The 72089-nt window shown below is 35.7% G+C and overlaps 4 protein-coding genes and 1 pseudogene across 12 annotated transcripts; 2 read left to right on the plus strand and 3 right to left on the minus strand.

The window, feature by feature from the left end:
• Positions 1 to 13242: 13242 nt before the first annotated feature.
• LOC110822204 (UPSTREAM OF FLC protein (DUF966)) lies at positions 13243 to 18335 on the plus strand. Of its 9 annotated transcripts, XR_015816957.1 has the most exons (9): positions 13243 to 13470; positions 13695 to 14044; positions 14138 to 14207; positions 14388 to 14503; positions 14584 to 15469; positions 17186 to 17480; positions 17596 to 17706; positions 17814 to 17937; positions 18015 to 18335. XR_015816957.1 is itself a non-coding variant. In XM_088213274.1 (8 exons), the coding sequence occupies exons 2-7, from the start codon at positions 13849 to 13851 to the stop codon at positions 17665 to 17667; spliced, it is 1635 nt and encodes a 544-aa protein (XP_088069400.1). In that variant the 5' UTR covers positions 13243 to 13470; positions 13695 to 13848; the 3' UTR covers positions 17668 to 17706; positions 17814 to 18335. The 9 variants fall into 9 exon arrangements, 6 of the variants coding, with proteins under 6 accessions (XP_088069400.1, XP_088069401.1, XP_088069398.1 ...); XR_015816956.1 differs by having other exon boundaries at positions 17596 to 17937; XM_088213274.1 differs by having other exon boundaries at positions 17814 to 18335.
• A 1748-nt stretch (positions 18336 to 20083) lies between these two features.
• Positions 20084 to 24598, minus strand: LOC110822245 (CHY-type/CTCHY-type/RING-type Zinc finger protein). The gene is made up of 12 exons (XM_022052308.2): positions 24447 to 24598; positions 24232 to 24319; positions 23429 to 23488; positions 21921 to 21953; positions 21735 to 21812; positions 21607 to 21650; positions 21232 to 21272; positions 21053 to 21135; positions 20875 to 20966; positions 20655 to 20724; positions 20515 to 20556; positions 20084 to 20428 (listed from the first exon to the last, which is right to left on the minus strand). Exons 1-12 carry the CDS (start codon positions 24470 to 24472, stop codon positions 20270 to 20272), a joined length of 816 nt encoding a protein of 271 aa, XP_021908000.1. The 5' UTR covers positions 24473 to 24598; the 3' UTR covers positions 20084 to 20269.
• A 1155-nt stretch (positions 24599 to 25753) lies between these two features.
• Positions 25754 to 28703, minus strand: LOC110822238 (cation/H(+) antiporter 4-like). The gene is made up of 3 exons (XM_088213278.1): positions 28336 to 28703; positions 27202 to 28215; positions 25754 to 27109 (listed from the first exon to the last, which is right to left on the minus strand). Exons 1-3 carry the CDS (start codon positions 28561 to 28563, stop codon positions 25985 to 25987), a joined length of 2367 nt encoding a protein of 788 aa, XP_088069404.1. The 5' UTR covers positions 28564 to 28703; the 3' UTR covers positions 25754 to 25984.
• Positions 28704 to 50721: 22018 nt separating this feature from the next.
• LOC110824596 (cation/H(+) antiporter 4 pseudogene) lies at positions 50722 to 53288 on the plus strand (annotated as a pseudogene).
• Positions 53289 to 68502: 15214 nt separating this feature from the next.
• Positions 68503 to 71606, minus strand: LOC110824584 (cation/H(+) antiporter 4-like). Its single transcript, XM_022055136.2, has 3 exons — positions 71018 to 71606; positions 69954 to 70937; positions 68503 to 69838 (listed from the first exon to the last, which is right to left on the minus strand). The coding sequence occupies exons 1-3, from the start codon at positions 71228 to 71230 to the stop codon at positions 68729 to 68731; spliced, it is 2307 nt and encodes a 768-aa protein (XP_021910828.1). The 5' UTR covers positions 71231 to 71606; the 3' UTR covers positions 68503 to 68728.
• Positions 71607 to 72089: the final 483 nt, after the last annotated feature.

The following is a 72089-nucleotide window of genomic DNA, read 5'->3' on the forward strand; positions in this document are numbered from 1 at the left end:
ACATGTGCGACTTCAAGATCTGAAGAGAGTTACATGCTTGGCCCACGTAACTGTTCAACTTGAGTTGATCCAGAGAATAACAGCCCTCAAGAAAGAAGCATAACATGGAGTAAATTCAGAATTTTGAGTCTCTGCCGATGGGTTGCTTAGATTTCAGGACAGGGTGTGTGTTCCAAGTGACAGTGAGTTGAAAAGAGATATCATGACAGAGGCTCACAGCTCAAAGTTTGTCATGCATATCGGAAGCACTAAGATTATCAAAATATCCGACTCCAATTTTGGTAGAACATGATGGAAAGAGATGTGGCCGACTTTATCTTCAAATGTTTGGTATGTCAGCAGGTCAAGACAGAACATCAACACCTAGGTGGGCTACTTCAGCCATTACTAATTTCAGAGTGGAAGCGGGAACATATCACAAAAGATTTCATGACAGAATTGTTTAGGACACGCTCAGGACATGATGTCATTTGGGTAATTATTGGCCGGCTTACCAAGCCATCCCATTTCTTGGCCATCAAGATGACTGACCCTTTGGACAAGTTAGCAATAATGTATATCCAAGAGATAGTCAGATTATATGAAGTGCAAGTGACAGTAGTGTCCGACAAGGACCCTAGATTCACTTATCGATTTTGGTCTAATTTTCAGCAAACCATAGGAACGAAACTATCCATTAGTATTGCATTCTACCCTAAGACCGATGGACAATAAGAAAATACGATCCGCGCACTGGAGGATATGCTTTAACCTTGTGTTCTTGACTTCGGGGGCCATTGAGATGATCATTTACCCCTAAAAAAGTTTGCCTACAATAATAACTACCAAGAAAGTATTGGCATTGCTCTGTAGGAGGCGTTGTATGGTCATCCATGCAGATCACCGATCTGTTGGGAAAAAATGGACGATAGAAAATTGTTCAGTTCAGATCTTGTAGAGGAGACTATAGCCAAAATAGTTAAGATCAAGAAAAACTTTCAGACTGCTCAGAGCAGGCAAAAGAGTTATGTGGATACCCGGAGGAGGGATTTGAAATTTAATAAAGGTGATTGGGTAATCCTTAAGGTCACTCATTTCAAGAAAATTTGTAGGTTTGACAAGATGGAGAAACTAAATCCCCTATTTATTGTGCTATTTGAAATCTTAGACAGAATTGATACCGCCGCCTACAAACTGGCACTGCTTCCAGAACTATCTAAGGTCCATAATGTGTTTCATGTGTCCATGCTACGCAAGTACAATCTATAACCCTCTCACGTCTTGGCCTGCGAGCCTATTTCACTCTAAGTGGATCTGTCCTATGAGGAGATACCGGTGGGTATTGTGGACCGAAAGAGCAAAGTACTCCGCAACTGAAAAATTTCATTTATTAAGATCCTATGGCAAAATCACACACATGGAGAGGCCACATAGGAGTTAGAAATAGATTTCAGAGCCTAATATCTCCAACTGTTTGATGTGTGAGAGAGAAACAAATTTGAGAGACCAAATTTTAAGGGGGAGAAGAATTGTAATACCCGGAATCAATTTTAAATATTTAAAATTAATGTATAAAATATAATTTTTTAATTTATGAATTTTTATTTAATGTAAAAATTAGGAAAAAATAGGTAGAGGATGAAATTGATAATAATTTTAAAAACAAAGGGTGAAAATTTGAGTTCTAGGGTATTTTTGAAAGAAAAATAAAAAACTGGGGATCAAAACATAAGACCACTCAGTCAGCAGCCCCGATGAACCGGAACGTGCTGCGTGGCAAGGCATGTTGACGCAGTGCCACGTAGGAAGCCATGCTGGCAATACGTGTGCCCGAAATTGGACAATCCAAAATTGTTCTCGTGCGCGTGGACAGTCCGAATCTGTTCCCTTCTCAAGCGCGATCGGACGGTCATGATCAAACGCGTTGAATGGTCCAGATTTATTTTTTTTTAAACGCGATCGTACGGTCAGATTCATTTTCTCATTAAACGTGATCGAACGATTAAGATCAAACGTGATGGACGACCTAGATTAAAGGAAAATGGATATAAAAACCTCAATTCACAACAAACCCTAATCCTAGCCGCCAGTTGCCGAGAAGGGAGCCGATCGTCGGCTACCACCGCGCAAGAACCACCTCCGACCGCCAAAAAATGTAAAAATTTCTCCTAGTCGCTCAAAATTTAATTTTGAATACCCTTATGGCCAAATAGGAGCCATAGGACTGGTGGATGGGTTGTAAACTAGGGGTAAAGCTCGGTGGCGCCGCCGCATTAAAAAAAAAGCCTCCGATGAGCCCCTTTCCGATTCTCATTTCGTGCAATTTTTCCACCATTATATTCATCGTTCTGTTTTCTACTGGTTGACTGAAGAAAAATAACCAACTGCGAAGGTGAGCCAGTGGAGCCGCCGCACCGGAAAATCCCGCCGCTAGTGAGTTTTTATTGTTCAATTTTTTTTGCCAACTAAGGCCCCTTAACGTGTTTTCTCGCAGGGATGAGTATAAAACCGGTCAAAATTGGCCAAAACATGACAAAAATGGCCAGCCCGAGAGAAACCTTCGCCATGGGTGATGGTACCGTGCCGAAATTCTAAAATTGGCTGAAAAGGGTTCCTAACAGCGATTTTAGCTTTTTTAGGATATTTCTATGTATTTGAAGCATGTTTTAATCTCCGAAGAAAAATTCAGGGAACCTGGGGATCGCTAGTAGGAATCCCTCACCTTATTTTGGACACCGATTTAAGTAAGAATCCATCACCTTATTTTCTGTTATGAAATTAAAGTTTAATTATAAATAATACGATATTTTATGTAATTTAAAAAATATTCATAATTAATTACAGGTTGCTAATGGAGCCATAATTGGTTATTTATTACTATTTATCATGTTTTAACTGATTAATTGATTTTACAGTTTCGAATGCATGATAATACACTAGAATTGGTATGAAGATTCGATTGTATTTTCTTGATACATGTATTACTTATTTTGCGTGATTTACAATTAAATTAGGGAATTGAAAAATTAAATGTAAATGGGAAATAGCTTGATTAACTGAATGAATGAATGATAGCCTTACTAGAAGTCTTGGGAGATGATGGACGGACTGAGTACATAGGGAACCCTACCGTGAACGTTGTCTCATACTGGACGGGGTATGGGGACGACCCGTTTCACCCTCATATCGGATAGGGTATTGAGGATTAGTATTTGTGGCGCTTATACTGGACGGGGTATGGGACGACCTGTTTCACCCTCATACCGAACAAGGTATTGAGGGTTAGTACTTTGGGCGCTCATATCGGACGGGATATGGGGATGGACGGGTAGTTGACAATGTTGAATAATGGTTCATTCGTAGTAGACACATCTCTATGAACCCCATAGATACTAGTAGACAAATAAAAAAGAAATTTGTTATTTTGGCAAATTGAATATGAGATTATGATATTGGTTATGTTATTGCCTTTATGGGTCAGTTTTGAAAATCTCGTTATGGTAAGTATGCAATAAATGATTTTAGTTATGATAAATGAATTTATTTAAATTAAGAGCTCTATTAGTTGTTTTTATGATTTCTACTAAGCTTAATTTCTGTATTGATGAGTAGTATGACATTCTTACTGGATTAGTGTAACTCACTCTTTCATTAACCATTTCAGATAAAGAGGATCGAGATCCAGATCTCGATCCACAAGAGAGTTGCAAATAGGATATCCAATTGTTTACTTTTCATTTATTTCTTTGATTTTTTGTTTGTTCTTTTAAATGGGTCATTCCCGTAGTCCTATTGGGTAATTTAAATTATTGTATAAGGAAAGTAAACTCTAACTTATTATTTCGCTTTCAGATTCAATTTATAATTTATTTCCTTTTAAGTTCTGGATTGTTACAGTTGGTATCAAAGTTGCATTTCTCAAAACTATTCCTTACACAAAAACATTATGAAACACCAGAAATAATAGATTATCACTCAACCATTCCTTGTAAAATGCAGGTACAGATAGATGAGAAGAGTAAGACCCCCACTAAACTGAGCAGACCGGGAGGGTTCACTTCGAGAGGCTGTGGACCGACTATTTAAAATATTGGAGAGACTCATCACTGTCCAACAGGCCCGGGAGGAAAGGAGGGAACTACCTGACCCTCCCTCGCTGCCATAAGTTGAGCCACCCCTACAACGGGAGGATCCTGAGCCACCTCGGTACGACCCTTCTCCTTCACAGTACCATCCGGCACCACCACAGTATGGCCTGGTGCCCCAACCACATCACCTGACACCACCACAATATAATCTGGTGCCTCCATCGTATAATCCAGTACCACTAAAGGGCCATCCAGTCAATCCTTAGCATAATTCAGTCCCTCTTCCATAGGACACAGTTTCTCCCATTATGGACCCAGATTACATTGAGAGGTATAAAAGACTAAACCTATATACTTTTATAAGGGAATCCTCCTTTGAAGAGGTCGAGTATTGGTTGGCTGAGACATAAAAAGCATTCACAACTCTTTGGGTCATTTCCGAACAAAGAGTCATACTTGTCACCTACATACTAGTGGGAGAGGCATGCCACTGGTGACAACTCAAGTAGGCCACCCTGCCCATTCCAGTCACTTGGGAACAATTCTTAAAGTCCTTGAATGTAGAGTACCTCTCAGAACATCTCCGATATCTGAAGAAAATAGAGTTTACACACTTGGTCCAGGGTGATATGATTATATCAGAATATACCTGAAAGTTCCTAGAATTGGGTCGGTATTCCTCTGAGAGCATGATGGATGAAGACAGAAAGGCAAGAAAGTTTGAGTGGGGCCTCCATCTTGAGATTAGGCAGCAGATGTATGTATTTGAGCTTAGTACTTACTCGATCGTTCTGGCCAAGGCACAGCTGGTGGAGAGGAACCTTCATATTTTTCCTCCAATAGTGGGGAACCTCAGGCCCTCAGTATCATACCACAGACCAGCACTTACTACATATGTTCAACAGAATAAGAGAGTTAGGCCGATGACTCAAGCTCCTCCTTAGATTCCAACAATTAGGACTTGTCAGCACTGTGGCAAGGATCATGGGGACCGATCCTGCTATCGCCTCAATAATACTTGCTGCTTACGTGAGAGTGCCCAACATTATGTGAGCGAGTGCTCGATGAACCAGAACCAGGCCAGACCTCCTATTCAGGGCAGAGTTTACAACCTTACTCAGTAAGATGCAGAAGTCAACCCAAACGTGATACAGAGTACGTACACTATCTGTAATCATCTTGCATATGTTTTAATTGATACTGGTGTCTCACATTTATTTATTTCACATGTTTTTATACCAAACTTGAACGTATTACCTGAAAGGCTTGATTCTGTATTATTTGTATCTATTCCTGGGAGTAGGACACTACTGAGGGAGGTTATATAAAGAGTTTGTATCATAGATATAACAGATAGAAAATTGAGTGTGGACCTAATAGTGATTGACATGAGGGATTTTGATGTAATTTTAGGAATGAACTAGCTAGCAGCGTATCACGCCACCGTAGATTGTTTCTATAAGAAACTTGTACTCAACCCTCCTAATGAAGAGTCATTTATAAATTAATAAATTTTTTTAAACATTATTTCCTCATGATAATTTTCATATTATTAAGTGCTTTAACTCGGTTGTTTTTTCTAACTAGGCAAACCTAAGAAAGAAATTTGTATTCGAGAGATTCTGATAGTCCGAGACTTTTCGGATGTATTCCCAGATAAACTACCTGGATTTCTAGTAGATAGAGAAGTTGAATTCACCATAGATCTTCAGCCAAACACCCAATCTATTTCGGTTGCCATTTACTGCATGAGTCGTATTGAGATAGAGTAGTTGAGAAAGCATATCAATGAATTACAAGATAGTAGATTCATCCAACATTGTGTGTCCTCTTGGGGTGCTGGAGTCATATTTGCAAGGAAGGAAGATGAGACGTTGAGGTTATGTATTGACTATAGAGGTTTGAATAGGGTCACGATCAAGAACAAATACCCATTCTTTAGGATCGATGACCTTTTTGATCAGTTGTAGTGTACCTAGATCTTCTCCAAAATAGACCTGCGTTTAGGTTACTATCAGTAAAGATCAAGGCAGAAGACATTCCCAAAACAATTTTTTGAACCACGTATGGACACTAAGAATTTCTGGTCATACCATTTGGACTAACCAACGCACCAGCCATCTTCATGAGTTTGATGACAAGGTTTTCAGACAATTCTTGGATTAGTTCATCATTGTATTCATCGATGATATCCTGGTCTATTCAAAAAGCAGAGAGGAACACGGTCACCATCTGACTCAGGTTTTGCAGGTTCTCAGAGAAAATAAGTTGTATGCAAAGTTGAGTAAATGTGGATTATGACTCGAGCAAATTACCTTCCTAGGGCACATCATATCAAAGAATGGAGCGTTAATGAACTTCAAAAAAGTTGAGGCAGTGCTCAGCTAAGAAAAATTGACATTGGTCAAAGAGATTCGTAGCTTTCTGTAGATGGCAGGTTATTACCACAAGTTTGTGGAAGGATTTTCTAGCTTAGCCGCTCCTTTGACTCGGCACACAAAGAAGAATGTCAAGTTTGAATGGAACGAGAACTGTGAAGGGAGTTTTTCAGAACTAAGAAATAGTCGAGTATTGGACCTATGTTGGTCTTGTCGAGTGGAACAAATGGATACACAGCTTATAGTGATGTCCCTACCTAGAGTTGAGTTGTGTTATGATGTTGTATGGGATGGTCATAGCCTGTGGGTCAAAGTAATTGAAGAGTAATGAGAAAAACTACCCCACCCACAACTAAAAATTTACCGTAATTATCCACGCTTTGAAGACTTGACTCCATTACTTGTATGGGGAGATTTTTCAAATCTATGCCGACCATAAGAGATTGAAATACATACTCACTCAAAAGGATTAAAACATGCGTCATAGATGATAGATAGAACTCCTTAAGGACTATGATTGCAATATTTTATATAATCTGGATAAGGACAATATGGTAGCTGACGCACTCAACAGAAAAAATGCAAGTATGTTAGTTCACCTAATAGTTTCAAAATGTAGGGTAATAGGGGCAGCACAACAGATAAGACTTCAGGACCTAAAGAGAGTTACACGTTTGGCCCACTTGACTATTCAACCTAAATTGATACAAAGAATAAAGAAAGCCTAATCCACCGATTCCACCTTAGCAGTCCTCAAGAAAGACGCAAAATATGGAGTAAATTTAAAATTTCGAGTCTCTACCGATGGGTTGCTTAGATTTCAAGACATGGTGTGTGTTTTAAGTGACAGTGAGCTGAAAAAAGACATCATAACAGAGACTCATAACTCAAAGTTTATCATGCATCCCGGAAGCACTAAGATGTATCAAAGTATGCGACCCCGATTTTGGTAGAAAGGGATGAAAAGAGATATGGCTGACTTTGTTTTCAAGTATTTGGTATGTCAACAGGTTAAGGCAGAACATCAACATCTAGGTAGGCTACTTCAGCTATTACAAATTTCAAAGTGAAAGTAAGAACATATCACAATGGATTTCGTGACAGGATTGCTCAGGACACGCTCATGAAATGATGTCATTTGGGTAGTTATTCACTGGCTCACCAAGTCTTCCCACTTCTTGGGCATCAAGATGACCGACTCCTTAAACAAGTTAATAAGAATGTATATCGGGGAGATAGTTAGATTACATGGAGTGCCAGTAACAGTAGTGTCCGACAGGGACCCCAGGTTCACTTCTTGATTCTAGTCTAGTTTTCAGCAAGACATGGGAATGAAACTGTCCCTTAGTACTGCATTCCACCCTCAAACTAATAAACAATCAAAAAGGATGATCCGCACACTGGAGGATATGCTACGAGCTTGTGTTCTTGATTTCGGGGGCCATTGGGATGATCATTTACCCCTAATAGAGCTCGCCTACAATAACAACTACCAAACAAGTATTGATATGGCTCCCTACGAGGCGTGGTATGGTCGTCCATGTAGATCAGCGATCTGTTAGGAAGAAGTGGGTGATAAAAAATTGTTTGATCCAGATCTTATAGATGAGACTATAGCCAAAATAGCTAAGATAAGGAAGAATATTCAGACTGCTTAAAACAAACAGAAGAATTATGCGGATACCCGGAGGAGGGATTTGGAATTTGAGAAAGGTGATCGTGTGTTCCTTAAGGTCACTCATTTCAAGAGGATTAGTAGGTTTGTCAAGAGAGAAAAACTAAATTCCTAATTTATTAGGCCATTTGAAATCTTAGACAGAATTGGCATCGTCGCCTACAGATTGACACTATCTCCAGAACTATTTAAGGTCTATAATATGTTCCATGTGTCCATGCTACGCAAGTACTACCCGGACACCTCTCATGTCTTGGCTTGCAAGCCCATTTCACTCCAGGAGGATCTGTCATACGAGGAGATAACAGTGGATATTATGAACCGAAAGAGCAAAGCAAAGTACTTCGCAACCAAAAAATTCCATTTGTTAAGGTCCTATGGCAGAATCACATACAGGAATAGGCCACATAGAAGCTAGAAGCAGACTCCAGGGCTCAATATCCCCAACTGTTTGATTGAGTGAGAGAAATGCAAATTTGAGGAAAAAATTTCTTTTAAGTGGGGAGAGTTGTAATACAGGGAATTAATTTGAAATATTTAAAATTAATGTATAAAATATAATTTTTTAATTTATGAATTTTTACTTAATGTAAAAATTTAGAAAAAATAGGTGGAGGATGAAATTAAAAATAATTTTAGAAAAAATGGGTGAAAATTTGGGTTCTGGGGGTGTTTTTAAAAGAAAAATCAGAAACTAGGGATCAAAACATAATTTAAAAAAATATACCACGTAGGACTGCTCAATCAATAGTCCCGAAAAATTGGAGCGCATTGCGTGGCAAAGAATGCTGATGCAGTGCCACACAGGAGGCCACATTGGTAATCTGCGTGCCCGCGATCGGACAGTCCGAATTTGTTCCCGCATGCGTGGATCGTTCAGATCTGTTCCCTCATCAGGCACAATCGGACGGTCCTGATCGAACCCAATGAACGGTCCAAATTCGTTTCTTCTTTAAACATGATCGTACGGTGTAGATCAAATCGCGATGAACGGTTCAGATTCATTTTCTAATTAAACACGATCGAACAGTTGAGATCAAATGTGATGGATGACCCAAATTCAATGGAGGCGGATATAAATACCTCACTCACACCAAACCCTAACCTTAGCCGTCAGTCTCTCCCGCTGGAGAAGAAAAATCAGTCGCCGAGAAGGGAGCCGACCGTCGCTCGCCACCGCGCTAAAGCCACCTCCGACTGCTAAAAAATTTAAAAAATCCTTCCAGGCGCTCGAAATTTTATTTTGAATACCCCCATGGTCAAATTGGAGTCAAATGACTAGTGGATGAGCCAAAAACTACGAGTAAAACTCGACAGTGCCACCACGGAAAAAACTAAAAATTGCCTCCGATGAGCCCCTTTCCGATTCCCATTTCATGCAATTTTTTCACTATTTTATTCACCGTTCTATTTTCTACAGGTTGACTGAAGAAAAATACCTAATTGTAAAGCTGAGCCGGTGGAACTGCTGGATCGGAAAATTCTGCCACATGTGAGTTTTTGTTTTTAGACTTTTTCAGTCAGTCGAGGTCCCTTAATGTGTTTTTTTACAAGGATGAGTATAAAATCGGTCAAAATTAGCTAAAACTGGCTGAAAACGGCCAGTTCGAGGCAAACTGCCACCACGGGCGACGGTGCCGTCGCCGAAGCACGGTGGCGGTGCCATGTTGGAATTCTGAAATTGGCCGAAAAGGGTTCCTAACACTGATTTTGGATTTTTTTGTGGTATTTGTAGGTAGTTGAAGCGTGTTTTCATCTCCAAAAAAAAATTCAGGGAACCGGGGGACCGCCAGTAAGCGTAGTTGAAAGTTTAGCATTTTAGACACCGATTCAAGTAAGACTCCCTCACCTTATTCCCTGTTATGGAATTGAAGTTTAATTATAAATAATACGATATTTTGCGTAATTTAAAAAATATCCATAATTAATTACAAGTTACTAATGGAGGCATAACTAGTTATTTATTAATGTTTGTCCTATTTTAACTGATTGATTGATTTTACAGTTTCGAATGCATGATAATACACTGGAATTAGTATGATGATTCAATTGTATTTTCTTGATGCATGTATTGCTTGTTTTGCGTGATTTACAGTTAAATTGGGGAACTGAAAAATTAAATGTAAACGAAAAATTGCTTAATTAACTGAATGGATAAATGGTAGCCTTACTAGATATCCTGAAAGATGGTGGATAGACTGGGTACATAGGGAACCCTACCGTGAACGTTGCCTCATACTGGATAGGGTATCGAGGATTGATATTTTTGATGCTCATACCGGACAGGTTATGAGATGACCCGTTTCACCCTCATATCGGACGGGGTATCGATGATTAATATTTTTGACGCTCATACCGGATGGGATATGGGGTTGACCTGTTTCACCCTCATACCGGACGAGACATTATATTTTTTACGCTCATACTGGATGGGGTATGGGGTCGACCTGTTTTACCCTCATACCGGACGGGGCATTGAGGGATGATATTTTTGGTGCTCATATCAGACGGGGTATTGGGATGACCGAATAGTTGACAATGTTGAATAATGATTCACGCGTAGTAGGAACATTCCTATGGACCCCAATAGATACTAGTAAGCAGATAAAAAAGAAAGTTGTTATTTTGGCAAATTTAAATATGAGATTATGATATTGGTTATGTTATTACCTTTATGAGTCAGTTTTGAAAATCTCGTTACGGTAAGTATGCGGTAAATAATTTTAGTTATGATAAATGAATTTACTTAAATTAAGAGTTTTATTAGTTATTTGTTATAATTTCTAGCAACCTTTATTTTTGTATTGGTGAGTAATGTGACATTCTTATTGAGTTAGTGTAGCTCACTCTTTCATTAACCATTTCAAATCAAGAGAACCAAGATTCAGATCCCAATCTACAAGAGGGTTGCGAATATGATGTCCAGTTATTTACTTTCTATTTATTTCCTTAATTTTTCGTTTGTTCTTTTGAAATGGTCATTCTCGTAGTCATATTACGTACTTTAAATTATTGTGTAAGGAAAATAAACCATAACTTATTATTTCACTTCCACATTCAATTTATAATTTATTTTTTTTAAGTTCCGGATTGTTACAATTTGAACCGTGTTGCCAAAAATACAAAAAGAGAGCCTTTTTCATTGAACAATAAAACCTAAATATATAATAGCTGAACTTGCAGCTTTTTATACATCCACATATTTATAATTAAGTCAGTAAACACAATTACTAACTAATTAACTAAGCTGAAGTTTTGTCTAATAATCTATAAAATGCGTCTATACTTATTATCACTACAAGACAATGTATTGAAGCGTAGCACTCAATCTTTTGTTTGTAAAATTTAGTTAGTTTACTAAATTTTCATTCTCCATATCACTCTTTCAAAATGAAAGTGAAGTTTGAGATTAAAAAAATAAATAAATTCTAGAATTTTTGAGAAGATGGAGAGAGCCTGTGTACAAAAAGGCCCACTACACGGCAATCCGGTATTTGCACTTTCAAGACAAAGTGGCTCGTGTCTTTGCCATATGGCGAAGAAACAAGAAGCATATTCATTGTGGGCTTATATCTATGTCATTGACATTAACTTTATGATATGAACATAATATAATTCATCCATATATTATTTATCTTTTAAATTTTAAATTCATAAATAGAATAATTTTAATTCTAAATTAATCATAGATTACACAATTACAAATTATTTACTCATCTTCTGCCGACCCTCTTTATTTTTAAACTCAAAATTTGACTATTGGAGGATAAAATCCTAATGGTATGAAAAAACAGAAATAATTTTTGGAATAAAACTTCATAATATAACTAAATAAATAGAATCACTAGATTCAAAAATAAATTAATTTTATTTATTAAATTTTTTCTTATTAATTACTTAACATATAGAAGGTAATCATAATTTATATATGTAAAAAACAATTAATTTTTTGTTATTTTATGTTCCATAATTTTCTATTGAAAGGTGTTAATAAATAAACGAGTTACTATTAAATATAAAAGTAATTTAGAATTAATTATTTTTATTATACTTTTTATTTTTGTTTCCTATAATTAAAAATGAAATTCAACTCAAAATTTAAAAAAAGAAAATACCAAACAAATGATTAATTATACAACTAACGTAAGGAATTGGGGTGAGAGACATGACATGGCCTCTTTAAAATTCCCTTGCATGTGGGCAATTGGTGCAGAATTAAATGAATGAAGAATGGTCACCCAACGCTATTTAAGTCTGAGACAAAACATCTCATGCCTTTCCCTCTTTTATATGTCACCTCAAATATACTCTCTCTCTCTTTTTTTTGGGTGAGACCAAAATTCAAATAATTTTGCAAGTCTTGGTAAAATAGTTTTTTACATTTCTTTTTAAAAAAATTAGGATTCAACCCCGGGCTTGGGAAGAGGAAGAAACCAAAAAGACAAAGAACATGATTGAAGAATCATGTTTTCATCATTCACATGACAGCATATTTTCAAATATACATGTGAAAACTCTGATCTACGCAATTCCATCTCACCACCTTTCTATACATAAAATATGTAATCATCATATTACGTGTACATAAAATATATACGTACATTTATACTTTCTTCGTATTTACTCAACTTCTAAATCTAAAGTAATGATTCATCTTCTCGCAGCCTTTAGCTCATCATATCCGATACATGTACATCTCATCCCCCCAGAAGCTATTCAAACCCTTCAAAATAATTAAATCAATCCTACTCTCTCTTTTAGGGGAAAAAAAATCATAATTATTTTTTGTATAAATCATACTTTCTCTTTTATAAGACTGAAATTTCTGATAAAAAAAATAAATAATTTTTAATTTTGTTAAAATTTTACTTTTTATACAGTATTAAAGCTACAACAACCGGCAATTACCCTTAAAAGAATAATTAATTTATTTTATTTTAATAATACGTTGTGATAATAATAAAAATTAAGAAAAAAATATACATAAATAATTATTATTATTTTTTAGTTATTTTAAATTTAAGTCAAATAAAAATATTATATTTTAAAACTTTAGCTGTAAGAATCAAGTACTAAATAAAGAATAATTTTGTAAATCCTCTCAACTCAAATCAACTAAAAGCCAAGTCTCCAGTTTTAGTTCCCATCGAATCAGCCAAAAGAAGAAACATAAAATAAAAGGATACCTCAGAAAATAAACAAAGAAGGCGAACTTCCCCTTCTTCCTCCTCTTCCCTTTTTTCTCCAGTCACCATCACTCTCACTCATGACCACCGTCTCTCTACGCTAAAATCATTAAATCTGGACAATTCTCCTCCTACTTCTAAAGCATTTCAACTCCCTCACAAAGGTAACTCTGTTTTTTTTCTCTCTCTCCAACCCTACTTCTTCTCTATCTCTCATTGTCTTCTTCTTCATACTTGCTGGTAATTGGTAAATGTAATTCAATTCCTTACAAGAACTCTCGCCAGTTCGTTTACGCTTTTGCTTTTAATTAATTTGATCTCGTACTGCTTATTTTTACTTTAGCATTTCATTTCTTCGATATCTTCAGCTCTTTTAACTTGTCACTAGATCTGATTTGGGCCACTAAGCACGCATAGGTCCAAGAAGGGAATGAATTTTGATACACTCGTCTCTATTCTTTTCGAAATTGTAAGTTGTGGCTTGAGCCGACGAAAGGTACTGAGGAGCAGAGTTAAGGTTGTGTTTTGAACGTGTGGCCTAAATGGAGGCTAGAATGAAGAAGTACAGACAAGTCAGTCCTGAAAGAGCTAAAGTGTGGACGGAGAAATCCCCTAAATATCAACAACAGCAGATTAAGAAAGTCCCTGTTGTTTATTATCTCTGTAGGAACCGCCAGCTCGAGCATCCTCATTTCATCGAGGTGCCTCTTTCTTCACCAGATGGTTTGTTCTTGAGAGGTAAATTGGCGTTTTTGTATCTATGGAGTTCTTTTTGGAATTTCTCTTTGCAGTTTCCTTGAGGAGTCTTTTTTTTTTTTTTTTTAAATATAGATGTAATTGAGAGGCTTAATGTTCTTAGAGGCAGAGGAATGGCTGCCATGTATTCATGGTCCTGCAAGAGGTGAATTTTGCTTCTCTCGCTCATATCTTTCTCCCCTTAATATTGCTAGACATTTATTTTTATTTTTGCAGGTTATTTTATTACAGGCTAATGAAAATAGGTTCATCATGTTATTACCAGGCATACTTGCATTTCGTTTTCCTTCCATTTTTTCATAATTTTATTCAATAATGAATGCAGAAGTTACAAGAATGGATTTGTTTGGCACGATCTTTGTGAAGATGACTTGATTCTACCTGCTCATGGAAATGAATATGTTCTTAAAGGTTCTGAGCTATTTGAAGAGTCCAATTCGGGTAATCTTCTACATCCACAATCACTTGAAGAAGCTTTTATAACATCATCGAAGACCTAAATCCAAAAATCTTCTGTGCAGATCGTTTTAGCCCTGTTGTAAATATAAAAATGCAAAATCTTAAGTCATTACCAGAACCACCATCTTCTAGGTGCCAGGACGATAGTTCATCATCTTCTAGCATGAACGGAAAGGGAACTAAACATTCTCAGGAAGATGAGCTTTCTCCTTCAGTTCAGCAGCCTGGTTCCTCTGCTGTCTCACCTGAGTCTGGATACGAAAGGAATTCTTCTTGGGGTGGGTCTCTCTGTTTGACGGAGTACAAGGTCTATAAGAGTGAAGGACTTGCTGATGCTTCTACGCAGACTGAAGAAAATGGCAGCAGGCCTAAAACTCGTGAAACCTGTACTAGGGGTGTTTCTACTGATGATGGCTCGCTAGAACCTCTATGTAACCAGAATTATCAAAACCAGACTCCATGTGCAAAAGAGAATTCTGAGGCACACACAGAATCTGTTTCTCCTCCACCATCTTCCTGCAGTGCCTCTTATTCGGGTGGAAAAACTGAGACACTGGAGTCCCTGATTAGAGCTGATGCTAGTAAGATCAATAGTTTCAGAATTCTTGAAGAGGAGGGACTGAGAATGCCAACCAATGCAAGAGTCAAAGCTACAAATATGTTGATGCAATTGATATCTTGTGGGTCAATATCAGTGAAAGATCATAGTTTTGGCCTTGTTCCGACCTATAAGCCAAGGTTTACTCATTCAAAGTTTACTTCGCCATTTTTCTCTACTTCAATTATGTTGGGAGAGCTTGATTGCTTGTCAGAGAACCCAAGACTGATGGCTCTAAGATTGGAAGACAAAGAATATTTCAGTGGTAGCTTGATTGAGACAAAGTTGCTCAAGGAAGAAGGAGATGGAAATACCTCTCTGAAACGTTCTTCTTCCTATAATGCTGACAGGTTAGTCTGGTTAGAGTTCTTATCTTGCAGCAAATGGTTATCTTATTAACAATTCTTACTTTCTGTCTTTGGTGGTATCTCTAGGTAAAGAAAACCAATGTGACATTTTAAGTTGGTGGCAATATTGGCAGATTAGATATAAGCATTATAATAGCCCAGGTTTGAAGACTATTCTCTAGGAAAATGGATTTGGTTTCGTTTCTCATGGAGTGTGTTGAGGCTTATTGACCAACAGATAAGCTGAGTGCATTTTTATTTGTAAAGAACTTTTAGCGAACAATTAAAAATTGAAATAACAAGAGGCAGGTAGGTGTTTTGACTTCATTGAATAATAAGAGGGGTTATCTAAATTTCCCTATGAGAAGCAAGCTTCAAAACCTAACTTATCTTGAAGAAGGTGAACTTTTCCCATCCATTGCAGTACTTTCCTGGATCTAGATATGTCTTGTATATGGTTGTGATTTGTTTATGGAATATTTTTCTTTTGGTTAATATTTCTGGAAAGAAACTGAAATATAGGACTATAGGATGAGAAAATTCTTGATCTACCACCAATGGAATGGATTAAAATAGTCTGGAAATGGATTTCCAAGAAAAGCTTATCCTTTATGTCCTGTAGTAAAGTTCCCATGCATTTTTATCCCTAGCCTTTACCTTCACGGCTTTCAGACTTTCACTCTTTACCTTTAGCATACAATATGGAAATCAGGTGCACAGGTGGCCTGGAATATGCCTTGTGGGATTGAACTGTTGCTTTCAGAAGCACAAAGCTTTTTCTAGATGGGGTTCATTAGCCACATCGATCTAAATCATTTATAAAGGAAAGGAAATTATACTGTCAGCACTAGTTAAATATTGAGGTGAAGTTGGATTATGAAATCTTATGTATGTTTCTATCAACCATGATATTTAGCTATCTTTTAGATGCACTGAAAATTGCATTAACTATGCTATGAAAACCACTGGTCAGCTAGCTATGGCTTATGGTGTTTCTATTATTTGACTGGGGGAATATGAAATTCATGAGGATAGTTGTCTGTCTGATCAATTTCTTCCCGTTGAATTTTCTATCTTTCTTGTGTTTTTTTTCCTAATTTTTTAGCTTTTAGTTGGATAACCAAAAAAAAAAAAACTCTTTTACTCTTAGAATCTGTTGGCCTAAATAATCTAGGTAACCGAAGAGGAAAATGAATTGGATTTCGTTAAATTTTCAACTTATTTAGTTTATAAGCCAAAAACTAATAAATAACCTAATATAATCAATGCGACAAAGTAAGAAGTAAATGTTGGATGGAATCAATGAAGATATATCTTAATCTTTTTGAAATAATTGCTTCTTCAATGAGTGAAAGATATTCTATTTGAAAATTATAATTCTCATCGTAACTCACAATTTTTTTTTTTTAATAATTAAAATCAAATTATCACTACTATAATGAGCAGTTTAGTTCATCTGGTACAATAATACGATAATAAAATAACTATTAGGCCCTTTTTATTCTTTGTTGAAGATGAATTGTGGAAATGGTTGGGGCTGGGATGGGGTTTGTGTATTATCAGGTCAGGTTTTGGCGCCTGAGATTCCCTGGCTTTTCGGTACGGGTGGTTGATACTGTTTCATATGCTATTAGTTATTGATACATAATGTAGAGATAATGCTTTCGCAATTTTTATTAATTCATGCCAAACTCTAGAAATATGGAATTTAAATTGTAGGACTTGCAAGCAATCAGATACGGTCGAGGATACCGAGGACTCAAACTCTGGGGGTTCCAAATGCATACCCCGTGCAATCAAGGCATCTTTAAGCAAGCAACCCCGAAATGATTCCATGAGATCCCCTGCTTTCGACAAACCAAAAAGCTCCTCGGATGGGGCTGACAGCTCACAAGATACCTCTGCTAGCACATCTAATAGCGTCAGTAGGAGAGTTACAGAACCTGCGACAGGTAAGAAACATTCCAAGAGGGTGGAGTCCTTCGAAGAAGAGAAGGTGATTAAAATCGAGGAAAGTTAAGTGTCAGATCCTGAGTCCTGACTATATTGTCTTGAAAATTTAAAATTTGTTGATATTAAACAGAGTTGTGTTCATGTTGGTTAAGATTCTACTTTCATTTGCTCTCAACAGGCTTGCTTCAGGAGCTCGGGTTATAATCCAATCAAAAGCACCCTGCAATGCCAAGGTTGGATGCTCTTAGGGAACAATATTTTGGAGGTCTAGCAAGGGTCAAGGAAAGGTTGGTTACTTTTTTAAATGGTAGCCGGTATCATGTTTTGGTTTTGAATTTCAAATGATTCCAATTTATTTGCCGGGTCCACGTGATGATCTGTAACTCTCCAAAAGCAAACAAAAAAGTGAAGGTGAAAAAAATTCGTAAATTGCAATTGGGGGGATGGATGTGGAGATGTGAAGAGTGGTCCTTTTGCCTGCTGGATCGAAATCCCTGATAGTCGGGAGTAAATTTTGGGTCAGCCTTCTTATATATTAAGATGGTACCTTTTTTTAAAGAATAATTTGTAACTAGAGTTACCATATATTTTGCAGTTCTCCGTTTCTCACGTGGGAGTTATTTGGCTGCAACTGAAGGACAAAAATAGAAAAAGAAAAAGAAAAGAGAAGAAAAAAAGAAAGCATTTGACAGTTCCTTTTTCTTTTTGCTAAAAATATTTGACAGTTTCTGAGTTCTCAACCTCCCAAGGTATGAAAGAAAAGAAAAATTTTGTCATTTTAATCGGATGTTAGTGCTGGTGCAGTAGTCTAACATCCGATTTGGATTGTGACTGGCTGTAACAAGACAACTTGTTTTGACCGTATGATTAAAAAGGTTTGTTTTTTAAATAAAGTCAAAAAGATGGGTTAAAGAAATCAGGGATGTGCCTGTTTTTTGTTATAAAAGAATTAGTTGAAACTTGAAAATAAAGAAATTGAGGGGAAGGAAGTGGGGCAGAGGCGTTGGAACTGTGGAATTTATGATGAAATTTAAATATTGTTGTGATTCATTTGTGTGCAAATGCAAATTTAATATTATGAAAAGGAACAGTGCATTGAATATCTAAATTATTATCGGAGTATAAATGTTAAAAACTAGATCACTAATAAAAAGTATTTGCTTAAAAAGGGGCTTTTTCTTGGTTGGGTAGTGCTGTGGTGGGTATATATATTCTCTTCCCCTAATAAAAATATATACACCCTTTGATAGATTAAAGGAAAGACTTGAAAAATAGAAGGCCGTGCAGCTTCTCTAGAAAAAGAAAAAATATAAACGAGGAGAATTTGTTGACGTAGTCATAATCTTCCAAGCGTACAACACATAAAAATACCTTTCGATTTTGTAAACAAAATTTTGTTTCACACAATGGGTAATACAGAATCGAGATGGGGAATAAGTAATTGAAATTTGGCTTTGTTCTTTTAAAAAATTCATTTGATAAGCTTTGTTTAGAGCGTGTGAATTTGGATAAATTTGAACTCTACGGATGTGAACTAAATAAATTTCAGGACAGGGTTCACCTCACATGTACTCAAGTAATTTTGTTTAACACATTTAATTTATAATTAAATTATAAGTAGATATATTTTGAGTAAACAACCCTAATAATACAGAGAAATTATGCGTTATTTTTGGATATAGAAAGATTTTCATTTACATTTTTAATAAATTGAATCCTTGTGTAATTACTAAAAGGAACAGGGCCTGAGTGCAATGGAGAGACAAGAATCAGTAAATGGGTTAATGGGTTTTCTTTGTGAGCTGTTTGAAAAGGAAGATGGGTGAGAGAAAGGGAGATTTCAAGGCTTTTTATTTGTGGACCTCTTTTTAATTTTAATGTTGTGAATTGAATTGAATCAGCCCACACACACACATATATATGTATTTTTTAAAGTACCATATAAAATGATACGTAATATTTGATATAACACTCACCTATGCGTGCAACAACGTCATCACATCACATAAATTCGATGATAATGGTAGAATAAAGAGAAGGGTTAATTTGACTAAAAATTATAATTAAAATTAATTTAAACAAAAGTCGATAGTGCAAGAACTAAATTATTATTTTAGCCAAATTGTTGATAAAAATGATATACATTCTTTCTATCTTTATCAATATTTTTTATAACATTAAGGAAATAATTAATAATAATTAATTTGTGTTATTTAAACATCCAGATGGCTGTAGTAGACATTCGAGAAGAAGAAAAAGCATGCTGACTCATATTTTTCTTTAATTTCTGTTCAAAATCAGTAATTTACCCTAATAAATTATATATATATATATATAATATTTATTCATTTTAATTACTTACCAGATGTTACTAATATGAGAAGGAAAAAAAGATTTAAGTAGGTTCCCTCAATTTTATCAAAAATTCGTTAAATATAGAGGAGTAAGAAACCAACTTTTCTTAAAACGCATATTATATATATCTCAGACACCCCTCTTTATATTTCAAAAGAATATATACATATAGCTTACACACCACCATCTCAAAGCAATTATTGATCTAGAAACATCAGGATAGAATATAAATTTGCTGATTTTGTGTAATAGTTCTCTTCTAAAAGCTCATTAAGGTTCTTCTAGCCCTGATTTTCTTCTAGATTTGGCTTCATAAATTACCAGCATTATAATTGATTAATAATATTTGATGATTTTCTCCATGTAATAATGAAACGAAAAGATTAAATGTTTACTGAGATAACTGTAGACAAGAATATTGATGAAGCAACAATTCTGAGCAAGAATTGCTTTGTACCCCAACCATGAAAAAGAATGGTTGGTGACAATCTTAGCTCATCTCACCATCTCTGCCACTCTTGTTGAGCATGAAGTCGTCTCTGGACCTCCTCTTGTCTGCCTTGTGTTGTACGAGTTGCAGTTTGGGCATTTATGTGCCACGACATGGAACCGAATGTGAGAGTTTGCCCCGCAGTCATTGCATAGAATCCACACCTGAGTTTTGGTACCACAACATATTAGGGCTTTACAAGGTGAGTTTGACAACAAAACAACTGTCTGCATATAGTTTACTTGCCTACCATTTTATTCTGGTAGATTTCTGGCATTGGAGTTGAGGCAATCTGCATCAACATGGAGATGTAGAAAGAGTTATACACATGTACGCACATATAGTTTCCGAAATGATCAGGAAGAAAATATGGACGTATCATCTGAATACCTCATGATCGAGTTTTGTCCACAAACTTGACATATCACAGATGGACTTCGAGCAAACAGGGCATGAGTACCTGCAACATTCTAAGGATATAACAGGCAGCATAAAACGACTCGTAATGCATCTACTATCATACAGAATTGTAAATCTCTTTACTGGCTCTTTTTTCCTTATCCATGTTTGCATCCACATAATTCATATAAAGAAACATAAAGGTGCTGACCTGTAGTGAAGCTCCATCTCTTTCACACACTCCAAATGTATCGTGTGTCCGCAAGGTAAAACAGTAATATCTGCCCTCGTGTCAAAGAGAAACTGTCATCAAATTGCAAGAAGTCATCCCTTGTAGAAAACAGTTTTCTTAAATTGGTAACCAAGTTATGTTAAACACTTGAGTGTACCTCAAAGCAAACAGGGCAATTGTGGTGCATTGCTCTTTCCACACAACAATGTGCATCCTTCATTAATTTTGAATAGCAACAGCCTGGTGCAAAAATTAAAATTGTCAAGGAAACTGTAGAAGGAATGCAGAAAAAGAAAAGAAAAACCAACGCAGAAATCATGTTTAACTCCCACTCACCGCATTTCATACAATGAAAGAAGTTATCCTCGCCTCCGGTTCTGAAAAAGAAGTAATAATAATGTTTTTTTAGGAATTACTCGAATAAGGCCAGAGCAGAAATGAAAAACCTAAGAGAGATTAACTAAAGAGGGTTTGGTGTACTGTGTGGAACTTGAATATAACATTGATAATTTTCTTCCTTGCATAACCTGAGAACTTTATCATTGTTTTCACAGGAAATGGAACTTGAATACAAACATAGAGTGGCCTCTCCGAAAAGGAAATTTAGAATACATATTGGTAGGTACACTGGACATGAAATAATGGCAATACAAAAAAAAAAAAGCATCTCAACTGCTCTGAGCATGAGCTGATGAAATGAGAGTCTCTTACCTGCAGATCCCACAGTCATCACAATGGTATTGTTTTTTGGATACCTGAAACAAAAACTCATACTTCTTACATGCAGCCAATCAAATGTGCAAGAATCACATTGATTATTGTCCAGATTACAAACTTACATCATCATCGAAGAATTTACATTTTGCACAAAAGTACTTTCCCATACAAACTCCACAGTTCGTGCAGTTCTGTTGGACCTGATAGTACAGAAACAAAGATCAAAATTCTGTAACTACTAGTTGCTATCTTCTTATCATTTTTCTCAACTTGTGTATTCATTTCTATCTAGAGACCTAGTCACTTACATCTTGTTCGGTTCCACATAGGGAGCAAATGACCTGAAATCCAAATGGAGCTGAATTAGCCAACAAGAGAGAGAGAGAGAGAGAGAGACAGAAGCTACATTTTGACGCAAATGAAAATAATTGATATCTAAACCAAAATGATGACCTTGAAAACAATTTAAGATGATGTTACCCTATGACGTTTCATATCAACTTGGTCATTTATTCCCAATCACCACTATGCATTTATAACAGACATGGAGTAGAAAACGATAATGGGAGGACCATTAACCTAAAAATTAAACATTATGAATTGCTTTATGGTCTTATCTTATAACTGAGGTTAGAGTACTTTAGAAGGAAAAAAGGATTAATCTAGAGCAGCTAATTTGCTGGTGTACACTAGATTCTTCATCCCACAATGGCTAAGAGTTAAGAGAATCTCTTTAATTGTACAAAAAGGTTATTCTCCATCCGATGCAGAACAACTTTTGGAAGACAAAATTCTAAAGAGATAATATCTCATTTGAGTTCAACCCAAACTCTGATTACATCATTTTTTTAGTGTGTAAACCTGATAACCTGTTTCTGTAACATATGAATCATATTTTTTTGAAATAACATATGAACCATATTAACTGCATAAATTCTCCCAGTTGAATGGCTATTTCGTATATAAAAATTTCTCTTCCTACGTAGGTTATGGCTTAAAAATCTCTCTACCTGTAAGAAGAAGGCCACTCGTCCCTCTCAACTGAAGCACTTTTTACTACACACAACTCTAACAGCATAATATTTCAATTGAGCTCAGCCAAAGCTTGACCATTCATAGGTATCAATTGGATTTGATGTGACACTAATGCTTAGACAGGTAGAACAAAAAAATGGGACAACCTATTTTGTCTCATTATTTTATTTTCAATCAAGTCCACTTTTTGTCCCAGTGGTCATTGTTTGTATTATCTGTTGTCTATTTACAAAGCTATATATAGATAAGATTGGATCAAAATAGCTATCAAAGTAGCTGCTACTTTTATTGCAGAAATAAAAAAGGGAGATAAAAGAAAAGCGCAAAAGGCAAGATTCAATTTGCAGGCCATATGCCCACCAAGACATCCGATCCTGCAGTCCTTTTCCAGTTTTTACTTTTCTCCTTTTTTTTTTTTTCTGAAATATTTACTTTTCTCCTTTATAGATATTTCAACGAGCGGATACTAAGGTCTAATCATATTTATTAGGTCTACACGACTAAAATCTTACTACTTTCCCCTTTATAGATATTGCAATAAGAAAATACAGCTAGTTACTTCAGTCTTATTTAAAATCCCATAAAGTTATATATATAATTACTGTGTAATTTTCTTCTTATGGGAAACTCGAGATATGGCAACCCAGAAATATATTAGCATTCCTCAACAACCAACTTGTGGTAGGATTTGAAGATAACTTACAGAAATCAGAAGAAATACATATTCATGATATTGTTTACATCAAATTTGTAATATGTAAAAAGAAGATCTGATACTGACCTTTTCAACTTTATGGCGAGGAATATCGTGCCGATCAAGGGGATCAGACTCCAGAGAGTTCTGTTCATGTACAAAACAACCACAGGAAGGTCAATATCAGCTAAAATTAACAGATAAATAGATTAAAAGATTTTTAAAGAAACGGTAAATTACAGTATGTTTTTAGGTTTCAGGTCTAATCGCAACTAACTGCATTATTTTTCAAAAATTACAAGGCAATTTTTCCAGCTAACTCACGGTTGCAGAAATGCAGAAAAAGGCTAAAATAACCATTACATCAACTCCTTTTAAATTTTAATTACTAGAGATTCCCTCTTCGCCTCTTTACTTCTCTTCATTAAAAAGAAAAGTCAACTTCCTTTCTTAAACTCTTTACTACAAATTCATTTCCTCTCTTAGGTTTCCAAGAGATACACCTTCCTGCCATATACTATAAATACGATTTGAGAGGAAATATAAAAGTAAATAAGAGCTAGAAGATAAACGTATTTATGCCTCTGATTGTGTGCGTATACATATGCATACAGTTACCTGAAATTGAAGCTTGTTGGATTTGACGGGAAATATAAATTTACAGGCGATGGGTTTATTAGAAGCAGGGATTTGATTGTATCAAAGAAATGGGTAACAGAAAGGGGAGGAACCAGAGTTTTTCTGGACGTTCTTGGGAAGAATGAGAAAGGGGGTTTAGGTGTTGCAGATAAAGAAAGACAAATTCGAGAAGAAATTTAAAGACATATTTATGATTTTAACCTATAAAAAAGGCATAAGGAAAAAGTAAGAGAAGATGATAGATTTAATACCTTAGCTTCATTATGGCAATGTCTGCAATCAAAAATTTCATTGCAGCATGGGGCTCTTATCTTGCATTTCCTCCTGTAATGGGAACACCTGAAAAATGATAAAACAAAATCAATCATCAGTTTTTTCTTTTAATAAGAAAAGGGATAGAGAGAGAGAGAGAGAGAGAGAGAGAGAGAGAGAGAGAGAGAGAGAGAGAGAGAGAGAGAAGAAATACCCATAAGTTGCAGATTCAATGTCCATGGATGAAAAAATTTGAAGAGATGAAAGAAGGAATTTTAAGTCTTGAAGAATTTATAGGGGTTGATGGGAGATGATGAGTCAGCAACACGCAAGATCGTAATCTTTATCCGCAAAAATCATCACTTTATTTTACTAACTAATATTAGAAAATATCTCCCCATTCTCAGGCCTTTATTTTTAGTTATCATTAGTATTTCTTTTTTTTTAATTCAAAAAAAATTGAACTATAAAAGTTTAATGGCGTAATCCCACTCTGGATACTCTTTAATTATAATTAATTTAATTATAAAATATTGATTGATTAACGTAATTTTATCTTTTTTAAAAAATAATCAAGCAATTTTCTTTCTTAAAAAATAAAATAATATGTTACAGCAATTTTCCAAGGAATAATTTAACGTGTGCATGTATTCTATATGTAAAGACATGAAACAAATTGTTCTTCATAATATTTTTATTACACATGAATGTATATGTTAAATTAATAATGAAAATAATTAATTTACATGCGTGTGTTAAAGTTAATAGTAAATTAATTTAATTTTATTCACATCCATGCATGATTAAATTAATTAGTTAAAAAATAATAAGTTGCATGCATCTAATTAATTTTACACATCATATGGATGATGTTTGAATAAATTTAAAAATAATTAAATTTTATTCATTTATTAAATCAATTTTACGTACGTGATGCTCTAAATCACCTTACATACATGAATTGAGCTAGTTTTTTTTACAAAAGAATTTTAGAAATAATTAATCCACATGCATTTATTAAATTAGTTTTACAAATAATTAGTTAAATGAGAGTTAAACAAATTTTTCTTTTAAAATTTTCATTAATTCTTTTATAAACTTTTTGATTAAAATAGATTAGTAATAAAATAGGTCAGTTGCTATCACCTTTTTTTTTTTGTTTTTTTGTTAGTGATTATCTTTTTTTTTTTCTAAATATAATTGTTGTTTTTAATTTAAAATGAAAATCAAAACACATAAATATAAAAAATAAGTGGCTCTAAATTGAAAACAAATAATTCAAATATAGAAATAGTATAACTAAAACTAAAACTAGAATCAATATATTAAAATAGATGTAGGAGAGGACAATGTAATCATGTTTAAAAATAATAAATATATAAAAATGGAATCAATATACTCAAATTTAGTGATCTCACACTCCATTTTTGTCCAAATAGCCATTTAACTTTTTCATGATTTTAAATTTTTGGTTTTAAGTTAAACATTTAGTAAATTCCCCTTTCCCCTTAAGCCCAATTCAAAAGATTAAACAAATGCACAAAAAATTTGAAGCTTTCTCTTGTTAACTGGTTGAGAATGAATTCCAGATTTTGAGCAACTGAATTCTACTACATTCTGCCCTACATGTTGCTAAACTAGAACAAAAAATTTGCATAATAAGCAATAACTAGCAAAAAAGAATAAAAGTGTACATATAGCTACAGCCTATGCTGTTACAACTCTACGTGATGAATAAGTTGAAAGCAAATTCTAGCTGTGTATATGTTTCTGATGCTGCACTATCAAGACAGATGTTCTGCTATCAAGATCTGGAGAAGCAAGCCAATCTCCGACGATTCCCAGTTCTGGAAATTCACTCCATTGATCAAGACCTTTTGTCAATTCACTTTCCTTGGCGGTGCCTCTGCCAACTATAAACAAATCGAACTCATCAACCAACGATCGAAGGATCAAAGCAGTCTCCGTCCCATCTTTTGCAGTTTTCTCTATGTAGATCACATATTCTTCTCCTAAATTATTGTGCATAATATCCTCTAACTCTTTTGAATCAAGAATCCTACTACAATGTGAGGTCTTATTGGTATTTTGATTTGCAGAAACTATGCGCACCACAGTCAAATTGAGTCTTGAGTCTCTCGTCATGCGCTTGGCTAATGCTAAAGCCTCTCTATCATCTTTTCCACCGAAGAAGATCATACAAGCTTGATAGGAGGTTTTTGATGATTCCCTCACACTTTTTCTCTCTATTCGACTACGATCAGCAAGGATTCCAACAGAACAAGGTGCAGTTTCAAGGAGAGTGCAATTTAAGTTCCTAATCATACTACTTTCTGAAACAATTGTTGATCCATCAATAGACCATGAACGATGAAAAGGAAGGAGTATAAGTGATGTGAGTTTGTCAAAAGCGACCATGGATATGTCCTCATGCATTCGTTTGGGAGAGGAGACAGATGTGAAGATGCTGACATGAACAAGACCCCAGAAATTTCTTTGGAATTGATCAAAAGAAATAAGCACATTGTCTGAATAAGAGTGGTTGCCGACATTTTTCTTTTGTAATTGATGGGATATGAAAATAGGAGAAGCCTGACCAATGAGCTCAATCAGATGAAGCACATAAACAGCAACGGGGTAATCAGTTGATGGACATGAAGCTTCAAGGAGATTAATCATGGGGATTATGTTATCAGGTTTGTGAATACAGGAGAGTATACGAAGCTCAGAATGAGGTTTCAGATGAATTATATCTCTTCTCTGGTAACCTGAATATCTTTTCGAAGGGTCGTAAAGTATTCTGATGCAGACTGGAAGGAAGTAGGAACCCACAAAGAGAGAAAGTGTCAAGTTGGTGAAACTATGCATTTCGATTAACTGCAAATGAAGAAAGAACAAAACTATTTAGAGAAAAGAACAAGGGTCTATGTCTACATACATATATATGCATATAAAGATAAGTGAATTACCTTCTGTTCAAGGCCAAAAGCATATGCTGCTAACTCAACATATCCTTTGGTGTTCATAACAAGAGTAAGGGCAACAGCATCCTTCCAAGAAACCTTAGAAACCAATGCTGCAACGAATGTTGCCATAAACTTGATTCCAAATACCGGAATAATCAACTTGAGATCATTAAAATCTCCAGCCATCTTCAAATTCACATATCTGGAAGTATTGACCACAAAGAAAGGCAAGAAGACACTGGATACAAAGTAATCAAACTTCTCTGTCAAGGCAGATCCCAAAGGTCGACCATCTGGAACAGCTAACCCTATAATAAAAGGACCAACTGGCATAAACTGATCGAACAAACCCCAATATGCACCAGACAGAAACACTATCGAAATAATCAAGTAAACATAAGCATTCTTTACAGGCTTATCTTCAGGTGTTTGTTTAATCACCCAGAACATGGCTGGCCGTAATACCGCAAAAGTGAAAATAAAGAAAAAAAACACAGCCACCAAATCCACTATTGCCCTTTTTGCTGATGATAAATAAAACACTCTAGCAAAGCTGAACAACGTTGAAAGAATCAACCCAATTAAGTCACTCACAATTGCTGATGCTAACCCTAATCGACCCAGTTCTGAGTTTTGGATTTTCATCTCCATTAAGAAGTTGGCAATGACTGGAAATGATGACAGACATTGAATTCCTATTATCATTGCTTTCCCAGTGTCTGAAGTTGATGATCCTGACCTTGAATTTGGTCTTGTATCGACTACTTTCCAGAAAAGGAGTACAGAAAATATAGCAGGCGCTATTACAGAGGTGATCCCAACTGCTGCCGCCTTCTTCCCCGTTCTAAAAACCGTAGTCAAATCCATTTTCACTCCCATTAGAAACCAGAACATTGTGTAACCAAATGCCCCCATTGTACTTATTACGTTTTTCCTGTAATCTGCAGGGAAGAATATATCTCTGAATGTCTTATAGTTGCCCAGCATTAATGATAGAAAAGACAATGACAAACCCGCCTGGTAAATCCAAATGCAAATAAACTTAATTAGTCCCTAATTACCCAGAAACTAAAAATGTTTAGGTAGAAAGTAAGAAGAGGAATATATATAAATATATACATGGATGTATGTACTTACAGCAACCTGGGAGGTGAATTTGGTGGCTTTAATCCGCTTGAGGGATAAGAAAATTGTTTGCCATGTGGAGAAAAAGAGAATCATAAAAGAGAGTAAAAGAGGCAAAGAATAGTCCCAAATCTTCCTTCCATCGTCAAAATCCTTCATTCGCTCCCATACGCCAAATGAATTGACCGGAGGCGGGAGCTCGATGCATTCCATGTCGTTGCCGAGAATCTCCCTCGCCATTGTTCCAATAGAAAATAATGAAGATGATACAGAGACGTTGAATAAATAGGATATATAGCTAAAATGCAATGGTTGTTAGCTTCTTAATTTTATTAATTGAATTCCAGTAAACCTACAGACTGGAGATTAGTTATCAGTTATGTGTTTAAAATTTAGTCTTAAAAAACCAGTTTATGCATAAACCAACTCCATAAATAGATTAATCCAACTATTTAAGAGATGATTACTACATATTAGTTGGCCATAATAATTAGTTAAATACAAGCATGTAACTGTAGTCGTTGCTGGGATTCAATTGGGACACAGATTCAAGAATTATAAATATATCACTACCATGCATATATTTATTTAAATCATATAAATAAAAAATATTAATTTTAATTAAAAAATTATATATCTATATTGTAACGATTTCGAACTTGAAAAGAAATAAAATTATAAATTGAATGCGGAAGGAAAATAATAGAGTTAAGATTTACATTCATTACACAATAGTTTTAAATACTTAATAGGACTACAGAAATGTCATTTTTAAAAGAACATACGAAAATAAAAAAATAAACGAAAAGTAAACAACTGAGCATCATAAGATAATCTTCACTAGTTTTTGAAGGAGTCCGAGTGGTGAACTATTCACAACTCCTTTGTTGATCGTGATCTGGATCTGTCCTCTTGATCTGAAATAGTTAATGAAGGGGTGAGCTACACTAACTCAGTAAAAATATTACACTACTCACCGATACAAAAATTTGAAGGTTGGCAAAAATCATAAAAACAACCAATAGAACTCTTAATTTAAGTAAATTCATTTATCATAAGTAAAACTATTTATTGCATACTTACCGTTGCGAGATTTCCAAACCGATCTATAGAGACAATAATTCAAATAACATTCTAATATCATTTTCAAGTAAGCAAGAATAACAATTTTTCTTTTTTATTTGCTTACTAGTATCCATGGGGGTATATAGGGATGTCTCACTACGCGTGAACCATTATTCAACATTGTCAACTAACCGGCTGTCTCCATACCCTGTTTGATATGAGCGCCAAGAATATCATCCCTCAATACCCTGTCTGGTATGAGGGTCGTTCTTATACCCCGTCCAGTACGAGCGTCAAAAATATTAATCATCGACACCCCGTCCGGTATAAGTCGACGTTCACGGTAGGGTTCCCTATGTACTCGATCCATTCACCATCTCCCAAGATATCCAATAAGACTACCATTCACTCATTCACTTAACCAATCAAAGTTTTACAATTTAACCGTAAATCAACGCAAGACAAATAATACATGCATTAAGGAAACACAACTGAATCATTTTACCAATTCCAGTATGTTATCATACATTTAAAGCTATAAAATCAAATAATCGGTTAAATAGGACAAACAATAATAAGTAACCAGTTTTGACTCCATTATAACATGTAATTAATTCTTGAAACTTTTTAAATTACGCAAAATACCGTATTATTGACAATTAGACTTCAATTCCATAACATAGAATAAGGTGAGATATTCTTACCCGAATCGGTGTCCGAAACACTAAACTTTCAGCTGCACCTACTGGCAGTTCTCGGGTTTTCTGAATTTTTATGCTGAGGTTAAAATACGCTTCACGTACAAAAAATACTTCAAAAATCCAAAATCGGTGTTAAAAACCTTTTGGCCAATTTTGGAATTCTGGTACAGTGACACCGCCATGCTCCGGCGACGGCACTGCCGCATGCGATGGTGATTTGCCTGGGATTGGCTATTTTTGGCCGATTTGGTCTGATTTTATACCCATCCATGCGAGAAAATACGTTAGGAGGCATCAGTTGACAAAAAAAAAATCAAAGAACAAAAACTTACTAGCGGCGGGATTTTTTAGTACGCCGGCTTCGCCGACTCACATTTATGGCTGAGTTTTTTCTTCAGTCAACCTATAAAAAATAGAACGGTGAACGCAATGGTGAAAAAATCACATGAAATGAGAAATGAGAAATGAGAAGAGGCTAATCGGATGCGATTTTTAGTTTTTTTTTGCGGCGGTGCCGCTGGATTTTACTTGCGGTTTTCGGCTCATTCGCCATTTTTTTTTATCCGATTTGGCCATGGGGTTGTTTGAAATCAAATTCTGAGTGAATATGAGAATTTTTATCTTTTTTGATGGTCGGAAGTGGCTCCAGCACGGCGGCGAGTGACGGTCAGCTCATTTCTCCAGCGACTGGTTCTTTTTCTCCAGCCGGGGGCTGACGGTTAAGATTTGGGTTCGGTGTGAAGTGAGATATTTATACCCGTCTCCTTTAAATATGGACCGTTTATCGCATTTGATCTCGATGGTCTGATCGCGTTTAAAGATGAAATGAATCTAAATCGTTTATCACGATTTGATTTGAACTGTACGATCGCATTTAAAGAGAGAATGAATCTGGATTGTTCGTCGTATTTAATCGCGACTGTCCGATCGTGCCTGAGGAGGGAACAGATCCGGACTGTCCACGCGCGCGGGAACGCATCCGGACCGTTCGATCGCGGGCATGCGGATTGCTAGTATGACTTCCTGCGTGGTACCGAGTCAGCGTGCCTTACCACACGGCGCGTTCCGGTTCGTTCGAATTGCCGACTGGGCGGTCCTACGTGGCGTAATTTTCTTTAATTGCGTTTTGACTTTTAGTTTTTGATTTTTTTTTAAAAATACCCACTGAACTCAAAATTTTACCCATTTTTCCCAAAATTATTTTCAATTTCATCATCTACCTATTTTTTTCCCCTAAATTTACATTAAATAAAAATTTATAAATTTAAAAATTTTATTTTATATATTTATTATTATTTTATTTTATTTTTAAAATTAATTCCGGACTAAATTTTGGGCATAAGTATTACATATATATATATGTTGTAGAAATATATATAGTATATAAATAATAATTTACACAGATTATCTAAAAATTTCGATTGTGGTTTTACAAAGAATATTTAATAACATTTGCTAGTTATAATATACAAATAATCACAATTTCTTCTTAATTAAGAGTGTATGCATATATGCATATATTACCTTATTAATGTGGTTAAATCTAATTTTTTTTAACATAATAATTTATTGTAAAAATATTTAGTAGTATGTGATAAGTAAGTACAATAATAATATGAGAGTATTTTCTCATTATGGATATATTAAAATAACATGCAATATATCTATAATTCTCTATTAATAATAAGTACAAAATCGTTTTAAGTACACAACTCACAATTTTGTGAAAAAGAAAAAGAATTACGAATATGAATAAATAGCAAAGGTACCGTCAATAATGAAGTCACTACTTGCATCAAATTAAACCTTATATATTGACCAAAAATAGACTTCTTCACAAAGCCCAAATACAACACCAAGCATGTCATAAAGTTGGCTTATGGCACCAAGCTATACATGCTCAAGAGCAAATACAACATGAAGCAATTGTATGGCTCCATAGTGTAATATTTTCTGTAATATCTGAACCCAGAATTTGATCTGAAATTAATTTTAAAATTTAAATATATATAAAAATATAATTTTAAAATTAATAAAAATTAATTTAATATGAATTATGGAAAAAATAGGTTGAGAACGAAATTGAAAATAATTTTGGGAAAAAGAGATGAAATTTTGGGTTCGGAAGGTGTTTTTGAAAGAAAAATAAAAAACTAGGGGTCAAAACGTAACTAAAAAAATTACACCACATAGGACCACCCAGTCAGTAGTCCTGACGAATTGGAGCGCGCTGCGTGGTAAGGTATGCTGACTCAGTGTCATGTGGGAGGCTACGTTGGCGATCCACGTGCCTCACAATCAGACAGCCCGGAAGTGTTCCTGCGCGCGTAGACAGTCCGGATCTGTTCCCTCCTCAAGTGTGATTGAATGGTCGCGATTAAACACAATGAACGGTTTAGATTCGTTCCCTCTTTAAACGCGATTGTACGATCGAAATCAAATTACGTTGAACGATCTAGATTCATTTCTTCTTTAAACACGATCAGATGGTCGAGATCAAACGCGATAAATGATCCAGATTAATGCGAGACGTGTATAAATATCTCGCATCATACCAAACCCAAACCCTAGCCGCCAACCTCCCGTTGGAGAAGAAAAACCAGTCGTGGGAGAAGGGAGCCGACCGCCGCCCGCCATTGCGCTAGAGCCACATTCGACCGTCAAAAAAGTTAAAAATTCTCAAATCCACTCAGAATTTGATTCCGAGCACCCTCATGACCAATTCGGAGCAAAAAGAACGGCGGATGAGCCAAAAACTGTGGACAAAGTCCAACAGCACCGCAGGCGAAACCCGAAACTGCCTCCGATGAGCCCCTTTCCATTTTCCATTTTGTGCAATTTTTCTACCATTATGTTCACCGTTCTGTATTCTACAGGTTGACTGAAGAAAAATGCCCAGTCGCGAAGGTGAGCTGGTGGAACTGCCGCACCAAAAAATTATGCAGCCAGTAAGTTTCTGTTTTTTGATTTTTTCAGCCAACTGAGGCCTCCTAACATATTTTCTCGCAGGGATGGGTATAAAATCGGCCGAAAACGACCAGGCTGAGGCAAACTACCGCCATGCCAGAATTCTAAAATTGGCCAAAAAGAGTTTTTAACACCGATTTTGGATTTTTTGAGGTATTTTTAGGTACGTGAAACGTGTTTTAATCTCCACAGAAAAATTTAAAAAACCCGAGGACCACTAGTAGGTGCAGTAGAAAGTTTGGTATTTCAGACATTAATCGTGTAAGAATCATTCACCTTATTCTTTGTTATGGAATTGAAGCTTAATATCGGCAATATGGTATTTTGTATAATTTAGAAAACTTTGAGAATAAGAATAATTACAGATTACCAATGGAGCCGGAAATCGGTTGATCATTTATTTATTGTCCTGTTTAACTGATTGTTAAATTTACAGATTTAAATACATGATGATATACTAGAAAGGTTAAATGATTCAATTGTACTTTCTTGATATATATATTGCTTGTCTTATGTGATTTACGATTGATTTGTGAAATTAGTAATTAATATGCAAATAAAAAATTATTTGGTCATGTGAATTAATGAATGATAATCTTACTAGATATCCTGGGAGATGGTGGACAGACTGGGTACATAGAAAACTCTACCATTAATGTTGTCTCATACCGGACGAGGTATCGAAGAATAGTATTTTTGGCACTCATACTGGATGGGGTATGAGAACGGCCCGATTCACCCTCATGCCGTACGCGATATTGAAGGATGATATTTTTGGTGCTCATACCGGACTGAGTATGGGGACGGTTAGTTAGTTGACAATGTTAGATATTAGTTCACGTATAGTGGGACATCCCTATGGGCCCCCAGGGATACCAGTAGACAAATAAAAAAGGAGAGTTATTGTTATTGTAATGGCCCCGGAAATTTAAAATGAAATATGTGTATTAAAAAGGTCAAATGCGGAAGCGTAATAAAAATTTTGATTTAACATCCCTTACACTAAAACAAAAAACGTGCTCAAAGTATAAAAGAACAAACTAACTAAAAGAGAAACTCGAAAATAAAAGCTATAAATATGACTACTGAGTCTTCAGGCGTCCCCTTCGCCGTCTTCCTGCGGAACGGGCTCGGGAACAATGTCTTCCTGATCTGAAATGATTAAATAAGGAATGAGCTACACCAGCCCAGTAAAGACATCACACTATCTCACCGTCACGGAGGTAAAGGTGGGTAGAAAACACAAAAGGACCAATGGAGCATAGTTTACAACAAACTCGTTTATTAACATAAAAACCTTTACTATCTACTTATCTCGGTGAAATTCATAAAACAATATACGAAAGTAATAACATTATCATCATCACGAAATCATATGAGCTGTATAATACAAGATACTTATCACGCCTTTTGCATCTCAATCATTACACAACATATTTTTCCTTATTTACCAGCCTACTAGTATCCATGGGGATCCATAGGGGTCCTGTTACCCGTGAACCCTTAACACTTGTAATCAGATTCCAGGGCCATCCCCATACCCTGTCTGGTATGGGCGCCAAAACTATAAACCTCAATACCCCGTCCGGTATGAGGGTGAAACGGGCCGTCCCCATACCCCGTCCGGTATGGGCGCCAAAACGCATAAGATCTCCATACCCCGTCCGGTATGAGAGACCACGATCCCGGTAGGGTTCCCTACGGACCCGGTCCGTCCACCATCTCCCAGGATATCTAGTCAGGCTGACCACATTATACAATTATCAATTCACATAACCTTTCATTCCCCTTTTCCTGAGTCAGCATCATCAATTCGCAAACAAACAAGCAAACCAGTAATTTATGCCAAACAAGACAACATACAACATCGGGTTCTCAGTCATTCAACTATAATAAATAAAACAGTAATATGTGTACACGAAACTATGAAATAAAAACATAAGACCTCATACTGCATTTAAAACCGTAAAATAGGCCAAACAACAGCTAACAGACAAACACACCAGACTCGGGCTCCATTAGCGACTTAAAACAATTTCACACATCTGTTGATTCATGAGATACCATTTTATCATTTATTGAACTTTAATACCGTGATAGGAAGTAGGGTGAGGGGTCCTTACTCGTTTCGGGGTCCGAACACGGCTCCACAGTGCGCCCACAGGCTGTCCCTAATTTTCTCTGAATTTTTTTCGGGGAACTGAAACGCACTACTGGTACCTGCACGTGTCTCAAAAAATTCCAAATTAGACCCAGGCCCCTTTCGGCCAATATCGCAATTCCAGCACGGCGGCTCCGCGATTGCATCTGGGCTGTCCGTGCGATTGCATCTGGGCCGTCCGTGCGCACGCTTGATCTGGGCCGTCCGTGCGCGCGGGGACGCATCTGGGCCGTCCGATCCGTGCGCACGTGGATCGCCCACGTGGCCCGTTCCCTCAACATGGTCTTGCCACGCGGCAGGTCCTGGTTGGCCAGGGCTGCTGACTGGGCCGCTGACGTGGCTGCTGACGTGGCGCTCTTTTTTTTTTTTCTTTTTTTTTAAATTAAACTAAATAAAATTAATACTAACAAAAAATGCCCAAATTGTTTGGGCGTTACAATTCTCCCCCCCTTAAAGAAATTTGATCCCCTAAATTTGTATCTTACTCTTGATCGAATAGATGGGGATACTGGACTCTAAATTCTGATTTCAGTTCCCAAGTAGCCTCTCTGGGCGTGTGGTTGCATTAGGACACAACCCAGGCCCAGATAGGAGCATCACTATAAACCGTATGCCCTCCTGATCCACTCAATAGAGCCAGCACGGGTGCAGTAGTCAGTCGCTTCTTCAATTCTGAAAAACTCCTTTCGCAGTCCTCATTCCATTTAAACAGAAACGAATTCCATTTCCGGCCGAATTCGGCCACACTTGCATCGGTCCCTGCGATAAAACAACCCTAGGGCCCTCGGGGGGCTAAAAAATTACGAAAAATCGAAGCTTACCGGCGGCGGTGCTCTCGGGTGCGGCGGCTCTCCGGCAAGGTTTGTGTTTTGGTGATTCGGCTCCGATCAACCTGTAGAGAAAAGAATGGTGATCACGGTGATATAAAAATTGCATCAAATGGAGGCCGGGAAGGGCCTCATCGGAGGCAAAAATTGAGGAGGGACGCAGCGCCGCCGCTGGGTTTCGGCCGTTTGGCCAGGATTTTGGCTCCGATTTGGCCACAGGGGAACTCAGCGTGGAAAAACGAGTCGGGGGTATGAAATTTACCTCGATCGGCGGTCGAAAAACTCCCCGGTGCGGCGGCGGGTGGCAGCGGCCGGTTCCTCCGGCGTCTGGTTCGTCTTCTCCGGCGAGGGCAGGCGGCTAGGGTTTTTGTGGTCAGGTGTGGGGGGTTTTATTTATACCCTTTTGCATTTTGATCACAGCCGTCTATTTTGGTTAAATCTGGGTCGTCCGTGCGCGTGCATCTAGGCCGTCCGTGCGATTGCATCTGGGCCGTCCGTGCGCACGCTTGATCTGGGCCGTCCGTGCGCGCGGGGACGCATCTGGGCAGTCCGATCGCGCGCACGCGGATCGCCCATGTGGCCCGTTCCCCGGTCGACGTGGTCTTGCCATGCGGCAGGTCCTGGTTGGCAGGGCTGCTGACTGGGCCGCTGACGTGGCTGCTGACATGGCGTTGACGGGGCACAATTTTTCTAAATTACGTTTTGACCCCCAGTTTTTGATTTTCTTTTCAAAAATACCCCTAGAATCCTAATTTTCACCCTTTTTTCCCAAAATCAATTTCAATTAAATCCAAATAATATTTTTACCCAATTTTACAATTATTATTATTTTTATTATTATATTAAATTAAATTAAAATAAACAAAATAAAATAAAATAAATAAAAATAAAATTAATAATAATAATAACAATAATTTAAAATTATTTGGGCGTTACAGTTATAACTCACTTGAAAATAAGATTGGTATGTTATTTGCGTTATTATCTTTATAAGTCAATTTTGGAAATCTCGCAATGGTAAATATATGTAATAAATAGTTTTCCTTATGATAAATGAATTTACTTAAATGAAGAGCTCAATTAGTTATTTTTTTGATTTTTACAAAACCTTCAGTTTCTGTATCAGTGCGTAGTGTGATATTTTTACTGGATTAGTGTAGCTCACTATTTCATTAACTATTTCAGATCAAGAGGATCAAGACCCAGATCTCAGTCAACAAGAGGATTGTGAATAGTTCACCACCCGAACATCCTTCAAAAGCTAGTGAAGGTCGTCTAGAAATACTCAGTACATTGTCTTTTATTTATTTATTTAATTTTCATTTGTTTTTTTGGAAGGAACATTCTCGTATCCCTATTGGACATTCTAAATTATTGTATAAGGAATGTAAACTCTAAACTCTATTATTTCGTTTCCACATTTAAATTTATGACTTTATTCCCTTTTAAGTTTCAGATCTCTACAGTTGGTATCAGAGCTGCGTTCTTCGAAACCATTCCTTACATAAAGACTTAAAAACACCAAATATGAACTATCACCCAATCCTTCCTTGTGAAAACAAGTAGAAAGACACGAGAAGATGAGGTCTCTTACCGATAGGGCAGCCCGAGAATGGTCGCTTTGAGAGGATGTCGATCGGCTCTTCGAGATTTTAGAGAGACTCATCTTTTCCCAGTAGACCAGAGAAGAGAGGAGGGAATTGTCTGACCCTCCACCACTTCCACACTATGAGCCACTCCTACAAGGATAGGATCTAATGCTACATCGATACAAACCTGCTCATCCCTCGTATCATCCGACATCGTCACAAGACAATTCGGAGCCCCCACCGTATCATCTGGTACCGTTACAGGACTACCCGGTCCCTCCCCAGCAATATTTGGTCCCTCTTCCACAAGACTCAGTTTGAAGAATGAACTAGTTAATGACGTATCACGCCACCGTGGATTGTTTCCATGAGAAAAATTATATTTAAGCCTCTTAATGAAGAGTCATTTATAAGTTAATAAAAGTTTTGAATATTATTCCCTTATAGCAATTTCCTTATTACATAGCATTTTAACTCGATTGTTTTCTCTAACTAGGCAAATCTAAGAAAAAAATTTGCATTTAAAAGATCCTGGTAGTTTAAGACTTTCCGAATGTGTTTTTTGATGAACTTCCCAGACTACTAGTGGACATGAAAGTTGAGTTCATCATATACCTTCAGCTTGTCATGCAACCTATCTTAATTTTCTCTTACTGTATGAGTCATGTAGAGATGGAAGAGTTAAGGAAATAGATCAAGAAATTACAGGATAGTGGGTTCATCCGACACAGTGTTTCTCCTTGAGGTATTGGAGTCACATTTTCAAGGAAAGGGAATGAGATGTTAAGGTTATGTATTGATTATAAAGGACTGAACATGGTCATGATCAAGAACAAGTACCCCTTCCCTAGGATCGATGACCTTTTTGATCAGTTGCAGCGTGCTCAGCTCTTCTCCAAAATAGACTTACGTTCAGGTTACCATCAGGTAAAGATCAAGGGAGAAGACATTCCCAAAACAGCTTTTCGAACCAGGTATGGACACTTTTCTAGTTATGCCATTTGGACTAACCTACACCAGCCATTTTTATGGATTTGATGAACAAAGTTTTCAGACAACTTTTGGATCAGTTCGTCATTATATTTATCGAAGATATCATAATCTATTAAAAAAACAGAGAGGAACACGCTCACCATCTGACTTAAGTTTTGCAGGTTCTTAGAGAAAAGAAGTTGTATGTAAAGTTGAGTAAGTGTAGATTCTGTCTCGAGTAGACTACCTTCCTAGGACACATCATATCAAGGGACAAAATGTCAGTGAACCCTAAAAAAGTTGAGGTGGTATTTAGTTGAGAGAAATTGACCTCAGTCAAGGAGATTCATAGCTTTCTGGGGATGATAGGTTATTACTGTAAGTTTGTAGAAGGATTTTTTGCCTACCTCCTTATTTGATTTGACTCACAAAGAAGAACGTCAAATTTGAGTGGAATGAGAACTGTGAAAGGAGCTTTTCAGAACTAAAAAAGTAGTTGACTACTACACATGTGTTGGCCTTGTCGAGTAGGATATGTGAATATACAGTTTATAGTGATGTATCTTACCTGAGGTTGGGTTGTGTTCTGATGCAGTATGGAAAGGTTATAGCCTATGGGTCTAGGCAGTTAAAGAATCATAAGAAAAATTACCCCACCCATGACTTAGAACTTGTTGTGATTATCCACGCCTTGAAGACTTGATACCATTACTTATATGGGGAGACTTTTCAGATCTATGCCGACTATAAGAGCTTGAAATATATATTCACTCAAAAGGATCTCAACATGCGTCAAAGACGATGGATAGAACTCCTAAAGGACTACGATTGCAACATCTTGTATCACTTGGACAATGGCAACGTAGTAGCCGACGCACTCAGCAAAAAAAGTGCAGTTATATTAGCGCATACAATGGTTTCAGAATGTAGGGTAATAACCGCACAACAGGTACGACTTCAGGACCTGAAGAGAGTTACATGCTTGACCCACCTGACTATTAAACCTGATTTGATCCAAATAATAAAGGAAGCCTAATTCGCCGATTTCACCCTAGTAGCCCTTAGGAAAGATGCAGAATGAGGAGTAAATTTAGAATTTCGAGTCTCTTCCAATGGGTTACTCAGATTTCAGGACAATGTGTGTGTTCCATGTGACAGGGAGTTAAAAAAGAACATCATGACAGAGACTCATAGCTCAAAGTTTGCCATGCATCCCAAAAACACTAAGATGTATTAAAGTATGCGATCTCGATTTTGGTGGAACGGGATGAAAGAGAGGTGGCTGACTTTGTTTCCAAGTGTCTGGTGTGTCAGCAAGTTAAAGCAGAACATCAACACTCAGGTGAGCTATTTTAGCCATTATCGATTCTAGAGTGGACGTGGAAACACATCACAATAGATTTTGTGATAGGATTGCCTAGGGCATGCTAGGGATATGATGCCATTTGGGTAATTATTGACCGGCTCACCAAGTCTTCCAATTTCTTGGCCATCAACATGACTGACCCCATAGACAAGGTAGCAAAAATGTATATATGAGAGATAGTCAGGTTACATAGAGTGGTAGTGACAGTAGTATCCAACAGGGACCCTAGGTTCACTTTTCGGTTCTACTCTAGTTTTCAGTAAGTCATGGGAATGAAACTGCCTCTTAGTACCGTATTCCACCCTTAGACCATAGACAATCAGAAAGGATGATCCATATACTAGAGGATATGCTCTGAGTTTGTGTTCTTGATTTTGAGGGCCATTGGGATGATCATTTACCTTAATAAAGTTTGCTTACAATAACAGCTACCAAGCAAGTATCGACATGGCTTCGTACGAGACATTATATGGTCGCTCATGCAGATCGCCAATATGTTGGAAAGAGGTGGGTGATAGAAAATTGTTCGACCTAGATCTTGTGGAGGAGACTACAACCAAAATAGTTAAGATCAGGAAGAACATCCATATGGCTCAAAGCAGGTAAAAGAGCTATACTGACACTATGAGGAAATTAAAATTTAAGAAAGGTGATCGAATGTTCCTTCAGGTCACTTCTTTTAAGAGAATCAGTAGGTTTAATAAGAGAAAAAAACTAAATCCCCAATTTATTGGATAATTTAAAATCTTAGACAGAATTGGTACTGCCACCTACAGACTGGTACTACCTCTAGAACTATCTAGAGTCCATAATATGTTTCATGTGTCCATGCTACGCAAGTACAACTCGGACCCATCTTACATCTTGGCCCACGAGCCCTTTCGCTCAAGGAGGATCTATCCTATGAGGAGGTACCGGTGGGCATTGTGGACCAAAAGAGTAGAGTACTCCGCAACAAAGAAATTTCCTTCGTTAAGGTCCTATGAAAGAATCACACATAGAGAGAGGTCACATGGGAGCTAGAGTCAGACTTCAGAACCCAGTATCCCCAACTGTTTGATTGAGTGAGAAGGAGACAAATTTGCGATACCAAATTTCTTTTAAGGAGATGAGAGTTATAATACCCGGTCCCAGAATTTGGATCGGGATTAATTTAAAATTTAAAAATGTATAAAAATATAATTTTAAAATTAATAAAAATTAAATTTAATATGAATTATGGAAAAAAATAGATTGAGGACAAAATTGAAAATAATTTTGAGAAAAAAAGGTGAAAATTTGGGTTCAGATGATATTTTTGAAAGAAAAATTAGAAACTGAGGCTCAAAATACAATTAAAAAAATTGTGCCATGTAGGACCGCCCGGTCAACAGCCTTGACGAACCGGAGCGCACCCGTGTGGCAAGGTACGCTGACTCAGTGCCATGTGGGAGACCACGCTGGCGATCCACGTGCATCTCAATCGGATGGCCCAGAAGCATTCCCGCGCAAGTGGACACTCTGGATGCGTTCCTTTCTCAGGCACGATCGGACGGTCACGATTAAATACGATGAACGGTTTAGATTCGTTTTCTCTTTAAACGTGATTGTACGATCGAAATCAAATTGTGACGAACGATGTAGATTCATTTATTCTTTAAAAGAGATCAGACGATCGAGATCAAACACGATGAACGACTCAGATTAATGCGAGACGAGTATAAATATCTCGCATCACACCGAACCCAAACCCTAGCCTCTAGTCTCCTGCAGGAGAAGAAGGACCAGTTGCTGGAGGAGGGAGTCGATCGCCGCCCGCCGCCGCGCCAGAGCCACCTCCGATTGCTAAAAAATGTAAAAATTTTCCTATTTGCTTGGAGTTTTATTCCGAGCACCCCCATGGTCAAATCAGAGAAAAAAAATGGTGAATGAGCTGAAAATTATGGATAAAGTCTGGTGGCGCTGTTGCGGGTAAAACCCAAAAACTGCTTCCAATGAACCCATTCCCCTTCCTGTTTTATACAATTTTTTCAACACTGTGTTCATCGTTTTATTTTCTATAGGTTGATCGAAAAAAAATGCCCAGCTGTGAAGGTGAGTCGACGGAGCTGTCTCACCGAAAAATTTCGTTGCTGGTAAGTTTTTGTTTTTTTAAACTTTTTTTGGCCAACCGAGGCCCCCTAACGTATTTTCTCGGAGGAATGGGAATAAAATCGGCTGAAACCAGTAAAAACTTACCGAAAACGGCTAGGCTGTGGCGAACTGCCGCCGCAAGCGGCGGTGCCGTTGCCGGAGCACGACATTGCCGCTGTACTGAAAATTTAAAATTTGCTAAAAAGAGTTTTTAACACTGATTTTGAGGTTTTTGAGGTATTTTAAGGTACGTGAAGTGAGTGTTAATCTCTGCAGGAAAATTCAAGAGACTCGAGGACCGCCAGTAGGCACAGCAGAAAGTTCGGTATTTTGGACACGGATTCAGGTAAGAATCCCTTACCTTATTTTCTGTTATAGAATTGAAGCTTAATAATCGGTAATATGATATTTTATGTAATTTAAATTTTTTTGAATTACAAGTTATCAATGGAGCCAGAAATTGGTTAGTCATTTATTTATTGTCTTGTTTAACTGATTGTTGAATTTACAGCTTTAAATACATGATGATATACTAGAATGGTTAAGTGATTCAATTATGCTTCCTTGATATATATATATATATATATTAATTGTCTTACGTGATTTACAGTTGATTTGTGAAATTGACAATTAATATGCAAACGAAAAATTGTTTGGTCATGTAAATTAATGAATGATATTCTTACTGTATATCTTAGGAGATGGTGGACGAACTGAATACATAGGAAACTCTACCGTGAACGTTGCCTCATACCGGACAGGGTATGGGGACGATTCACCCTCATGCTGGATGATGTATTGAGGAATTTTTTGTGCTCATATCGAATGAGGTATGGGGACGGCCGGTTAGTTGACAATGTTGGATATTGGTTTACACATAGTGGGATATCCCTATGGTCCCCTAGGAATTTCAGTAGGCAAATAAAAAGAGAGAGTTATTGTTATAGCTCACTTGAAAATGAGATTGGTATGTTATTTACGTTATTGTCTCTATAAGTCGATTGTGGAAATCTTGCAACGGTAAATATATGCAATAAATGATTTTTCTTATGATAAATGAATTTATTTAAATGAAGAGCTCAATTGGTTGTTTTTATGATTTTTACCGATCTTTTAGTTTCTGTATCGGTGAGTAGTGTGATATTCTTACTGGACTAGTGTAGCTCACATTTTCATTAACTATTTCAGATTAAGAGGACTAACACCCAGATCCCGATCAACAAAAGGGTTGTAAATAGTTCACCACCCAGACTTTCTTGAAAAGTTAGTGAAGGTTATCTTAAAAATGCTCAGTACATTGTCTTTTGTTTATTCATTTGATTTTTATTTATTCTTTTAGAAGGGACATTCCCGTAACCCTATTGGACATTCTAAATTATTGTGTAAGTAATATAAATTCTAAACTCTATTATTTCGCTTCCGCATTTAAATTTATGACTTTATTCTCTTTTAAGTTTCGGGTCTTTATATTTCCTTTGTAAAGCAAAAACTCTGAAGTTTGACTCTTTCTATCCACCTTATGGTTCCAATAAAAAAAAATTCATTTTAGATCTCCTATTATTTTAAATTATATAATTCAAAACTATTCAAACTTATATATAAGCAATTGTAATTTAAAGATATTACTTAAATTAGTATTAGTCGGTGATGTGTTTTTAAAATAAAGAAATAAATTTCTTATTGATTATAAATTAATGATATTGTAAAATTCTTTCTTTCAAAAAGGAAAAAGATACTATTAAACAAATAAATAAAGATAATAATATCTTCATTTATTTAATTAAGATTTTTTTTTCTATTTATAGGCCTTATCTAACACCACATAAAAAGTAAATATTTAAAATAATTAATAGTATAAATTTATTTTGTTACATTTAATTAAATAAATTATGCATAAAATAAACCTTAAGAAAAATAAATAAAATTAAAATTTACTCCTAAATATGTAAAAAATTTAATTAGGGACTAAATTGAATAAAATTTAATCAATTTGGGGCCCTTTGTAATTTTAAAAATGGATTTAGGGGCCAAAATGTAAAGAAAATGCAAAATCTAAGACTTAATGTGATTCCAGAAAAACGAGCCACCTAGATGGATGACATGGTGGCAGATCAACAGGGGAATGCTGTGTGCCAGTTGACCGCACCCGTGGTCAGCCACGTGGGCACTTCATGGTCAACCAATCAAATGGTCCTGCCCATGTAGGGTTGATCTAACAGTGATGAGCATGGGGAATGGATTGGACAACTCCCAAGCATGTAAAGGTAATGATTTCGATCCAACGATGTACACACAAGATGACAATTGAACAACTTGCATACGTTCTAAAGCGATCCAATGACCACACGCACGAACAATCCTAATAAAAAGAGATTGCAATCTAAAGGCTGAGAATCACGCGTGACAATATTATAGTTTTGCCATTAATGAAACTGCATCCAAGGGATTGCACACAGCCACGTGTGCCACAATCGTGTGGTTTAGATTCACTGAAGAGAAAATTTTTCAACTGTTCCTTACCCCAATCGACCAAACGTGTCAGAGAAGAAGGGAAAGAAGAGATAGAATAAGAAAAAGAGAGAGGGAGAGAGCCAGGAATCACCGTTTTTGGCGGAGAAAAGAGAGAAAATGTGCCGAAAAGAGAGGAAATCACAAAAAGAAGGCGATCATGGCCACCCAAAGCTAGAAATCGCAAAATCTTGACGGGTTTTCTAGTGACCCGACGACCTGCAGAGGATGATCAAACTCGGATCTTCAAAGATGATGTTCTATGATTTTTTTTTTCTTTATTTTTAATTCAATTAAATGTCTTCGAGATAGATTGCATATTGCAGAATGCATATGTAATCAAAATAAATTAAAACTTAAATGTTACATGTATGAAAAATTGTATACAAGTCGCAGGTTTGTCACTAACCCGAGAAGAGTGTTTTCCATGTAAATTTTTTTTTTCAACTTTAGAGACATCTTTGGAGCTTGATTTAATTTCTTGGCACTTCAAAATTGTAAGCATAATTAATAAGTACCCCAAAGTCTTCATTTCATTGAATTTTAACCGTTTTCATAAATTAAAAATGAAAATTATTTGTAAGTGAATAAGGGTTCACTGGCTGGATTGAGATACCAATTTTGAACTTATTCTATGCAGTTTAAATTGCTAAAAAAAGTCCAATATGGGTATGTTTTGGCATTTTTTCCAAATTAAATCTTTTCCATTTGCTTGATTCAATGTCTTGATGCATGATTGCTAAAATTAGGATATTATGAATGTAATATATGTTGAAGAAAATTAGAGGATGCAAAAAATTGTAGATGGAGTGTGGGAGAAAATTTTAAGGAATAAGAAAAGAAAGAGAATTTAGATGGAAAAAAAAACTTAGGCAAAAATTATGAATTAAAAAGACTAGAAGTAAATTAGGAATAAAATAAGTTAAATGTGGAAAATAAAATATATATAATATAATATGATATGTAAAAATATAATAATATACATAAATCATAAAACTAGATAATAGTAATAATACCAACAACAACAAATTCACAAACAAATTACCAAGAATGAAATAAAAGAAAACTAACATTAACAAATAAATAGATTTATAACCTAATCAAATTAAGAAAACTTAATTAGGAAGAGAAAAGGTGAGAAATGGGTAGAAATTTGAATGTGTAAAATAAAAGGAAAGAAAATACTAATATTAACTAGAATAGAAAGAAAAAGAAAACAATACAAAAACAGAAAGAAGCGAAAACTTAGAGATAATTCGTTTAAGATTGGTATAACTGAAATTCAGCGATGTGTTGAACCTTATCCTTAGGTGGATGAAATCCTTTTTAAACATGGTTGGGATGTGTGTTATGTTCTGCGTCACTTGGTGACGGACTATTGTGATCAATTTGCATGTTTTTTTTTATGTGTGTGCTTGCCCTTGTGATAATGTGAATATTGATACTACAATGTACTAGGTGGATAATAGATATAACTGTTTAATCTCAAATAAAAATTTAAAATTTTAATAATTATAAATAGATAATTGAGTTGAGGTAAAGCGAGAATCAAGGATACGCATTGAGGAGTTACAGATACATCAATTTAGCCATGAATTGCGAGAAATTCTGATTGTGATTTTGAGGGATAGATATGGCTTAAGGAACACTGAGTATAAAATTTAGCTTAGAGTGATTTTGTGGGGTAAAATGTCATCTAAGGGAATTTTAAGGGATAAAATGTAATCTAGGAAATTTTTAGGGATAAAATGTAATCTAGGGGGATTTTGAGGGATAAATGAAACCTATGGAGAATTTGGGGGATAAAATGAACTTAGGGAGATTTTGAGGGATAAAATTTGACCTAGGGGGATTTTAGGGGATAAATTGAATCTAGGGAGATTTTAAGGGATAAACTTAAACTTAGCGAGATCTAGAAGGATAGATAGAAGTTAGGGGGATAATGAGGGATAAATTAGAAATATTAAAATTTTATACATTTCATATTTTTCAAATAAAAATGAAAAGAAAATATTTATATATTTGATTGATTATTTGCCTGTATGTCAAATACTTAAGATGTAAATTATTTCTTATACTTACTGGGTGAATGAAAAATTCATTCCATTTAATTTTATCAAATTTTCAGATAAAGAGGATTTAGTTTTAGATCAGGAGGATCAAACCTCTTAACCAGATAAAAAAGGAACAAAATAAGCACCCGTGATGAAAATTTATATTTTGTAACCGAACGAGTATTTCTTTTATTTTGACTATATCTTACGAACCTCATGTATTATAAGTAGTATTATAATGTGGTTAAGAGGTAGATCTATAAATTTTTTACGTATTGCATTTTCATTGTGTAAATAGTGTTAAACGACTGTAACTCCTCCAAGGGAGAATAGGGGCATCACACCTTATTTGAATAAAATATAAAAATTTGCATAATTTAATACATCAAGACTCAATTATTTTTATATTATTTTTAAAAAAATTAAAAATATAAAAGTCTTTCTTAAATTTGAATAATACTACTCATTTTTGTAATTTAATTAATTTAATAAGACATCATTATTTGTCCTTTTGTTTTATTTTTTTGGACTTTCTGATAGATCAAATACATTTATTAAAAGAAAATTTTTTTACTTATTGTCTCATCGACCAAATAGAATTATAAAAAAAAAAAACTCAGAGAATAAATGTTACCTTACTATATGGAATTAGTCTACTAGGTGTTGGCAATGATCACTCTAATGATCAATCGTGACTCAATTGTTTTTTATGTCATGAAAATGATGAGGAATGCGAAGAAGAACAATGAGAAGAGTGAAGAAGCACCATTCTCTTATTCCTCATAAAAGTAGTAAGTTTTTTCTTAAAGATCACCGTTGTGAATTATTGGTAGAGCAAATAAAAACCTTTTTACAAATCTATTGTTTAGTATTATGTCAAAACTTGTTTTTCATTTTCTGCTAATAATGCCATTTATGTATACACACTTTTACATGATAGGAACTATGAAACATCATAGAAGTGTCTCAAATTTGATATAAAGACGCGAAATCAAGGAAGAAAAACAAGTAGAATAGGGAGACGAGTTGTGTGATGAAGAAAGGAGAAATAAAAGGAAGAGAAATAAGGGAAGGGGTATTGAAAAAGAAGTTCCTAATTAGTTCATTAATTACTTCAATAATTAATTTAACATGTAAATATGTATATAAAGTTAGAAAAAATCTTTTCTGAAACCAAATTTAGAATCTATGAAATAAAAATGTTACTATTTTTGGATCCATGAATTAAATATATTTTCATCACCCATCATTAAGCCTTGAGATTGAACCGTTTATTAATCCTAGCTTATTGACTGAAAAAGCATTTATCATAGTTTTGGTTAATGAAGCATAGTTATCTCATGTTAATTATTGTGATACTAATACTAGGCTGAGGTTGATAGGATGATGGTAGAAATAAGTACCTAAGGGATCATCAATGGTAGATTTGCCACTTCCTAAAGCTATATTGTATATTTAAAATACGAAAAAACTTTGAAAGAATACACTTTTAGTGAAGAAAGCAATCAATAGATAACATAAAATTTTAGAAACTTTAGTAGCAAGAAAATAAAAGACTGAAAGATTTCCAAAAATTCATTATAGTGCAACAATTGCACTCTGATACCATAAAACCATAATTGGGAAAGAAGAAACACTAGAAATGAGGGAGAAGAAGAAAACTCTTTTTATTATTCGAATAATGCAGAAATGATTAGAATATACAGTAGCTAGCTTTATATCCATGTTTATTCTAAAAGACTATATCTATTCAAAAAGCACCTTAAATAATGTGTTTTTGAGATTTTAAAATTGACCAAAATCACATAAAAAACTTTTAACTTGCTCACTTCAAATTAATTTTTCTATGACTTAGTTAGTATGTTTAACGAAAATTATGATATTAATTAAATTTCTCTATTTGAGAGTTTTTTTAGTAATATATACTTTATCTTATAAACATATTAAACACTCACAAAATATTTTTAATAAAGAGAATTATATTAAAAACCAAATGAAAAATAAAAGAAATTTTGGTTGATACGCAAGTGAATTTTGAGTTTTTTTACCTCTAAATCTCATATTCCCTCCTTATTTCCCAAAAAGTTTATATATAATTATTTTCTAAAGAAAAAGAACTGTTATACTAACTAGGTCTAGAAAGATCATTTAGGTAATATCCTCTTAATATGTTTATATTGTAATACTACTTTAAAATAAGAATTTATTAAACAAATTTTCCAGATTGTATCAGTGTTAGAGAGTATATACATTTAGATTATGGTACAAATCACATATTATTTCCATACCAGTTTAGGTATAGTGTAATAGAAGGTGGCTCATTTTCCACCTCCAGCCCATTGTGATTTGATCCACATGAATTTTTATTTTTATTTTAAAAAATTAAGAATTCTTTGGCTTAATGAGTAATGATAATTAATCATAATTTATTTACAATGTATACTGCAATAAAAAAAAAAGTTTAGAGAAATACATTATTAAAAGGAAAAAGAACAAGAAAAAAGAGACACAAGGTACTAACAATATTTAAAATGGTTCTAATTTAGCAAGATTATGATAATGTTAAGTTTATTAATAGTCATAACAAGTAAAAGAATATCATAAGGAGTTTAGTTGACAATTATCATCTAATTATCATGTAAAGTGAAGGCCTTTGCTGAGAATTATTAAAGGGGCATGTACTAACTGTAATTGAAGTCTCACATTGTTGTCATTGCATATTAGAAGTCCCAAACAAGTGTATTTCTCGTATAGAGGATTTAGAGTAAAATACTCAATATTTTCCTAAAATGCCAAGAAATATGGTCGGTGTGGAGCTTGTGTTTATCTTATGGAATTTCATGGGTTTGTTCTAGGGATATTCGTTATTTTTATTATGGCATCCGGCAATTCTTAAGGAAATTCCCAAAAAAAAAAAAAAAAGATAATAGCTATCTAGTTAATTTATTTTGTTAAAAATAAAAAGGTGTGTAGAAACAAATACTCAACTGTCGGAGAGGTAAAAAATTTAGTGTGAATCAAACTTAATATTGTGAGTCAAGTCTCTAATAAAAAAATAATAAAAATATTGTATTAATTTACTACCTATTTTCTTATTATAAATATGTGATGAGAGTAGAAATCTAACACAAGTACAATTTATAGATTAGATGATAATTCTACCTAATAAACTAAAGTTCGACATTGATGCATTAAAATAGGGGTAAAACAAGGTCGATTCTAATACTTAAGGCAATCGAGGGCATATATGTCAAAGTAACATGAAGCTCTTCATTGAGGGTGATTCAAATGCGAAAATTTGCTAGAGGTTTAAGTTTTGCCATTGGAGTGAGTTCATGATTATATTGTAACAAAGTGAGTTGTGCCTTTTGGTTTTCCTTTCATCAATATATTAAATGGTGGTGTTCTAGTATATTTGCAAAATTTATTTATTTATTTTTATTTTTTAAAAATATATATTGGTTATTTTATGAAAAGACTAAACTTGTTTACTTTTGTTTTTTTTTTTTTTTGTTTTTTGAGTTAATTTAGTTTATCTAAATACTGTTAAATATATCATATTAATTAAAACAATCTCTTCAACATATTCTAAACTCAATATTCACATAAATGTTTACACAATTAAAAGCAAATGAGTTAAGTTGCATAGTAATTAAAATTAGAGAACAAATTTGCAGGGAAAAAGAAATCGTGTTTTTGAGAAAGTTGGTTAAAATAAGAAATGGAGAGTATAAAATACAGCATCTTTTTACTTTTAATAGACATTTTGTGTGATAAAAAATTATTAACTAGTAATTAATTAAAAGAAAATTTAATAACAAAAAACGTATTGCAAATAACATTTTGTGCATGAGAGAAAAGAAACGAACAGCAGCACAACAGAAATAATGTTTAAGAGGACAGTATAAGTTGGTAACAGCTCCAGTTAAAATGAAGTTTCATTAACAAATTATCAGTATATATATATTGTGTGTATATATATAAGCTATAATAATTTTTGATTAGTTTTGGAGGTGTAAACTTATATATGAATTCATAATTCATTCATTATAGATATAATTTGAAGATCAATCAGAATGATTTCCATTATCCCGAACAAAGAATGCGTGGAGCTTCCAGCGAAGGTGAATTCGTTTGGACTATGGGCAAAGATGGAGAATTCTGAAAAGGCCAAGGACATTTGGCAGTATTCTTTGCCCATTTTAGAGATGTTTATGATCTTCATTTTCATTACATGGCAAGCCATTTATTACATTTGCAAGAGTGCCAGAATGTCTCGTTTCACCTCTCAGATTGCAGTACGTGAATATCTTTTCTTTTTCTTTTCAGAATTTTTATTTTTACAATATGATATAAATATGTGTTTATGAGTTTGAATAATTGATTGATTACCAGGGTGGTGTTTTGCTGAGTCTTGTATTTTTCCACAGCAACGAAAAGTTTCAAAACATATTCTTCCCCCAAGATTACAGGAAAAACGTAATTGGAACAATGGGATCATTTGGTTACACCATGTATTGGTTTCTAATGGGAGTGAAAATGGATTGGGGCATAATGTTTGGAACCAAAGGGAAGGCTGCAGTTCTTGGAATTTCATCTGTTCTAGGCCCCGTTATTGTCAGCCAGTTATCTTTTCCTTCTGAGTTCAACAAATTCTTCACCAGCCTTGACGAATCTGTCTTCATTCTTTTCATTCAATCCCTCTCAGCTTTCCCAGTCATTATTTCTCTCATCAACGATTTGGGGATGCAGAATTCGGAGCTGGGTCGACTCGGAATGTCTTCTGCCTTTGTCAGTGACATGGTTGGTCTGCAACTTTCACTCATCTTCAACTGCATCAAACTCGGTATTTCTAATGCCCAAAATGGATGGATTGACTTGGCAGCAATGGCTGCTTTCCTACTTTTCGCTGTCTTTATTTGGCGTCCCGCCATGTTTTGGATAATTGGAAGAACACCTGAAGGTAGACCTGTGAGGAAGATATATATATACGTCATTCTTGCTGCTGTGTTTGCTTCTGGAGTTTACTGGGCTATGTTTGAACAGTTTCTTCCCTTTGGTCCTTATATCCTGGGTTTGGCTCTTCCCGCTGGACCACCTCTGGGATCTGCTTTGATTGACAAGTTTGACTGCTTCATCAATGGTGTCTGGTTGCCTTTCTTTATCACTTCATCTTCCATGAATGTCGACATGAAATTAGCAAGAAATTTCCGTCGATTAAACTTGATCCTTGTGGCATTTGCAGCAAAGTTTTTTACGTGTTTGATGTCCTGCATAGCTTTCAGGATGCCCTGGAAGGATGCTGCTGCACTTTCACTTATTATGAACTACAAGGGCACTGTTGAGTTAGCCTCCTATGCTTTCACGCACGACTTGAATGTACGTAAATATATACATATATACACACATACACTCACACACACACACTCACACACACACACACACACACACACATCCTTTCTTAGCCTACTTTTAGTCTCTTGTATCATTAACTAATATTTCCGAATGGACTTCTTTACAGATTGTGAAGAAAGATTCTTTCACCACAATCATACTTTTCTTCATGGTAACATCTTACATTCTACCGATCTTGGTTCAATTCCTTTACGATCCATCAAGAAAATATGCAGGCTATCAGAAAAGAGACATGCTTCATTTAAAACCAAACTCGGAGCTAAGAATCCTTGCATGCATTCATAGACTCGACAATATAATCCCCATCATTAATCTCCTCGAAGCCTCATATCCAACAAAAGAAAGCCCGCTTGATGTAAACATTCTGCATCTTATCGAGCTGTCTGGTCAGGCTACTCCTCTCTTCATTTCTCATCAAATGCAGAGCAAATCAGTGGGTGCTCGCTCTTATTCTGAAAACGTAATAATCTCCTTCAACTCATTTCGATCAAATTACTGGGATTCAGTTAATGTGAATTTGTTTACATCAGTCTCCGCACCTGAACACATGTACGAGGATACTTGCATGCTTGCCCTTGACAAACTCACCTCACTTATTATCCTCCCATTTCATCGAACATGGTCACTCGATGGATCAGCTGTTATATCAGAGAGCAACACGATAAGAACCCTAAATTGCAGCGTCCTTGGAAGAGCACCTTGCTCAGTTGCCATTCTCGTTGACCGTAAACGATTAGGTCGCAGAAGCTTGGAGGAATCATCTTTCAGATCTTGTAAAATGTGTATGGTCTTCTTCGGAGGAAAAGATGATAGAGAAGCACTGGTATTAGCCAGACGCATGGCAAAAGACTCAAGAATCGAGATGACTGTCCTAAGATTCTGTTCATCCATGGAGGGAAGTGCTAACATCAATGATTGGAACAGTATGCTTGATTCCACAGAACTAAGAGATATGAGGCAAAATAAGATAGAAAGTAATAATATCAGGTACATGGAGGAGACTGTGAAAGATGGGATTGAGGTGGCTTCCATGCTTAGATCTTTGGTGGATGAGTTCGAATTCTTTATAGTTGGGAAAAGTGATGATATGAAAAGTTGCTTTAAACTAGGTCTTGAAGAATGGAGAGAGTTTCCAGAGCTGGGTGTCATTGGAGATCTGCTTGCTTCACCGGATCTTGATACTAAAGCGTCTGTTTTGGTGGTGCAACATCAGAAGCAAATGACATAGTACGTCAAACCCATTTCTTTAATTCTTGTTTTTGTTTTATTTAGCTAGGGAAAAGTTATGATATATGTAGAGAATTGGTTTTTGGGAGCAAATTAAACATACATGATTTTTGATCTTTTTAATATTATTTAATTTGCTTTCCTTTTTGTTTAACTTGCATATATTAGGACGGAAAATATTATTTAATTTACCGTGAATATATATATATATATATATACCACCATACCTATATACAACAAAAGTAACAAGGAAAATACACAGCTCATGTCCAGCAATGTTGGCATACTTGATCATCGACTTAATCATCCATTCATGACAAAATGTGAGCCTAGGAAAGACTAAAATCTTGATTTACACATGGTAAGATTGTAACCTAAGCTTCTTAACAAATCATCACCATGAAAAATATCATCTATCATCATACCTGCAGATTCACTATATAAAACTAACTTTCACAATTTGCGATACAAATAAAAAAGATTATATCTCCAAGAGAGTTGTATGAAATAGTTCTTGTATTTTGAATAATATTAATTTATATATTTAATTAAATATAATTATAAAAAAATTTAATCACACGGCAGAAAATAACAAGTACAAAAAAAAAAAAAAAGAAAACAAAATTTTTAAATGAAAAATCATCTAATATAGAAAAAAAAATCATAAGATAAATTTTGAATCAAATCTATTATCACGAAATTAATAAATATAAATAATTTCAAATTAATTTCAAATCTAAATTTTACGATCAAGAAACATCTAAATTTATTTTCCTAGTTAACCCAATATAAATCTCTCTATTTGGAGATAAATAGTAGAGAAATAATTTTTTAATATTCTTAAATTATAAATATTCGCTAATTTTTGATAATACCCAAAAAGCTAATTAAAAAATAAAAGAATCCTAATATTTTTTTCTTGGTTTGCACAAACCCAGAATTAATTTTCCTACTACTGAAGCTCTCTTATTATTATCTTTTTTTTTTCATGTCATGTGTTGTTGGTTGTGTATCTCATAATACCAACCCTCTTCATTTTATTTTATTTTTTCAAATTTTCTACTCATTTTACATTCACAATCCTATAGGAAAACACACATACCAAATCCCAAAAAGAAAACTACTCCTGTACACACGTACACTTTCACACATGTATATGTATACATGTTTCCTATTGTGTTTAATGTGGATTAGACCCACTTAACACACTCCTCCGTCTCCAGTCCATGTGGAGAATGTATGCTCCTCACGAATCACTTGGAGCTTAGTCCTTTTGCATTGGTATGTTATTAGTGCTCGTCTCAAGTTACAATCTTTATCACCACATCAGCTGGATTTTTATATGTACCGCTTGAAATCCAGAGTTGGGCACATTACTATAACCCACATTGATGAAAAAATGCTGTAAAATATGCGAACATCAAAGAAATCTTAAGCCTAACTAAAACAATCTTGAAAATTTAATAATCAATAAGCCCTTTTAATTAAAACTTTTTCTCAAAACTCAAAAATTTTAATCAAAGTGCAAAATTTTAACTAAAATATTTTAATTATTTAATTCGGGACCTCAGCCACTTATATATTTCAAGTACCTTTTTGTAATCTATACTTCAAAATATGTAAGAAAAGAAGATGGAGTCAGCTCACAACTTAATGAACTATCTAAAAATCAAACTAATTGGATTAAATAGAATTTACTAATTGTACCAAAAATATACTTGGTACATAGTAAAGAAACTTATGCTGTAAAATAATTTCATTTCATTTTAAACATCTAGGATAATTTACATTAAGTATTAGCAAAACATTCAAAAAAAAAATTCTAAGGTTTTTATAATTACAACTACAGTATATTCTTATAACAAGACTCATAACTATATCTAATTCACATGGTGTAGGTGATATATATCTCCCTGTATCAAGGCTTAGACTATTTATCCCATATGGTGTAGGTAATACATACATCCATATATCAAGATGTAGAAGAAGTATGTTTTCACATTATGTATGTAATAACCCGAGACTTAAAAGAAAATAAATTATAAATTAAATGCGGAAGCGAAATGATAGAGTTAGAGTTTACATTCCTTACACAATAATTTAGAATACTTAATAGAAATACGAGAATGACTTTTCTAAAAGAACTAGCGAAAAATCAAAAAATAAATGAAAAGTAAGCAAATAGGTGTCATAGGACGACATTTACTAGCATTTGAAGGGAGTCTATGTGGTGAACTATTTACAACTCCCTTATTGATCAGGATCTGGATCTTGGTTCTCTTGATCTGAAATGGTTAATGAAAGTGTGAGGTACATTAGTCTAGTAAGAGTATCACACTACTCACCGATACAGAAATGAAGGTTAGTAAAAATCATAAAAACAACTAATGGAACTCTTAATTTAAGTAAATTCATTTATTGCATACTTACTGTAGTAAGATTTTCAAAACCGATCTAAGAGGTAATAACACAAACAACATCATAACCTCATTTTCAATTAGCCAGAACAACAACTTTTTTTTATTTGTTTACTAGTATCTATATGGGTTCATAGGAATGTTTCCACTATGCGTAAATTCTTATTCAACGTTGTTAACTAACAGGCCGTCCCTATACCCTGTCCGGTATGAGTGCCAAAAATACTATCCCTCAATACATCGTCCGATATGAGCGCCAAAATACCAATTCTCGATACCCCATCCAGTATGAGACAACGTTCACGATAGGGTTCCCTATGTATCCGGTCCGTCCACCATCTCTCAAGATATCCAGTAAGGTTACCATTCAATTATTCACTAAATCAAGCAATTTTCTGTTTACATTTAATTTCCAGTTTCACAACTTAACTGTAAATCACGCAAAACAAGTAATACATGCATAAAGGAAACACAATTGAATTACCTTACCAACTCCAGTATATTATTATGCATTTAAAACTGTAAAATCAATCAATCAGTTAAAACATGATAAACAGTAAATAATAACCGATTTTGGCTCCATTAGTAATCCGTAATTAATTATCGAAATTTTTTAAATTTTACAAAATACCGTATTATTTATAATTAGATTTCAATTTCATAATAGGGAATAAGGTGAGGAATTCTTACTCGAATCGGTGTCCGAAACACTAAACTTTCAGATGCGTCTACTCGTGGCTCCCGGGTTCTTTGAATTTTTTTCTGAGATTAAAACACACTTTAAGTACCTAGAAATGCCCCAAAAAACCTAGAATCGGTGTTAAAAACCTTTTTTTTTGGCTAATTTTAAAATTCCAGCACAGCGTCACTGCCGCTCGAGTGGCGATTTACCTTAGACTAGCCGTTTTCAGCTGGTTTTGGCCAATTTCGATGGGTTTTATACTCATCACTGCGAGAAAACATGTTTAGCCGCGGTTTCTAACTCATCCACTGGTCCTTTTGCTCAGATTTGATCATGGGGGTGTTCGAAATAAAATTTCGAGCAAATAATCTTTTTTACTTTTTTTAGCGGTCAGAAGTGGCTCCGACGCGGTGGCGGGCGGCGGTCGGCTCCTTTTTTCAGCGACTGGTTCTTCTTCTCCGACGAGGGGCGGGCAGCTAGAGTTAGGGTTCAGTGTAAAGTGAGATATTTATACCCGTCTTCCTTTAATATGGACCGTTCATCGCGTTTGATCTCGACCGTCCGATCGCTTTAAAGAAAAAATGAATTTGGACTGTTAATTGCGATTTGATTTAGACCGTATGATCGCGTTTAAATAGAAAATAAATTTGGACCATTCATCACATTTAATCGTAACTGTCCGATTGCGTTCGAGGAGAGAACAGATCCAGACTGTCCATGCGTGTAAGAACATATTCGGGCCGTCCGATCGCGGGCACGCGGATTGATAGTGTGGCCTCCTGCGTGGCACCGAGTCAGCGTGCCTTGCCACCTGGCGCGCTCCAGTTTGTCGAAATTGCTGACTCGACGGTTTTACGTGGTGTATTTTTTTTAAATTACGTTTTGACTCATAGTTTCTAATTTTCTTTCAAAAACACCCCCAAACACCGAAAATTTTACTCCATTTTTCCAAAATTATTTTCAATTTCATCATTTATTTATTTTTTTTTGAATTTTATATTAAATAAAAATTTATAAGTTTAAAATTTTTATTTTTATATATTAATTTAATTTTTAAAATTAATCCTGGGCTAAATTTCGGGTTCGGATATTACAAGTCTCCCTCATTTGAAAGAAATTTAGTCCCTCAAATTTGTCTCTCTCTCACTCAATCAAATAGTTGGGGATACTGCATCTGAAGTCTGATTCTAGGTCCCATGTGGCTTCTCTTTATGTGTGATTCTGCCATAGGACCTTAATGAAGAGAATTTTCCGGTTGCGGAGTACTCTACTCTTTCTGTCCACAATACCCACAGGTACCTTCTCATAGGATAGATCCTCATGGAGTGAAAGGGACTCGTGGGCCAAGACGTAAGAGGGGCCCGGGTTGTACTTGTGTAGCATGAACACATGAAACACATTATGAACCCTGGATAGTTCTGGAGGTAGTGCCAGTCTGTAGGTGGTGGTGCCAATTTTGTTTAAGATTTCAAATGGCGCAATAAATCAGGAATTTAGTTTTTTCATCTTGCCAAACCTACTAATTTTCTTGAAAGGAGTGATATTAAGGAACACCAAATCACCTTTCTCAAATTTCAAATTCCTCTAGGTATCTGCATAACTCTTCTGACTGCTCTGAGTTGTCTGGATGTTCTTCCTGATCTTAACTATTTTAGTTGTAGTCTCCTCCACAAGGTCTGGACTGAACAATTTTCTATCACCCACTTCTTCCCAACAGATCGGTGATCTGTATAGGCGGCCATATAACACCTCGTACGGAGGCACGCTGATACTTGTTTGGTAGCTTTTATAGTAAACGAACTCTATTAAGGGTAAATGATCATCCCAATGGCCTTCGAAGTCAAGAACACAAGCTCGAAGCATATCCTCCACTGTACAGATTGTCCTTTCTGATTGTCCATCGGTTTGAGGGTGGAAGGCAATACTAAAAGACAGTTTTGTTCCCATGACTTGTTGAAAACTAGACTAGAATCGAGATGTGAACCTGGGGTCCCTATCGGATACTATTGTCACTAGCACTCTATGTAACCTAACTATCTCTCGGATATACATTCTTACTACCTTGTCCAAGGAGTTGGTCATCTTGATGGCCAAAAGTGAGAAGATGGTGAGCCGGTCAATAATTATCCAAATGGCATCATGCCCCGAGTATGCCCTAGGCAATCCTGCCATGAAATCTACTATGATGTGTTTTCACTTTCACTCTGGAATTGGTAACGACTGTAGTAACTCGCTTGGGCGTTGATGCTCTGCCTGATTTACTGACATACCAAACACTTGGAAATAAAGTCGGCCATATCTCTTTTCATCCAATTCTATCAAAATTGGGATCTCATACTTTGATACATCTTAGTGCTTTCAGGATATATGGCAAACTTTGAGCTATAAGTCTCTGTCATGATGCTTTTTTTCAACTTCCTATCGCATGAGACACATACCATATCCTGAAATCTAAGCAACTGATCGGTGGAGACTCGATATTTTGAATTTACTCCCTGTTCTGCATCATTTTTGATGGCTGCTAAGGTGAAATCAGCATATTGGACTTCCTTTATTCTTTGGATTAACTCAAGTTGAACAGTCAGGTAGGCCAAACATATAACTATGTTGAGATCCTAAAGTCATACTTGTTGTGCAGCCCCTATTACCCTACATTCTGAAACCATCAGGTGAGCTAGTATACCTGCACTTTTTCTACTGAGTGCGTCGGCTACTATATTGCCTTACCCGAGTGATATAAGATGTTGCAATCGTAGTCATTGAGGAGTTCTATCCATCTTTTCTGATGCGTGTTGAGATCCTTTTGAGTGAATATGTGTTTGAAGCTCTTATGGTCAGTATAGATATGAAAAGTCTACCCATACAAGTAATGGCACCAAGTTTTCAAGTCGTGGATAATCGCAGCAAGTTCTAAGTAATGGGTGGGGTAATTTTTTCCATGACTCTTAAATTGTCTGAACCCGTGGGTTATGACATTCTCATGCTACATTAGAATACAACCCAATCTTAGTTAGGAGGTATCACTATAAACTGTATATCCACCTGTCCCGCTCGGCAAGACCAACACAGGTGCAGTAGTCAACCACTTCTTTAGTTCTAAAAAATTCCTTTCATAGTCCTCGTTCAACTCAAACTTGATGTTCTTCTTTGTGAGCTGAGTCAAAGGAGCAGTTAGGCTAGAAAATCCTTATACAAACTTACGGTAATAACCTGTCATCCCCATAAAGTTACGAATCTCCTTGATCGAGGTCAATTTTTCCTAGCCGAGCACTGTCTCAACTTTTTCGGAGGTCACTGACACTTTATCCCTTGATATGATATGCCATAGGAAGATAGTCTGCTCGAGCTAGAACCCACACTTACTCAACTTTGCATACAACTTCTTTTCTCTAAAAACCTACAAAACTTGAGTCAGATGGTGAACGTGTTCCTCTATACTTTTTAAATAGATCAGGATATCATCGATAAATACAATGACGAACTGATCTAGAAATTATCTGAAAATCATATTCATCAAATATATGAAGATGACTGGTGCATTGGTTAGTCTAAATGGCATGACCAGGAACTCATAGTGTCTGTATCTGGTTCGAAAAGCTGTTTTGAGAATGTCTTCTGCCTTGATCTTTACCTGATGGTAACCTGAACACAAGTCTATTTTGGAGAAGACCTAGGCACCCTGCAACTGATAAAAAAGGTCATCGATCCTAGAGAGGAGGTACTTGTTCTAAATCGTGACCCTATTAAATTCCTTGTAGTCAATATATGATCCTAACGTCACATCTCCTTTTCTTACAAATGTGACTTAGCGCCCTAAGAAGAAACACTGTGTTGTATGAACCCACTGTCATACAATTTTTTGATTTTTTTTCCCCAACTCTTCCATCTCTACATGACTCATGCAGTAAGAAAAAACTAAGATAGGCTGCGTGCCAGGCTGAAGGTCTATGGTGAACTCAACTTTCCTGTCCACTGGTAGTATGGAAAGTTCATCAGAAAATACATTTGGGAAGTCTTCGGACTACCTGGATCTCTAGAATGCAATTTGTTTTCTTAGGTTTGCCTAGTTAGAGAAAACAACCAAGCTGAAGCGCTATGTAATAAGGAAATTGCTATGAGGGAATAATATGCAAAACCTTTATTAGCTTGTAAATGACTCTTCGTTAGGAGGCTTAAATATAGTTTTTCTCGTAAAAATAATCTACAGTGGCGTGATACATCGCTAACCAGTTTATTCTTATAAATACATCAGGGTCCTCTATGTCAATCTCTATCAGGTCCATCATGGGTGAAAATGAGTTCCATGGAAGAAGGGACAGATGTTGCTGGAACAGACCAGACAACCCTATAACAGTACCGGATGATACGGTGGGGGCTTCGAATTATATTTTGATGGTGTTAGATGATACGACGGAGGAGCAGGGTTGCATTGAGGTGGTGTTAAATCCTCTTGTTGTAGGGGGTAGCTCATAGTGTTGAAGTGGTGGTGTAGCGCCCGGGGAAAAAAAAAAAAAAAAAAACGTGTGTGCCACGTCAGCAGGCCCAGTCAGCAGGCCTGGCCAACCAGGACCTGCCACATGACAAAACCACGTCGACCGGGGACGGGCCACGTTGGCGATCCGCGTGCGCGCGATCGGATGGCCTAGATCAATCGCGCGCACGGACGACCCAGATTTAATCGCACGGACGGCCCAGATTTAATAAAAAACGGACGGCCCAGATTAAAACAAAATGGACGGCTGAGATCAAAAGGCAAAAAGGTATAAATAAGACCCCCACACCAGACCCCAAACCCTAGCCGCCTGCCCTCGCCGGAGAAGACGAACAAGAAGCCGGCCGCCGCAACCCGCCGCCGCACCGGAGGGATTTCCGACCGCCGATCGAGGTAAATTTCATACCCCCGACTCCTTTTTCCACGCTGATTTCTCCAGTGGCCAAATCGGAGCCAAAATCCCGGCCAAACGGCCGAAAAATAGGGCCGAAAGCCAGCGGCGCCGCCGCGCCCCTTCTCGGTTTTTGCCTCCGAGAGGCCCTTCCCGGCCTCCGTTTAATGCAATTTTTATACCACCGTGATCACCATTCTTTTCTCTACAGGTTGATCGGAGCCGAATCACCAAAATACGAACTTCACCGGAGAGCCGCCGCACCCGAGAGGACCGCCGCCGGTAAGCTTCGGTTTTCCGTAAATTTTCGGCCCCCTGAGGGCCGTAGGGTTGTTTTATCGCAGGAACCAATGCGAGTGTGGCAGAATTCGGCTGGAAACGGCCGAAAACGGCCAACCCGAGGCGAACCGTGGCCGCAAGCGGCGGCGCCGTCGCCGGAGCACGGCGGAGCCTCCGTGCCGGAGTTGCGATATTGGCCGAAAGGGGCCCTGGGCCTGATTTGGGATTTTTTGGAACACGTGCAGGTACCAGTAGTGCGTTTCAGTTCCCCGGGAAAAATTCAGAGAAAATTAGGGACAGCCTGCAAGCGCACTGTGAAGCCGTGTTCGGACCCCGAAACGAGTAAGGACCCCTCACCCTATTTCCTATCACGGTATTAAAGTTCAATAAATGATAAAATGGTATTTCATGAATCAACGAATGTGTGAAATTGTTTAAGGTCGCTAATGGAGCCCGAGTCTAGTGTGGTTATCGGTTAACTGTTATTTGGCCTGTTTTACAGTTTTAAATGCAGTATGTGGTTTGATGTTTTCATTTTATAGTTTCGTGTGCATATTTTACTGTTTTATTGATTATGAATTGAATGACCGGGATATTGATGCTGTATGTTGTCTGTCTGGCATAAATTACTGTTTTGCTTGTTTGTATGTGGATTGATGATGCTGACTGAGGAAAAAGAGAATGAAAGATTATGTAAATGGGTAATTGTATAACGTGGTCAGCCTGACTAGATATCCTGGGAGATGGTGGACGGACCGGGTCCGTAGGAAATCCTACCGGGATTGTGGTCTTCCATACCGGACGGGGTATGGAGATCTTATGTGTTTTGGCGCCCATACTGGACGGGGTATGGGGACGGTCCGTTTCACCCTCATACCGGACGGGGTAATGAGGTCTATGGTTTGGCGCCCATACCGGACGGGGTATGGGGACGGCCCTGGAATATGATTTCAAATGTTAAGGGTTAACGGGTAGCGGGACCCCTATGGATCCCCATGGATACTAGTGGGCTTGTAAATGAGGAAAATATGTTGTGTAACGATTGAATTACGAAAAGTTTGATAGGTATTATGTTATACAGTTTATATATATGGTTTCATGATGATGATGATGTTATTGCTTTCGTATATTGTTTTATAAATTTCACCGAGGTAAGTGAATGGTAAAGGTTTTATTATCGATAAAAGGATTTGTTGTAAATTATGCTCCATTAGTCTTTTTGTGTTTTCTACCCACCTTTACCTCCGTGACGGTGAGATATCGTGATGTCTTTACTGGGCTAGTGTAACTCATTCCTTATTTAATCATTTCAGATCAAGAGGACATCGTTCCCGAGCCGGTTCCGCAGGAGGATGACGAAGGGGACGCCTAAAGACTCCATAGTCACATTCGTAGTTTTTTTTTTTTTTTTTTTTTTTTACTTTCAAGTTTCTCCTTTGGGTAGTTTGATCTTTTATATTTGTGAGCACGTTTTTGGTTTTAGTGTAAGAGATGTTATTCAAATTTTGACTTCGCTTCCGCATTTGATATTTTTAATCTACATTTCATTATGAATTTTTGGAGCGGCTACAGGTGGAGGGTCAGATAGTTTCCTCCACACTTCCCTGGCCCACTGGGCAGAGATGAGTCTCTTTAAAATCTCGAAGAGCCGATTGACATCCTCTCGAAGCGACCCGTTTTGGGTTGCCATGTTCAGTAATGGACCTCATCTCCTCGTATCTTTCTACTTATTTTTCATAAGGAAAGGTTGGATGATAGTTCGTATTGGGTATTCTAAATTATTGTGTAAGGAATTTAAGCCCTATCTCTATTATTTTTCTTCCACATTCAATTTATAATTTATTTCCTTTTATGTAATACCCCACCCATGACTTAAAACTTGCCGCGATTATCCACGCCTTAAAAACTTGGCGCCATTACTTGTATGGGTAGACTTTTCATATCTATACCGACCATAAGAGCTTGAAACACATTCACTTAAAAGGATCTCAACATGCATAAGAGAAGATAGATAGAACTCCTCAAGAACTACGATTGCAGCATCTTGTATCACCCGGGTAAGGGCAACATGGTAGCCGACGCACTCAGCAGAAAAAAATGCAGGTATATTAGCTCACTTGATGGTTTCAAAATGCAGGGTAATAGGGGCCGCACAACAGGTACGACTTACATGTTTGGCTCACCTGACTGTTCAACGTGAGTTAATCCAGAGAATAAAAGAAGTTTAATCCGCCGATTCTACCATACCAAGCCCTTTTGGGTTGCCATATTTAGTAATATACCTTATCTCCTCATGTCTTTCTACTTATTTTTCACAAGGAAGGGTTGGGTCATAGTTCGTATTTAGAGTTTTTAAGTCTTTGTGTAAGGAATGGTTCCGAGGAACGCGGCTCTGATACCAATTATAACGACCCGGAACTTAAAAGAAAATAAATTATAAATTGAGTGCGAAAGCGAAATAATAGATTTAGGATTTACATTCCTTATACAATAAATAAAGAATAAGCAAAAAATCAAGAAATAAATAAAAAGTTAAAAGACCATGGACTGGCCGTTTTCGGCCAGTTTTATACTCATCTTTATGAGAAAACATGTTAAAAGACCTCGATTGACCGAAAAAAAATAAAAAAAATAAAAACTTATCGGCAACAGAATTTTTCGATGCGGCGGCTCCGCCGGTTCACCTTCACGGTTAGGCCTTTTTCTTCGGTCAAACTGTAGAAAATAGAATGGTGAGTATAATGATAGAAAAATCACACGAAACGGGAATCAGGAAGAGGCTCATCGGAGGTGATTTTTGGTTTTTCCTGCAATGGCACCGCCAGGTTTTATCTGCGATTTTTGACTCATATGCTAGTCTTTTTGCTCCAATTTGGTAATAACGGTGTTCAAAATCAAATTTCAAGCGAATGAAATTTTTTTTACCTTTTTTGGTAGTCGGAGGTGGTTCCAGTGCAGTGGCAGGCAGCGATCGGCTTTTTTTTCCAGTGACTGGTTCTTCTTTTCCGGCGGAGGGCTGGCAGCTAGGGTTAGGGTTCAGTGTGAAGTGAGATATTTATACTCGTCACCCTTTAATCTGGACCATTCATCGCATTTGATCTCGACCGTCCGATCGCCTTTAAAGAGAAAATGAATTTGAACCGTTCATCGCGGTTTGATCTGAACTGTACGATTGCGCTTAAAGAGAGAATGAATCTTGACTGTTTTTCGTGTTTAATCGCGACTATTTAATCGCACCTGAGAAGGGAACGAATCCAGACCGTTTATGCGCGGGAATGCATCTGAATCGTCCGATCGCGGGCATGTAGATTGCCAGCGTGCCTTACCACGCGGCGTGCTCCGGTTCGTCGAGGCTGGTAACTAGGCGGTCCTACGTAGTGCATTTTTCTTAAATTACATTTTGACCCCCAGTTTCTGATTTTTCTTTTAAAAATATCATCGAACCCAAATTTTCACTATTTTTCCCAAAATTATTTTTAATTTCATCCTTTTTTTTCTAATTTTATATTAAATAAAAATTTACAAATTTAAAATTTATATTTTTATATATTAATTTTAATTTTTAAAATTAATCTTAGGTCAAATTTCGGGATCGAATATTATAATGTACCACTGGTTACCCTCTTTACTAGGGTCAAATTATAATTGTATTGATATTTAAAATAAATTTATAAATAACCTTTTATTCTCGTCAAAATAGATAATTCATTTTATTCTTACCAAAATATATAACTTTATCAAATCTATTAATTTTTAATTTTATTAAAAAATAAACTTGATCCAGAATTTATACTCGTATCAAATAATTATATATAATACATACTTCCCAAAAATCTTAAAATTTTCAATGAAATGCCAAAAACTTTCTTAAAAATTTATATATTCCAAATATCAAATATCTTAAAGTTCGAATAATGTATATATATGTCGACGAGAAGTTTAATGCATGAAGTTCACAATCTAAAAGACATTTAGTAGATCATCTATCAAATTCTAAATTGAATTCATCAAATTTATTAGGATTTAACACAAATTTTTTACTTCTGAAATTTGCAACTCCTTTCATACAACCCAATAAACTCATATATGTAATATATAAAAAAATTTGTATCTTTACAAATTTTTAATCATAACAATGTCAACTGTAGAATCCTAAAATCATCTATTATAAATTAGCTTCAACCCAAAAATTTTTAGGCAACTCATTATCTGGCATCAAGCATATGACCATTTCAGAAGTAACATGTCACAATCATTACAAAATTTTTTGAACTTATATGAAGTATATTCCCTGCCATTATCAGGCCTTAAGTTTATTATTTCACATCTATTTTATTTTTTTATCTGTGATTTAAGTCTTTTAAACGCAGAAAATACATATCCCTTATTTAATTGAAAGTAAACACATGTCATTCTTGTGAAATCGTTTATAAACAAAATAAAATATTTATTACAGCTTAAGAAAGCAATACTAATAGACCGACAGACATTAGAGTGGATTAGCTCAAGCTTTCTGTTAAGATAATTGTGTCCACCATTTGGAAAACTAATTCTATACATTTTGTCATAATGACAAGTTGAACATACTATTTTTCCCCAGAAATAACATGCATCTCATTCACCATACCATATTTCTGCATTAAGTTTAATGCACCAATATGATAGTAATCAAAACATTTATGTTATAGTTATGTTTCATCATTTTTAACAGATAATGTAATTTGATTTACGTGATTTAAATATAAAACATAATTATTATCAACATTTTTAACCCTCACATATCAACATTGGCAGTATCATAAACATGACAACAATAATTTTTGAATAAAATTGAATATTATTTATTTTGCATATGAATCACACTCAATAACTTTTTTACTCTTAGGCCAAAAACAAACAATACATATCTAATAAATTTTGTGTCTTGTTTAATGTGAATGAGCATTGAACCTTCATCTCGATCCTCAACAAATCATCTTATTTTTAAGCTTTGCTTTGGTTCTAAACTTGAAATCCAAACTGGAAAATAACCTTTGATCCTTAGTCATGTGGTTGGTATAGGTACTGTTAATGTACCACATGTCCTTACTAGATACATAAAGATATTAATTAAGTAATCATAAACAAATGGCTTTATTGCTGTGCCTGATTCCCCATAAAGTTAGTTTGCTGTTGTTATTTCTGCTGCTAGCGTGAATTTTCTTATCTACCTTGAAGCGCATTTTCTAGAGCACTTTTACTTCTCATATAAGCCATTTATTCTTAAGGTTGCAACTCGCTTATTACCTCAGTTGCTAACTTTTCCAAATCACAAGTTTGTTTAATTAGTGAAAGTTTTGACTTAAATCTATAAGGAAAGTTGATCATCATTTTTTTTAAGTACTATCTGATCCTTAAAGTCCCCTCCAAACAATTTGATTTGATTCACCATATCCATTATCTTTGTAGAGTAATATTTAACACTTTCACCTTCTTGCATCTTCATCAACTTAAACTTCCTCTTTGATGTCAATAATTTTACACTCTCACCTTTGCACTTCAAATATTCTTAAGCTTTGTTTGTCATTTTAAAGCTCACCAGCTTGAGAAAAATGTCTTCTGATATAGCTAAATGGATAATTGATAAAATTTTGAAATTTTTCGTAAAGCCCCCTGAGTATTGATGAATTTGTGCACATGTAAAATTTTCAAATAAAAGCACTCTAACATAATCCTCTTCAACAACACTCCAAAAGTTATAAGCAAACAAGTATGACCCCGTCCTCACAGTCCAATATCATACTTATCTCCTATAAACACTGCTGGTGCTGTAAATTCACTTTCGTGGCTATTCTCTGTCAATTTGATGAAGTTTAATCAATCAACAAACTTGCTTAACTCCTCACAACCTACAAGAACAACAACCCTCATACCATCATTGATAGATCACTTGATAAATCCTTGAAAATAGAATAGAAAAAATATGGAAAGGAAAAAATGCAAGAAAAATGACAGAAGAGTTTTCTACTGTGAAGGTGTTTAGTCCCCAACAACTTTCCATTATTTTAATACACACACACACACACAAACACATATATATAAACAAAAAGTGGAGGATAAAGTTTTACAGACTTAAGTCAATTACCAATCATACTAACTCTAATGACAAAATATGATTGAATCAGAAAAGTAATATGGTGAACATAAATTATAGAGCTTCATTCCTATTTGATAGCTTATTAACTAAAATTCTCAATACCAAAAAGAAACAGTAGATATATGATTGAAATGATAAAAAAATCAGCTCCTTATTCCAAGGAAATTCAATCTTTATCACTAACAGCCCACGCCTGATGCTTAGTTCCACTAAATACTGGAGGTGCAATTACAGTGAATAAAGTTTTTGATTTCAACTTTTTTTTTTTTTTTTTTGTATAGAGGTAGGAGATACTAAATTGAATTGAGTTTGGCTCACTCAATCTCATATGTCCCTCAAGAATAAGATATTCTAGATGCTGCTGAAGTGTGTATTTTATTGAGTAAGGAAGCACCTTTTATACATTATTGAAAAAAATAAATTGCAGAAAAATCTGCTACAAGATAAGTATATTAGCATAAACATCCGCTTTACCATAGTGCATATGAAAAAGAAATCTCCTTCAAAAAAAAATTAATGCCTGAAAAATAGCACAAAGTGATAATTCTTGAGCAATAAATGAGCTGATTTTGAGCAATATATATATGTATATACAAAACATAATGGAGTGAGGGTACACCCATTTTTAAGTAACATATTATTAATTAGTATAACATTAAAAATAACATATTATTTGAGAGAAATAGTTTTCAATTTAGTACAGATCTATTCAAATTATAATTCAAAAGAGTTTATTTCAAAAATTTGGATGTTTATTTATTTATTAAAAAATTAATTAAATTAAACAGATTTTATTATCTATATTACGAGAGTCCAAAACGAATTTTAATTTTGCAGTGAATATATAAAATTAATTCTTATAATACAAAACTGAATGATATATAACATAGTATCTGCTAACTAAACCATATTTAAGCTGTTCTAGAAGCTGGAGAGTAATCTAGATACTAGCAGCATGAAGAAATTTTCCCATGTAACTTACACTTAGAAGAAGAAGCAGAAGAAGAAGAAAATTAGAAACATGAAACTGACTATGCATGCGTACTATAAGCTTTGCTTTTGGTGTTGCACTATTAAGACTGAAGCTCTGCTATCAAGATCTGGTTGCGAAAGCAAGTCTCCTATGACACCCAACTCAGGGAATTCAGTCCATTCGTCAAGGCCTGCTGTAAAAGGAGTTCCCATCCCTCCTCCTTTCCCAACAATAAACAGATCATAGTAATCTACCATGGATCTAAGAACCAATGCAGTCTCTGATGCATCTTTCACAGTTTCCTCTATGTACATGCCACACCCTTGCCCACCACTATTGTGCTTGAATTCTCTTAGATGTGTGGAATCAAGCATGGAGTTCCAATCCGAAACAACAACTCCTGATGATAATAAAAAATGAATAACAGTCAAATTCGATCTGGAGTCTTTAGACATGCGCTTGGCTAGTGTTAGAGCCTCTCTATCGTCTTCTCCGCCGAAGAAAATCATACCCACATGGTAAGATTCATCAATTGATTTCTCTTTTTGTCCTATGCGGCTTCGATCAACCAGGATCCCAACCGAGCAAGGCGCCACTCCAAGGACGCTACAATTTAGGTTCCTTATCATGTTGTTGTCTGATATCACAATGGACCCATCAATGGACCATGTTCGATGGAAAGGGAGGAGGATAAGGGATGTGAGTTTGTCAAGCGCAAGTGTGCAGGCGTCCTCATACATGCATTCAAGGGAAGAGATTGAAGTGAAGGTACTAACACTAACTAAACCCCAGAAATTTTTCTGGAAATTATTGAAGGAGATGATGACATTATCTGAGTAAGACTTGGTGCCAACTTTCTTCTTTTGGATTTGGTGGGAGATGAAGAGAGGAGATGCCTGACCTATGAGCTCAATAAGATGAAGAACATAAACATCAACGGGGTTGTCTTTTGTTGGGCATGAAGCTTCAAGGAGGTTGATCATGGGGGCTATGTTATCAGGTCTGTGGATGCAGGCGAGGATTCTTAGCTCTGAGTTGGGTTTCAAGTGAATTATATCTCTTTTCTGGTAACCAGTATATTTTCTGGAGGGGTCATACACCATCTTCACCAAGATAGGCAAGATGTATGAGCTTATCAAAATGTAAAGGGTCATTGTGGAAAAATGTTCGTCTCTGATAATCTGCAAAGAAACAGAATCATGATGAGTTGGTTTGATTTGATTTGGTTCCCATCAAGATATATATGTGTTTATGTGTGTGTAAAAGAAAAGAACGTCAAGTGATGTGTATACAGACCTCTATCTGAAGTCCATAAGAATAGGCAGAGAGCTCAATAGTGCCTTTATGATTTATAACAAGAGCGAGAGCAATAGAATCCCTCAAAGGCATCTTGGAAAGCAGACAAGAAACAAGACATACAACAAACTTAGCTGCAAAAGTGACAAGGATGATAGTCAATCCTTCCAACTTTGCAGCAGTGCTGAGGTTAGCATGCATGGCACAAGAAGCCACAAAGAAAGGCAACAAACTACCAGTGACAAGACACTCGAACTTATCGATCAATGCAGAGCCGAGAGGAGGTCCAGCAGGAAGAAATAACCCCAAGAAATAAGGACCAAAAGGAACATATTGTTCAAAAAATGCCCAATAAGCACCGGCACCAAAAACAGCAACTATAATGAAATAAATGTAAATGGTCTTGACAGGCTTGCCTTCTGGTGTGCGTTTAATAATCCAATACATAGCAGGACGCCAGATGGATACAGTGAAAATCATGAAGAGGAGAATAGCTACAACATCTATGACTGCATGTGTGATGTTGTTAAAACCATTTTGAATAAAGTGAAACAACAAGGAAAGAAAAACACCCAGAAGATCACTCATAAATACTGAAGAAAGAGAATGTCGACCCAGTTCAGAGTTTTGGATTTTCATATCTATGATCAGAGCAGCAATAACTGGAAATGGTGAAGTACATTGGAAGAAGATGATGAAGCCAGTAGGTGAGTTGAAACCACTAGTTACTTTCAATTCGCGATGGTAAAACACCAAAGACATAAACAGTGGTCCAATCACTGAACAAAATCCAATTGCCAATGCTTTCCATCCAGTTCTTGCTACTAACCCTAAATTCATCTTCACGCCCATTAAAAACCAGAACATTGTGTACCCAAATGTACCCATTGTGCCTATTACGTTTTCTCTATAGCCCTTAGGAAACAGAATTTCTTCAAGCCCGCCCCTCTTGTAAAGAGCTATAATACTCAGCAACAGACCAGCCTGGATCACATCCAAATTTCCTTTTAGGGTTTTTTAAAATAAATAAAGACAAAAAAAAAAGGAAGAACAGAAGCACTTACAGCAATCTGGGCGGTGAAATTGGAGACTCCGAAACGCTTGAACATGAAATAAATGAGTTGCCAGAAAAAGAAAATAATAACTAGAAGACTCTCCAAGACGGGAAATGAGTAATCCCATAATTTACTGCCATTTACAGGATCCTCCAACCTTTCCCATATTCCATAGGAATTCACCAATGGTGGAAGCTTCACGCATTCTAGGTCGTTTTCCATTTCGAATACAACACCTTTTCTCTCTCTCACGTACACATATATACATAATATATACACCGAACATATAAATATACATATACATTGTTTCTTCAACTGATCCCATATTCATATTCCTCCAAAAATAGCCTTTTCTGCTTTCATCTAATCAACTTGCTCTGTTTCTCAAGCTTTTTCCGTTCTTGCGGTTCTCAACACGCCAATAACTAAAACCCATAACAAGTTAAAAGACCTGTAATATTCTTCCAACTAATTTGACTACGCATATTAACAAATTTTTATTAATCCAACTGCATATTGACCTATAAAGCCAGATTTTCTGTCTCGGAGAAGCAATTGCAAAATTTTTGTTTTGACCCAACTGTAGAATCCGGAGAAAAATCTGAGTCGGATAATGGGGTTAAAAGAATCTGCAGATTTCATTTAGATCTCCAGAATGATCTGGTGTTACGCGCCTACAATGACCTCGAATATCAAGCGTTGATTTCATTGACTTTATTTTGACTATTGACGAGTCTTATTATTATTTTTTTTCAGGCTGGTTAGAGACTACACTAAGCTATTTAGTCTGTTCGGTTTAAATTAAATTAGTCATATTAATTTATATATGAGCTAATTCTCTGTTAAAAATATTAAAAATTTAAGAATTTAATAACTATTATAATTTAATTTTTAATATTTATTGGGTACAATTTGGTTCCTAATGGTTTTTTTTTTTTTTTTTAATTAAAACATTCAGTTTCTTCTTGTTTTTTTCAAGAAGAAGACTACAATCATTAGGAAATGTTTAGATATTTTTAAAAAATAACTTAAAAAATAATTTTAACTAATTAATTAATTAATTATTAATAATAAAAATATT

This window comes from Carica papaya, chromosome 2 (assembly GCF_054855325.1).
Source record: "Carica papaya isolate Zhongbai chromosome 2, ASM5485532v1, whole genome shotgun sequence".
Taxonomy (NCBI): Eukaryota; Viridiplantae; Streptophyta; class Magnoliopsida; order Brassicales; family Caricaceae; genus Carica; species Carica papaya.

Bases quoted from the DNA above. Each gene is read 5' to 3' on its own strand.
- LOC110822245 (XM_022052308.2), bottom strand. From the start codon at position 24,472: ATGGACATTGAATCTGCAACTTATGG. The intron at 23,489-24,231 runs GTATTAAATCTA...GTACATGAACAG, and splicing joins ATTGCCATAATGAAGCTAAG to AACTCTCTGGAGTCTGATCC. The intron at 21,954-23,428 runs GTCAGTATCAGA...TTTGGATTTCAG, and splicing joins CTCGCCATAAAGTTGAAAAG to GTCATTTGCTCCCTATGTGG.
- LOC110824584 (XM_022055136.2), bottom strand. From the start codon at position 71,230: ATGGAAAACGACCTAGAATGCGTGAAGCTTCCACCATTGGTGAATTCC. The intron at 70,938-71,017 runs GTAAGTGCTTCT...GATGTGATCCAG, and splicing joins ATTTCACCGCCCAGATTGCT to GCTGGTCTGTTGCTGAGTAT. The intron at 69,839-69,953 runs GTCTGTATACAC...GTTTCTTTGCAG, and splicing joins CTTATGGACTTCAGATAGAG to ATTATCAGAGACGAACATTT.
- LOC110822204 (XM_088213272.1), top strand. From the start codon at position 13,849: ATGGAGGCTAGAATGAAGAAGTACAGACAAGTCAGTCCTGAAAGAGCT. The intron at 14,045-14,137 runs GTAAATTGGCGT...TTTTAAATATAG, and splicing joins AGATGGTTTGTTCTTGAGAG to ATGTAATTGAGAGGCTTAAT. The intron at 17,481-17,595 runs AGTTAAGTGTCA...TTTGCTCTCAAC, and splicing joins AGGTGATTAAAATCGAGGAA to AGGCTTGCTTCAGGAGCTCG.
- LOC110822238 (XM_088213278.1), bottom strand. From the start codon at position 28,563: ATGGCGAGGGAGATTCTCGGCAACGACATGGAATGCATCGAGCTCCCG. The intron at 28,216-28,335 runs GTAAGTACATAC...TGGATTTACCAG, and splicing joins AATTCACCTCCCAGGTTGCT to GCGGGTTTGTCATTGTCTTT. The intron at 27,110-27,201 runs GTAATTCACTTA...CTTCATTTGCAG, and splicing joins CTTTTGGCCTTGAACAGAAG to TTAATCGAAATGCATAGTTT.